We start from the raw sequence: 70,948 nt of genomic DNA on the forward strand, positions 1-70,948 counted from the left end.
GGATCTAAGTAGTGAAGGTCTTGCGTTCCTCCTTTCCTTTGCATTATTTCAAAACGGTCACAGCTGGCATCAGGTTGCCCGGTAATTGGGGTCCGGCAGTCTGGTAATTGCGTCCGTTTGCCTCTGGTTTATCGGCCGGTGACCTTGTTTCTGAAATGAAAAACTAGGGGGTGATTTGTTACGAGGGGCATGTAGAATGTAAGTGCGTTACGTAACAAGGTTAGGGAGTGAGAGGCAAGGGCTGGAACTCACACAGGGGCGATGGGTGCCGAAGTTAAATTCCATGGTGTCAGGGAATGGGGTTAGCTTTGTGAAGTACAAATCTACTTACTACAGATGAGTGACAAAGGAAAAGAAGGAGTGATGAGCTCTTTCAGACCGGGTCACGTTTCTTCTCTAGGCTGTTCGCTGTTCCCTTATTTCCCTTGTTCTCGGGGCAGGGAAACTTCATTTCTGTTTTTGCTGCAAGAAGACTGTGGAGGGGTTTCAGCAAAGCAGTTTTAAAGGCCAAGTGAAGGAGGGGGGTCGCAGGGTATGTGATCAGCTGGTGCACAGTTCACTGGTTGATGGTGAGGTATGGGGTGGTTAACGTTATAAATTCTTAAGACACCAGAAGCTCCGGGGCTACGTGTTCGTTATGATCAAGTAGTTAATTTCTTCCACGTGGTGGTGGAGGAAGCATGCGTCAGACACTGTTATCCAGGTACCTCAGAGAGGAGCTACCGCAGAGGAGGTGGGGGAGGGGTCTGTCCTGGGAAGGCCCCACAGGGTCCTGCTCGGTTACACCTGCTGCCTGGGCTCAGCAACCTGGGAAGGTGGGGCTGCTCGTGGGTGTGGGGAGCTGCAGGATCCCAGTCTTTTGAGGGGCCTGCCAGCCCCCAAGGTGAGATGGGGATGCAGTGGCTGGACAGAGGTGTCTGGCCTGGGAGAGGGGTCCAGGCTGGAAATGTCACTGGAATCATCGCAGGGAGGGAGAGGAAAGGCAGCGTGGGGGCAGATGAGTCACAGCAAACTAATGCAGGTGACTGCGGTGCTGTTGGAAGCAACTCAGAGCCACAAAGGAGTAGCCGTGAGGGCTCAGCTGAGCAGGTACCGAGCAGCCCCCGGGGCTCTCGTGGTCAGGCTCCTCCCACGGTATGGAGCTCAGCTGAGCAGGTACCCAGCAGCCTCCGGGGCTCTCGTGGTCCGGCCCCTCCCAGGGTATGGAACTCAGCTGAGCAAAGACCCAGCAGCCAATGGGGCTCTCGTGGTCAGGCCCCGCCCAGAATATAGAGCTCAGCTGAGCAGGTACCCAGCAGCCTCCGGGGCTCTCGTGGTCAGGCCCCGCCCAGAATATAGAGCTGAGCTGAGCAGATACCCAGCAGCCTCCGGGGCTCTCGTGGTCAGGCCCTGCCCAGAATATAGAGCTGAGCTGAGTAAAGACCCAGCAGCCAACGGGGCTCTCGTGGTCGCGCCCCTCCCAGGCTATGGCGGTCAACTGGGAACGTACAGCGGCAAGGCTGGGCACACAGGAACTGTGCACGTAGCCGTCATTTCAGAGCACCCCAGCTCACCCTTTGGTCAGAGCTGACAGAAACCACCCCAGAGCAGGACCTGAACTAACAAACAGCAGCTCCGGGACAGGTCTGTGTCCCTGGGCTTCACTCTGTGCGGCCTCCTTCCACCGGGTCTTGCAGAGGCTTCCACCGCAGCCGGGGCACCAGGCCTCTGTTTTCACCCACCAGCCCTCCTTTCCCTGACTCCTGGGTTCCTCTCATTAGGAGAGGGTCTTCTTGAATCTGTCTCCCACTCATGGACCACACAACGATTAGAAAAGAAGCCGGAGCTGCAGCCCCTTGTCTATCTTGACCCTCAGGACCTACACCTGCTCCTTGGACCCGGGCGGTGCAGCCAGACCTATTTTCTGCAACTTTGAGCCCCTGAGGGGCGAGGATTGGCTGACCTGGGCAGCGTGACCCGGCCGGCCAGCCCTCCCCAGGTGTGCCTTGGCTGAGGTCAAAATAAACCCCGCTCCAGGCAGCAAGAGTGCCTGCAGCTGTGCCTGACGCCATATTGTCTGCCCCGTCAGCAGTCTCGGGGCTGGGCTGGCGGGAGGGAGTAGGGCCCATGGCTCTGTGCGTGGCCCGGTGCGAGTGGGGCTCTGCTGGACTTTGTGCAGGAGTTGCCGGGCTGCCACCTGCTAAAGAAGAGGATGTGTCACCCATACCTGCCGCTGGAATTTCTCCCCGGGCAGAGGTGAGGAAAGAAAAAAGCAATGGGGGCCGGGACAGGAGGGGTACGTCAGGCAAGGAAATGGAAAGCTTGCAGAAGCGCTCCCGGGGCCAGGACCATCCTGGCTGACCTGCAGGCCCCAAGTCGGCCTGCGTGCGGTGGCTGGTGTGGTTCCACGGGCCTTCCTCTAGGATTTCAAGTCTTTGCACACATTCAGGTGTTTTACCTGGGAAGGGTGGGAACGGTTCAGCAGCAGCTGGCCTGCGGGTCACCTCACGTTTACTCAGGGCCGCGTCGGCACGGTCCGCCAGCTTTGCAATGAGGACGCGCCTTGCGGGGGGTCTGCTGGCTGCGTGCGAGACGATTCCCCACCTCTGACCAACTTCCGAATTGTTTACCAGTGGAGCAGGTGTCCTGATAGGGTTTTCCTGTGTGTAACTGGTGGGTTCTTAATTAGCAGCGTGAACGGCGATATCAGAGTTCCTGAATCAGGATGGAAATATTTATTCCGGACTTGTACAGGCGTAAAAACCTGGGGAGGCCGTGTGCACCCGGCACCCTTGGGACTGACCCCTCAACGTTCTGGTGTCCAGCCAGTGCTTTAAAATTTCTGGGGCCCACTCCTGACTCTAATGGTTCTGCAATCCAGCCTCTGTCTTCCTTTAATGAGTCCCGCACTTCCAGGGTCCTACAGAGCAGGGTCCGTGTGACTGTTCTGTGGCCTCTGTAACAAATGACCACAAGCTGGGTGGTTTAAAACAACACGAATTCATCCCCCCCCCCCCCCCCAGTCCTGGAGATCAGACATCTGACATCAAGGTGTTGCAGGTTGGACATCCCTCCAGAGGCTCCAGGATAGGGCTCTTTGTTACTTTTCCAGCTTTGGGGAGGTCCAGGCGTCCCTGGGCTTGCGGCTGCAGCCCTCCCATCTCTGCCTCTATCTTCAGGTGGCTTCTCCTCTGTGTCAGTGTCTCTCCTCTTTTGTCTCAGAAGGACACTCTCAATTGGATTGAGGGCCACCCTCACCACGATGACCTCACCTCGAGATCCTTAACTACATATACGAAGACCCTTTTCCCAGATATGGTCCTGTTCCTGTGTTCTGGGGGGCACATCTTTTGGGGCCAGCACTCAACCCTATTACCTGTGTATAAAATAACCCTCATTGTAGGAGATTACCAAGGTCCCATATAGACTGGCACAGATAGCAGCCAGCAGCCATGTGGGTGGGGGTCTGGGGAGAATGAGGACCCTGGAATCACCTGGAAAGGATGAAGTCCTGGCTGCATTAGGTGAGCTCTTCCACCACGGGGTCCGTGGAAAGGGACCCAGTGCTGAGTCGAGAAATGGTGATATTGCAAAGCTGGCTCTTCTGGGATTTCATCATCCGTAGCGTCATGTAACCAGTAACTATGGGCTTGCAGGAGTCATTCTGGCACGTGATGACAGCACTGTCACTAGGCTCATCACGCCCAGCATAGGAATGATTGAAGGAGAAGAGTGTGGGAGATTGCGAAGCTTGGTTGTTAAGGAAACTGAGCAGGTTTGTCCAGGAAAGTTCTCGCTTCCACTGAAGGCAGGGCTGGGAGAGCTGAAATCCAGGGATCTTCTAAAGGGGCTTCTCTGAAGCACCGTCACCTGAGAGGTGGTCTCGGCGTGAGCTGGGGCTTGAGAAAAGTGTGATGAGATTAAGCCTGACTTCCTGTGACAGCTGGGGAGGGGTTTGTAAAGCACCTTGGCTTTTAAGGCAGAAGTTTGTTGCCGGAACAGAGTGTCTCCCCAAACTGCGCTGAAGCTCAAGATGTGTCTGTCCCCTTCCTGTCAGAGTCCAGGGCAGGTGGGTGTCAGGTGCCAGGCTCCGTCCCCCCTGTTTCTCCTCCCTGCTTCCAGGTGAAGGCTCCAAGCAGCAGGGTGGGGTGACCACAGGGGCATCGTGCCCTCTGTCCTAGGACGCAGGCTGGCCAAGGCCCTCACCACCTCCACCCCTTCCCCTTCCCCTTGGTAACACAAGGCACTGCACCCCAGCTGTAAGGGGTGGGAAGGCTGGGAGGTGCAGGGTAGCTGTGCAGAAGGAAAAGGGAAATGGGTTCCGATGGGCAGCTGTGCGGCTCTGCTGTGAGGGTCGCCGAGACACTAGCGCACAGATTCTGGGTTCTGTGAAGCTTGGATGCTCTGTGGTTCTGGAAATCCTATAGGAGATGGTCCACAGCAGGTGAAGCTAATGCTCGCAGTGGAGGTGGCGTAGACAAAGATCTGCAGTTGAGACTGAAGTACATACAGGAGAAAAGCATGTCACGTGAATGGACTTCATGCACGTTTAACGTGAATGCAGTCGTGTTAATGCCTAGCATCTTCTGTCTTGTGCCTCCTCGGGGACCCCCTTCTCAGTGCCTGGGGCTCCTGTAACCCACGTACATGGGGATGGAGAGCGGGCTCTGTCCAGTCTGAGCCCTGAGTTACCCTGTGAGTCTGCTCGGGACCGCCGTAACAAATACCACAGACTGGGCACCTTGAATAACACGCTTATCTCCCAGTGCTGGATGCCGTCGGAGATCAAGGTGTCTGCACGCTGGCTTCTCCTGAGGCCTCTCTCCTTGGTGCTTAGACAGCCATCTTCTCCCCAGGTCCTCACATGGTCTCCCCCTGTGCCTATCTGGGTCCTAATCGGTTCTTGGAGGACATCAATCCTATTGGATTAGGATCCACCCTAGTGATCTCATTTTTACTTTGATCATCTCGGAGTATAATGAGGTCTTCTGAGGTGATGGTGATTTTGTTTCTTGAATTGGATTACATGGGTCCATTTACTTCATGAAAATTCATTGAACTGTGCTTTTATGCACAGGATCTCTGTGGTGAGGGAATAGTTCTGTATCTTGATTATGGTGGTAGTTATACAAATCTACAAAGATGTGATAAAATCTCATAGATTTTTTATACACACATACAAATGAATGCATGTAAAAGCGGTGACATCTGAGTCTGAGTGGTGAAGTCTGTGGATTGCACCAATGTGCACTCAGTTTCCTGGTTTTGATATTATACTACAGTTATGTAAAATGCTACCATTGGGGGAAACTGGGTGGAAACTCTCTATACTGATTTTTCAACTTCCCATGAATTTATAATTATTTCAAAATAAAAATTCTATTGTGTAAACAAAAAAAGAAAAAAAAATCCCATCTCCAAATACAGACACATCCTGGGGTTTTTCTAGTGATTTTCTAGTTTTCCTAGTGATAGTTTCATGACCTTGGATAAAAATGTGTCAGGATATTAGCTCAAGATAGTGTGTGGAGTATAGTTATTGATTGCAGCAGGGCCCATGTTAGGGACAGATTCCAGGCCTTAGTGAGAGATAGTGTCAAGGCCTTCATTAGGATTAGTCAGGGCCCTTTTAGGGACAGTAGTAGGGTTTCAGTTAGGATAAGATGCAGGACAGTAGCTTAGGACAGAGTCAGGTTCTGGTCCAGGGATAGTGTCATTAAATGACCAAGGGAAAGTCTGAAGAACTTAGTTATTGAGAGCCTCAGGGCCTTAGTTAGGCCCAGCATCAGGGCCTAAATCAGGCCCACTGCCAGGGCTTCCTATACGCACAGCGTCAGAGCCTAACTAAGGTACATCAAAAGGCCTAAATAGGGCCTCTTTTCAGGGCCTGAGTTAGGGACAGTGTCAGGGCATGACTTAGGAGCAGCATAAGTATCTCTGTGGGATCAGCGTTAGGGTCATCATTAAAGACCTTATCAAGGCCGCTTTTAGGGAGAGCCTCAGGGCTTGATTTATGGGAAGCATCAAGGCTTGCTTTCAGCCGGTTTCAGGACGTTGGTAGGACGTGGGTCAAGATATTAGCTCAGAATAATACCAGAACTTTAGATGTTGGCTGCAGCTGGGCCTTAGTTAGAGAGTGTCATGGCCTGAGTTAGAACTAGCTTTATAGCCTTGGTTAGGTATACTGTCAGGGACTGAGCTAGGAGTCGTGTAAGGCCTTAGTCAGGGAGAGTGTCAGGGTCTGAGTTAGGTGTAGGGTCAGGGCTTTTGTGAGTGACAATGTCAGGGACTGGGTTAGGACGAGCCTCCAGGACTCAGTTAGGGAGTTGTTCATAGCCTCGGGTCTAATATCAGGGCCTTATTTAGGAACAGCGTGAGGGATTTAGTTAGCATAAGAGGAGCCATTCCTGCAAGCACCGTGCAGGCCAACACAGGCGAATGCATAAGTGAACCATGCACGCTGCTATGAAGGAATATTGCACAGCAGTTGAGTACGTTATGTTTAAGGTGAGTAGGAGTTAAGAAATTATTTTTTTAAGAGCACTATATTCAAAAGATGAAAGAATTTTGTCCTGAAGAATCTCTTTAGGTAAACTTGACATTTTCAAAAGACAAGGTTAGGTTAAGGTCAAGGGCTAGTATCAGGTAATGACCTAGGGTTGGTGTCAAGACCTTAGTTACTTAGAGCATCCGGGCCTAATTTAGGACCTGTGTCAGGGTTTCGGGTAGGGATAGCATCAGATCCTGACTTAGGGAGAACGTCAGTGATGGAGTGAGGCCTAGCGTCAGCACCCTAGCTGCAGACACTGTCGGGGCATGACTTAGGAGCAGCATCAGGGCCTTTGTTGGGTCAGCATTCGGGTCCTAGCTAACGACATGAGCAGGGCTTGAGTTAGTGACAGAATCGAGACCTTAGGGAAAGCTTCAGGGCCTGAGTTAGGCATAGCCTCATGTCTTCACGTACGGACATCGACAGGGCTTTCTTTAGGACAGTGTCAGGGCCTTGGATAGAAATGTGTCAGGATATTAGCTCAGGATAGTGTCCGGAGTATAGTTATTGATTGCAGCAGGGCCCATGTTAGGGACAGATTCCAGGCCTTAGTGAGAGATAGTGTCAAGTCCTTCATTAGGATTAGTCAGGGCCTTTTTAGGGACAGTAGTAAGGTTTCAGTTAGGATAAGATGCGGGACAGTAGCTTAGGACAGAGTCAGGTTCTGTTCCAAGGATAGTGTCATTAAATGACCAAGGGAAAGTCTGAAGAACTTGGTTATTGAGAGCCTCAGGGCCTTAGTTAGGCCCAGCATCAGGGTCTAAATCAGGACCATGCCAGGGCTTCGTATACGGACAGCGTCAGAGCCTAACTAAGGTACAGCCAAAAGGCCTAAATGAGGCCTCTTTTGAGGGCCTGAGTTAGGGACAGTGTCAGGGCATGACTTAGGAGCAGCATAAGTGTCTCTGTGGGATCAGCGTTAGGGTCATCATTAAAGATCATATCAAGGCGGCTTTTAGGGAGAGCCTCAGGGCTTGATTTATGGGAACCATGAAGGCTTTCGGCCAATTTCAGGACCTTGGTAGGACCTTAGTCAAGATATTAGCTCAGGATAATATCAGAACCTTAGATATTGGCTGCAGCTGGGCCTTAGTTAGAGACAGTGTCATGGCCTGAGTTAGAACTAGCATTATAGCCTTTGTTAGGTACAGTGTCAGGGACTGAGCTAGGAGTCGTATCAGGCCTTAGGGAGAGAGTCAGGGTCTGAGTTAGGTGTAGGGTCAGGGCTTTTGTTAGTGACAGTGTCAAGGACTGGGTTAGGACGAGCCTCCAGGACTCAGGGAGTTGTTCATAGCCTCGGGTCTAATATCAGGGCCTTATTTAGGAACAGCATGAGGGATTTAGTTAGCATAAGAGGAGCCATTCCTGCAAGCACCGTGCAGGCCAACACACGCTAATGCATAAGTGAACCATGCACGCTGCTATGAAGGAATATCGCACAGCAGTTGAGTACGTTATGTTTAAGGTAAGAGTTTCGAAATTATTTTTTTAAGAAATCTTGATTCAAAAGATGGAAGAATTTTGTCCTGAAGAATCTCTTTAGGTAAACTTGACATTTTCAAAAGAAGGTTAGATTAACGTCATGGGCCAGTATCAGGTAATGACCTACGGTTGGTGTCAAGACCTTAGTTACTTAGAGAATCAGGGCCTAATTTAGGCACTGTGTCAGGGCTTCGGGTAGGCACAGCGTCAGAGCCTGACATAGGGAGAATGTCAGGGACGGAGTGAGGCCTAGTGTCAGGCCTCAGATGCAGACACTGTCAGGGCATGACTTAGGAGCAGCATTTGGGCCTTTGTTGGGTCATCATTCGGGTCCTAGTTAACGACATTAGCAGGGCTTGAGTTAGTGACGGAATCGAGACCTCAGTTAGGGAAAGCTTCAGGGCCTGAGTTACGCACAGGCTCATGTCTTCATGTATGGACAGCCACAGGGCTTTCTTTGGGACAGTGTCAGGGCCTTGGATAGAAATTCTGTCAGGATATTAGCACAGGATAGTGTCTGGAGTATAGTTATTGATTGCAGCAGGGCCTATGTTAGGGACAGATTCCAGGCTTTAGTGAGAGATAGTGTCAAGGCCTTAGTTAGGATTAGTCAGGGCCTTTTTAGGGACAGTAGTAGGGTTTCAGTTCGGATAAGATGCAGGACATTAGCTTGGGACAGAGTCAGGTTTTGGTCCAGGGATAGTGTCATTAAATGACCAAGGGAAAGTCTGAAGAACTAAGTTATTGAGAGCCTCAGGGCCTTAGTTAGGCCCAGCATCAGCGCCTAAATCAGGACCACTGCCAGTGCTTCGTATACGGACAACGTCAGAGCCTAACTAAGGTACAGCCAAAAGGCCTAAATGAGGCCTCTTTTGAGGGCCTGAGTTAGGAAAAGTGTCCGGGCATGAGTTAGGAGCAGCATAGGTGTCTCTGTGGGATCAGCGTTAGGGTCATCATTAAAGACCGTATCAAGGCCTCTGTCAGGGAGAGCCTCAGGGCTTGATTTATGGGAAGCATCAAGGCTTGCTTTCGGCCAGTTTCAGGCCCTTGGTAGGACTCGGGTCAAGATATTAGCTCAGCATAATATCAGAACCTTAGATATTCGTTGCTGCTGGGCCGTAGTTAGAGACAGTGTCACGGCCTGAGTTAGATCTAGCATTATAGCCTTTGTTAAGTTCAGTGTCATGGACTGAGCTAGGAGTCGTGTCAGCGCCTGACTTAGGGAGAATGTCAGGTCTTGAGTGAGGCCTACCGTCAGCACCATAGCTGCAGACACTGTAAGGGCATGACTTAGGAGCAGCATCAGGGCCTTTGTTGGGTCAGCATTCGCGTCATAGTTAAAGATATGAGCAGGGATTGAGTTAGTGACGGAATCAAGGCCTCAGTTAGAGAAAGCTTTTTGGCCTGAGTTAGGCACAGCCTCATGTCTTCAGTTAAGGACAGCACCATGCCTTTCTTTGGGACAGTGTCAGGACCCTGGATAGAAATGTGTTTTCAACCTGTACAGTAAAACACTAGTACTTAGGAAACCTAATGGAGGCAGAAGTTCTAAAGGTTAATTTTATGGGAATAGCGTCACAGATTTTCTATAGTATACACGGAATTTGACTGGTTAGAACGTCAAGGATGAATGCTTTTGTTCTGAAGATATAAACCCTCTTCTAAATTGAGGTGTTTCTGGAAGTTAGAAATGTTTTGTTGCTGTTGTATTGCTTTGTGTTTTCATGATTATTTTGCTTGCATCTCCCTTGTTAAACCTTTGATTTGGGGAAGAGTGCCGTTACTGGAAATGAGTTTACAGAATTCTTCTCAAAAACAGAAGGAAAAGGTTCTCACCTAAATATTAAGAAATAATCTCTATACTGGTGTACTAACAGAATTATGATTCAGGATGAATATTTCTATGAAATGGAATTAAATACACAATATGTATTTTTATCTTTTAAATTTCCATTGTTAGTCTTAAAGTACAATCATAATTCAAGTTCTTTGTGACAAGTGAAATTTAAAAAGATTAAAGGAAAAGATAATATGTTTCCACTTGCCATCTTTTCCCGCTCCCTGAAAAGACCAGCATAACGTGTAGCTTTCTCATGTTATCCAGGTGTGCCTTATATCTGGACCATCATGCTTTTCGTGGTAGAAAAACAGTTTAAGCTGTCACACTTTTTATAGGCTACATAACAGTCCATAGACCAGAATCACCAAATATTTCAGACTTAGCTAGGTGTTTGAGGGACACTCACGTTACTTTTTGTTTTATTTTGTTGTTCTGCTAATTTGTTTTAACAGCCGAAAAATATTTCGTAAAATACCAAAAAAATGAATTAAGTTAGGATTAAGGATTAGGGTTTAGTTTCCGGCATAGGGTACGGGATAGGGTTAGGCTACAGGTTAGGATTAGGGTACAGGTTAGCGTTAGGGTACAGGTTAGGGTTAGGGTAGGGGTTAGGGTACGGGTTAGGGTTAGGTTAGGTTTAGGGTACAGTGTAGGGTACGGCTCCGGGCTAGGGTGCGGGTTAGTGTATGCTTTCGGTTTAGAGTATTTATTAAACCTCTCCCATTCTCCAGATATCACTTAGCTCGTAAAGGAGTATTATTTGGTGTCCAGCCATGGCGAAGACGTTAGACGCTAGGATAAGACAAAGAACACACACCTTATAAATAAATCACATTAGCCTTTTGTTGTTAACGTCAACAGTAAAACACTAGTTCTTAGGAAACCTAACGGAGGCAGAAGCAGTAAAGGTTAGTTTTATGGGAATAACATCACCGATTTTCTGTAGAATACCCAGATTTTGACTGGTTCGAAAGTCAGGAGGAATGCTTTTGTTCTGAACATATAAACCCTCTTCTAAACTGAGCTGCTATTGGAAGTTAGAAATGTTTTTGTTTCTGATGTGTTGCTTTGTGGTTCTATGATTCTGCTGCTTGCATCTCCCTTATTCAACCTTTGATTTGGGGAAGAGTGCCATTACTGGAAGTGAGTTTACAGAATTCTTCTCAAAAACAGAAGGAAAAGGTTCTCACCTAAATATTAAGAAATAATCTGTATACTGGTGTACTAACAGAATTATGATTCAGGGATAATAATTCTATGAAATGTAATTAAGCACACTATATATATATATATATATATATATATATATAGTTTCTTTTGAATTTCGCGTGTTTCTTTTTAAAAGTACAATGATAATTCAAGTTCTTTGTCAGAAGTCAAATTTTACAAGATTAAAGGAAAAGATACTATTTTACCACTTGCCATCCTTTCCCACTCCCTGAAAAGACCAGCATAACGTGTAGCTTTCTCATGTTATCCAGGTGTGCCTTATATCTGACACACCATGCTTCTCACTGTAGAAAAAGTGATTCAGCGGTCACACTTTTTATAGGCTACATAAGAGTCCATAGAACAGAATCACCAAATATTTCAGACTTAGCCAGCTTTTGGGGGGACACTCGGGTTACTTTCTGTTTGATTTTGTTGTTCTGCTAAATTGTTTTAACCCCAGAAAACTATTTTTTAAAATACAAAAAAAAAGTAAATTAAGTTAAGGTTAAGGATTAGGGTATAGGGTACGGGTTAGGGTTAGGTTACAGGTTAGCATTAGGTTACAGGTTAGGGTTAGGGTACAGGTTAGTGTATGGGTTTGGGTGTGGGTACGGGTTAGGGTACACTTTAGGTTACGGCTACGGGTTAGGATTAGGGTACGGGCTAGGATTAGGGTATGGGTTAGGTTACGTGTTAGCTACCAGTGAGGCTTAGGGTACGGGTTAGGATTAGGGTACGGGGTTAATGTACGGTATAGGGTTAGCATTCGAGTTAGTGTACTGGTACTGTTTAGGGTACAGGCTAGGGTCCAGCTATGTGTTAGGCTTAGGATACGTGTTAGTGTATTGCTTAGTGTTAGTGTACTGGTTAAGGTCAGGGTACGGGTAAGGGTATGCGTCAGGGTAGAGGTTAGGGTTTGGGCACGGGTTAAGTATATGGTATAGTTTATGGTATGCGTACGGGTTGGCGTTATTGTACGGGTTAGGGAAAGTGTTAGTGTTAGCGTACGAGTTAGGAGTATAGTATGGGTTAGGCTTAGGGTTAGGTTACGGTTTAGTGTTAGGGTTCGGGTAAGGATTAGGGTATGGTTTGAGGACAGGTTAAGGTTAATTTTAGGGGATGGGTTAGGGTATGGTTAGGGTACAGGTTAGGGTTTCGGGTTGGGATATGGCTTAGGGTTAGAGTACGGGAAAGGGTATGGGTTAGGTTATGGGTTATACCCAGGGTACGGGTTGGGGTTTAGGTACGTATTAGTGTATGTTTAGGGTTAGGATATTTACTATACCTCTCCCACTCTCCAGAGATCACTTAGCACATCAAAGAATATTACTTGGGGTGCAACCATGGAGATTTCAGACACTAGGATAAGACAACACACACGTTATAAGTAAATCACATTAGGATTTTGTTTTTAACCTGTACATTAAAACACTAGTGCTTAGGAAATCTAATGGAGGCAGAAGCACTAAAGGGTAATTTTATGGGAAGAACAGCACAGAGTTTCTATAGAATACACAGCTTTTGACTGGTTAGAAAGTCAAGGAGGAATGCTTTTGTTCTGAAAATATAAACCGTCTTCTAAATTGAGCTGTTCTGGGAAGTTAGACATTTTCTCTTGCTGTTGTATTGCTTTGTGTTTTCATGATTATTCTGCTTGCGTCTCCCTTGTTCAACCTTTGATTCGGGGAAGAGTGCCATTACTGGAAGTGAGTTTACAGAATTCTTCTCAAAATTCAATATGCTAATTACTGTAGGCAACGTCTCATGATAGCCTCCCATAGCTCCTCGAATCCCTACGTACTTCCACAATGAATCGTGTAATATTCCTGCCGCGTGTTAGAGCAGATTCACATTATTTTTGTTGAAAAAAATGAAAACACGTTCATGTGACAGGGTTTGAAATGGGTTCACAGTGGGAGGGAAACCAATGTAACAATGTAGACAGGACCTTTTGGATGGATTCATCATGTTTTTTGTTTGTTTGGGGTTGTTTTTGCTGCTTCAGAATCTGTAGTAGAGATTGGTGTGTTCCATGGGGCAGTCCCGCTTCTTAGAAGTTTTAGGTGGAATACCTCATTCAGAAGAAGTGCTCTTGGGCTTCCCTGGTGGCGCAGGGGTTGGGAGTCCGCCTGCCGATTCAGGGGACGCCGGTTCGCGCCCCGGTCCGGGTAGATCCCACATGCCGCGGAGCGGCTGGGCCCGTGAGCCATGGCCGCTGAGCTGTGCGTCCGGAGCCTGTGCTCCGCCACGGGAGAGGCCACAACAGTGAGAAGCCCGTGTACCACACACACACACACACACAAAAGAAGTGCACTTAAGGAAGGTTAGTGAGTCAAACTCCTGTGCCCTCTGTCAGCAGTGGGTGCAGAAAGATAGGGACCAAGTGCTGTCATCCTTTAATGTGCAAAGTGTTCACTGTATGAATGATGTTTTGTTTGTTGGCAGGTCAGGAGCCTTGGTCTCAATATCCCTGTGTAAAAAGTGTTATCACGTGTCTGCCAGAAAGAATTGCTGATGATAGTGAAAAAAATTGAGAGTTATCCTTAACCATTAAGGGTTTTTCAGCAACATGGATGGAAGTAGAGATTGTTATACCGAGTGAAGCAAGTCAGACGCAGAAAGACAGATATCATGTGATATTGCTTATATGCGGAATCTACAAATAATGGTACAAAAGAACTTATTTACAGAACAGAAATGCGTCCTGGATATAGAAAAGAAACTTGTGGTTACCAGGGGATTAGTGGGGGAGGGATACATTGGGAGAATGGAACTGACATATACACAGTAGTATATATAAGATAGATCACTAATGATATGGACCTGCTGTAGAGCACAGGGAACTCTACTCAGTGCTCTGTACTGGCCTATATGGGAAAAGAATCTTAAAAATAACAAGGGTTTGAGGATTGTATAATAAATATATATGTGCAAAACCTTTAACATGACAGGAAAAATCATCTAAGTCTGTGGTCCCTGTTATGGTGTAAACATATTTTTCCTCTAATTTTCAAATTTGGAAGCCCAGCTCCCATGTGGATGGTACTAAGAGATGGGGCTTTGGGGAAGTGATGAGATCATGAGGCTAGAGACCTCAAACACGGGATTAGGGATCTAATAAATGTAACAACAGAAGATCTTACGTCCACTACATCATTTCATTGCAGAGCCAGAAAACTCACATTATGAACAAGAAATAGGTCCCTCACCAGACAGTAAGGCAGCTGGCAACTTGTCTTTTTAAAATTTAATTAATTGATTGATTAATTTTTTGGCTGCGTTGGGTCTTCGGTTCGGTGCACGCGCTTCTTATTGCAGTAGCTTTTCTGGTTGCGGAGCACGGGCTTTAGGCGTGCCGGCTTCAACAGTTGTGGCACGCGGGCTCAGGATTTGTGGCTCGCGAGCTGTACGGCGGTGGCTCAGTATTTGTTGTGCACTGGCTTAGTTACTCCACGGCATGTGGGATCTTCCCAGATCAGGGCTCGAACAGGAGTCCCCTGCATTGGCTGGCGTAGACGGAAGCCCTCAATGTGTGACTCTGTTTCTGTTTTGTAATTTAGTTCATGTGTAACCCTTTGTCGATTCCACCTGTAAGTGATACGCTAAGTCTCTTTTTCTGTCTGACTTATTTCACTTAGAATGATCGTACCTCAGTCCACCCGAGTTGCTTCAACTGGCCTTATTTCATTGATTTCGTGGCTGAGTAATATTTCATTGTACACAAGTACAACATCTGCTTTATCCATGTTTCCCCTCCAAGGACATTTAGGTTGTACCAACTCGAGGCTATTGTAAAGAGAGCGGCCCTAACCATGGTGGTGCTTCTTTCCGGCGGATTTTTGTTTTTCCGAAGACGTATGCGGATGAGCGGAAGTTCCGTATGCTCTATGCATCTGCTTTATAGATTGTTCAGGAAACACAGTCCACTTCTCTAGAGTGGCCGTTGGCAATTTACATTCCCACCATCAGCGTAGAGGGCTCCCATTTCTCCTGAAGACAGACCTGTGGGAAGCAGGGCCTGCGATTCCCATGCTGACGGTGTTCTGTGGAATTTCCACTAGACCCCTTCCTACCCTGTTCTGAGCCAATTACTAGTCAGTCCGTGCTACCATCACCGCACGAGCAGACCAGGAAGCTGAGGCTCCGAGAAGCCAAGTAATCCAGCCGGAAGCACAGCTGTGGGACCACGGAGTGGGGTCTGCACCCGCCGCCCGCCCAGGGGGACTGCCCACTCCCCGCAGGTTCCACGCCTGTTCCCTTCACCCCCTCCCGGGGCCAGCTGACACAGCCTCCTCCTGGGGGGACTCACTCACCTTCTTCTAACACGATCCGTCTCACTGTCCTGTCCTGGGATCACCCGGAAGGCTTGTCACTGAAGCACGTTCAGCCTCACGTCACCAAGGCAGCTTTCCCGGATCACACTCACCACCTGCACGTCCACTCCCAGCTCAGACCCAGAAATGCCCCCTCGGCTCCAAGGCTCTGCCTGGGCTCCCTCCTCCTCCTGCCTGCTCTGTCCCTCCCATGTTCCCTGCAGAGTCAGGAGCTTGTTGATGCAGGAGGGGCGTTCGTATGATTGTGTCATGGGGCTTGTGTCGGATTTAGTATTAATTTCTTAAAAAAATGCCTTGTAAATCTAGGGGGCAACCTGTCTAAGGAGGTGGTGACTATCTAAGAAGGTGATTAGTATTGGGTAGGGGGAAAAAAGGACTCTCATGGGATACAGTTCTCTCACTCGGGGGGGTATAGTGGAGTACTATGTCCTGAGACCATTAATTAATTATGTCTTACGATCATTAATTTAAGTAGGGACTAGGAGAGTTGCCCGATCAAAAATACACACAAGTCCAGCTACGACCAACCCTGACTGCCGCGGGGCCGCCCCGTCGGCCATAGGGGAGTCGGTGCAAATCCCCCCCCCCAAAAAAAAAACATACCAGGGGTATGAAAGACCACCCGTGACCAGATTAAGAGACCACAATGTAACTAATCGATCGAGATGTCTTATTTAAGGGGAACGAGTGGGCGATTTTAAGTAGAAATGGCCCTGAAGTAAGAACCAGATGTATCGTCAAAGGCATTAAATAGCTACCCCCACAATTGCTGGGCCCGGTGCGAGGAGGGGGATCCCAGCCGAGCGGGTTGCTGGTTTCACGCGGCATGGTGATTAAGCTCGTGATCTAATGGAGCGGCCGTAGTGTTAACGGACTGAAACTGATTTAAAGGTATGTTTTATGTACGACCAATAATATTTATGTAATATGTAAAATGAATAAAAATTCAGTACGAGCTTTAACTTCTCGTGTGGAAAATAATTGAATGCACTATTATACATAGCACGTATATACGTGCACCTCCGAGGAGAACGCTATTTTATTAAGATGGGGCATATGTTCGTATGGTTTTCAATATAAGAATGTAGTTGAGCAGGTGAATTTTAATACTGACATAGCACTGGGGGTTCGTGGTTACTTACACTAAAGGCTTTTTCAAGGAATAGTTTATGTAGAATTTCAGCTTTGGGTGTTGATGGTGGGGTGTGAATGCCTCTTTCCTTGGGTCTTGGGGAGGTGTGATTTTCTCCTTTTCTGGCTTACAAGGCCGGGGTATCTATTATACTACAAAGACTCTTCATTTTAAGAGTTTATTCTCATTGAGGCTAGTTAGTGGCATTAGGACTAGAATTAGGAGAAAGTATAGGATGGACGCTAGTTGGCCTAGGGTTACGTATGGGTGTTCTACGGGTTGGCCTCCAATTCATGTTAAGGTCAGTAGGTCTGCAACTAGGGTTCAGAATAAGAATTGGCTGAAGGGTCGGAATATCATGCTTCGTTGTTTAGAGGTGCGGAGTATTGGGATGAGTATTAGGATTAGGATGGAGAGGAGTAGGGCCAAAACGCCTCCTAGTTTGTTGGGGATGGATCGTAGGATGGCGTATGCCAATAGGAAGTATCACTGTGGTTTAATGTGTGCTGGGGCTCTTAGTGGGTTTGCCGGGGTATAGTTGTCGGGGTCTCCTAGTAGGTCTGGTGCGAATAGGGTTAGTGTGAGTAGTGTTGAGATTAGTAGTAGGGCGCCTAGGGTATCCTTGATTGTGTAGTAAGGGTGGAATGGGATTTTGTCTATGTCAGATGGGATTCCTACGGGGTGGTTGGATCCTGTTTCGTGAAGAAATAGGAGGTGGACTCTTGCCAGTGCCAGAATGATGAAGGGGAGGATAAAGTGAAAGGCAAAGAAGCGTGTTAGCGTGGCTTTGTCTACGGAGAAGCCGCCTCGGACTCACTCTACTAGAGTGGTGCCGATATAAGGAATTGCGGACATAAGGTTGGTGATGACAGTTGCCCCTCAGAATGATATTTGGCCCCAGGGCAGGACGTAGCCTACAAACGCGGTGACTATTACTGTAGTAATAGTAGGATTACTCCGATGTCTCATGTTTCTTGGAAGATGTAGGAACCATAGTCTAGGCCACGTCCTACGTGGGCGTAGAGGCAGATGAAGAACATGGAGGGTCCATTTGCGTGTAGATATCGGATTACCCAGCCGTAATTGACGTCTCGGCAGATGTGTGTGATTGATGAGAAGGTGGTTGTTGTGTCTGGTGTGTAAGTGTATTGCTAGAAATAGGCCTGTTAGGATTTGTGTGATGAGGCACAGGCCGAGCAGGGAGCCGAAGTTTCATCATGAGGAGATGTTTGATGGAGTGGGTAGGTCGACGGATGCGTTGTTGATGATTTTTATTAGTGGGTGTGTTTTTCGGATGTTGGTCATTAGTGTTCTGGTAGTTGAATAACAACGATGATTTTTCATGTCATTGGTCATGGTTTGAGTCCATGTGAGAATGATGATAGCATACATTGTTTTTGTCTTGAGTGTTATACTTGTGGTGAGTTTTGTGGGGGTTTCTTCAAAGCCTTCACCTATTTATGGGGGTTTGGGGTTAATTGTGGGGGGTGGTGTGGGGTGTGGGATTATTTTGAGTTTTGGTGGTTCATTTTTAGGTTTGATGGTGTTTCTGATTTATTTGGGGGGAATGTGGGTTGTATTTGGTTATACTACAGCTATAGCTGCCGATCAGTATCCCGAGGTTTGAGTTTCTAATAAGGTTGTATCAGGGGCATTTCTTTTAGGACTAGTGGTAGAATTTTTAGTGATACTTTATGTATTGGAGGGTGAAGAGGTGGAGATCGTATTTGGGCTTGATGGACTGGGGGATTGGGTAGGTTATGATACGGGAGGTTCTGGGGTTTTTAGTGGGGAGGCCACGGGGGTTGCTGCGTTGTCTAGTTATGGGGTTTGGTTAGTGGTGGTTACGGGTTGGTCGTTGTTTGTTGGTGGTGTTGTTGTTATGGAGATTACTCGGGGTAGTTAAGTAGGAGTGTGGAAAGAGTGATAGTGGCAAGGAAGGATAAAAAAGATGTTTTAATGAGGCCTTGTTGGTTTGAAGTTAGTGTGGAGGCTTTTCGTTGGATAAGGGCTGTGGTTTTAGGTAGGATTGTTTCTAGTCAAGTCATATCTAGTGAAGAGGTTGCTAGTTTTGGGGCTATTGTTAGGTTTAGGGCGGGGAGCGGGCGATGTAGGGTTGTGGGGAAGTATCCCAGTAGGGTGGAGAATTTGGTGTAGTTTGAGGGGTGAGTGCGTTTTAAGTTTTGCACGTTGAGGTTGATTGCGAGTGCGATAATGAAGCCTAGGATTGTTACTGCAAGGGCGGTTAGTTTTAGGTTTGGGGGCGTGGTTGTTAGGGGGGTGGTTCTAGGGGGGATACTGTTGGATAGAATGAAGCCGGCGAAAAGGCTTCCAAGCAATAAGCGTTTGATAGGGTTGACTAATAGGGGGTTATTTTCATTGATGGAAGCGTGAGGGGGGAAGCGGGGTTGTCCTAGGAGTGCGAAGGAGATGATGCGGGTGCTGTAGACAGCTGTGAGGGAAGTGGCAATTAGTGTTAATAGTAGGGCTCAGGCGTTGGTATAAGAGGAAGTGGCAGCTTCAATGATAGGGTCTTTGGAGTAAAATCCGGTGAGAAATGGTGTTCCTGTTAGTGCGAGACAGCCAACAGTGAGGGCAGTTGTGGTGAAGGGGAGGGCCTTGAATAGTCCTCCTATCTTTCGAATGTCTTGTTCGTTGTTTAGGTTGTGGATGACGGAGCCGGCACATAGGAATAACATGGCCTTGAGAAAAGCATGCGTGCAAATGTGTAGGAACGCTAGGTAGGGTTGATTAAGGCCAATTGTTACTATTATTAAGCCGAGCTGGCTAGAGGTGGAGAAGGCAATGATTTTTTTGATGTCATTTTGGGTAAGGGCGCACATAGCTGTAAATAAGGTGGTGAGGGCGCCCAAGGAGAGGGCTAATGTTTGGGCGGGTTTGTTGTTTTCTATTAGGGGGTAGAAGCGGACAAGTAGGAAAACACCTGCTACGGCTATTGTGCTTGAGTGGAGTAGGGCTGAAACTGGAGTGGGGCCTTCTATTGCTGAGGGAAGTCAGGGGTGAAGTCCCAATTGAGCTGATTTTCCAGCTGCGGCCAGTACTAGTCCTATAAGGGGGAGGTTTGGAGTGTTTTGGCTAAGTGCGAAGATTTGCTGTAAATCTCACGTGTTTATGTTGGAAAGGAACCATGCTATTGATGCGAGAAATCCAATGTCCCCGATGCGGTTGTATAGGATTGCTCGGAGGGCGGCTGTGTTTGCATCTGTTCGTCCAAACCACCACCCAATGAGTAGGACGGATACGATTCCCACTCCCTCTCATCCGATGAAGAGTTGGAAGAGATTGTTGGCTGTGACAAGAATTAGTATGGTGATGAGGAAGAGAAGTAGGTACTTGAAGAATTGGTTGATGTTGGGGTCGGAGTGCATATATCATATTGAGAACTCTATGATGGATCAAGTGATGAATAGTGCTACAGGCATGAATATGAGTGAGAAATGGTCTGTTTTAAAGCTGAGTGTTAGTTTGAAGGTTTGGGTGGTAATTCAGTGTCAGTTTGAGATAAGTGCTTCTTGATTAGTGTGGAGGTATATTGTTATTGGGATTAGACTGATGGTGAAGGCGCAGAGGACGATATTTTTTTACATAAAGTTGGTATTTGTTATTTTTGTAGAAGTTTGTGTTGGATAGTATGATAGGGGCAGTTAGGATTAGTAGTGTGAGTAGGGCAAAGGAGGCGAACAAGTTGATTACTTTTATTTGGAGTTGCACCAATTTTTTGGCTCCTAAGGCCAATGGATGACTACTATCCTTTAAAAGTTTGAGAAAGCCATGCTATTAGGCATGGGGGCATGAGTTAGCAGCTCTTGCGGCACTTTCTCGGTAAGTAAGAAGTTTTTATCTTCTGTTGCTGGCTCCACAAGCTAGTGTTTTTTTTTAAACTATGCTTACAATAGAGAGGGCCTAGAATGATTTTAGGGTTGAGTGACAGGAGTAGGAGGGGGATGATGTTTAGGGCTATCAAGGCGTGTTCTCGTGTGAAGGATGGGGTGAGATTATTGATGTGGTGAGTGTGTTTGCCGCGTTGTGTGGTACTCAGTATGTCTAAAGAGTATAGGGCAGTGATTAGGATGTTCGTACCCATTAGGATGATGGTGGGGTTTGATCACGAGAATGTAGATATAACTAGGAATGGTTCTCCAATCAAGTTAATGGTGGGGGGTAGGGCGAGGTTTGTTAGACTTGCTAGCAATCATCAAGTTGCTATTAGTGGGAGAAAGATTTGTAGGCCCCGGGCCGGGATTATAGTTCGGCTGTGGATTCGCTCATAGTTTGAGTTTGCTAGACAGAATAGCCTAGAGGATGTGAGGCCATGGGCGATCATTAAGGCAGTGGCCCCTATGTAGCTTCAGGGGGTCTGGATGAGGATAGCTGTGATGACGAGTGCTATGTGGCTAACTGAGGAGTATGCGATGAGTGATTTTAGGTCTGTTTGACGTAAGCAGATTGAGCTAGTTATAATTATTCCTCATAGGGAGAGCATTAGAAAAGGGTAGGCTATGTGTTCCGTCAGTGGGTTGAGCAGGAGTGTGATTCGCAGCACGCCGTAGCCGCCGAGTTTTAGTAGTACGGCTGCAAGGACCATGGGGCCTGCGATGGGGGCTTCTACGTGTGCTTTGGGTAGTCAAAGATGTAGCCCGTAAAGGGGTATTTTTACCACGAAGGCTATTATGCAGGCTAGTCATATGAGGGTATTGGATCAGGAGGCAGATAGAGGTTCGGCTCAGTACTGTAGCAGGAGGAAGTTTAGAGTTCCTGTTGTGTTTTGTAGGTATGTCAGTGCCACTAGTCGTGGGAGGGATCCTACTAGTGTATAGAATAGGAAGTAGAGACGTGCGTTAAGTCGTTCTGTTTGATTACCTCAACGGGTGATAATGATGAGGGTTGGGACCAGTGTCGTTTCAAACATGATGTAGAATAGGATTAGTTCTGTGGCGGTGAATGTCATGATGAGGGATGTTTGAAGTATAATTAGTATTGTAATGTAGAGTTTTTTCCGGACGGGTGGTTCTTTACGGAGGTGTGATTGGCTTGCTATTAGTATTAATGGAAAGAGTCATATTGTTAGCATTAGAAGTGGTATGGAAAGGGAGTCGGAGAAGAACGTTAAGGAGTAGTTAAGACTATTGTCGTTGAATTGGTTGAGGAGGAGTAGACTTGTAAGGCTAATCATTAAGCCGTGGGCTGTGGAGTTGATTCAGATTAGGTTATTTTTTGACAATCAGGTCAGGGGTACTAGTATGATAGTAGGAACAATGAATTTTAGCATCGGAGGAGATTGAGGTTTTGTACGTAGTCGGTGCCATATGTGCTGGAGATTATAACTAGTAGAGCCAGTCCGATGGCTGCTTCGCAGGCTGCGAATACCAGGAGGATGATTGGGACTATGCTGGCTAGGATAAAATGTGAGTCTAGAGCGAGGAGGGCCGTCAAGATGAATAGCGATAGCATTATGCCCTCTAAGCAGAGTAGTGCAGATATTAGATGGGACCGGTATATTAGTAGGCCCACGAGGGATATGGTGAAGGCTATTATGATGTTGATGTGGATTAGGGGCACTTGGTATTTGTGAGTTTGATCACAGTCTAGTGAGTCGAAATCACTTGTTTTGTTTTAAACTAAGTACCATGTTCAGCTCATTCTAAGCCCCCTTGGGCTCATTCGTAGGCCCAACTAGCTGCTAGTAAGGAGATTAAGAGCAGGGCGGTGGTAAGTGTTGTTTTTAGGTTGTCTGTTTGGATTGCTCAGGGGAGAGGGGGAGCAAGAGGGCAATTTCTAGGTCGAAGAGAAGGAAGGGAATAGCCACTAGGAAGAATTTTATGGAGAAGGGTAGGCGAGCCGATCCTAGGGGGTCGAAGCCGCATTCATAGGGGCTTGTTTTTTTCTGCGTACGTGTTTAGTTGAGGGAGTCAGAAGGCGATGAGTACTAGTAGCAGGGCCAGTATCGTGTGTGTTAGTAATGTCAGGAGGAGGTTTATCGTTCTTTTTCGGGGTGTACCGAAGCTAACTGATTGGAAGTCAGTTGTACTAGTTAATACTAAAAGGACTATGAGCCTCATCGATAGGTTGATACGTAGAGGAATAGCCATACGACGTCCACAAAGTGTCAATATCAGGCTGCTGCTTCGAAGCCGAAGTGGTGGTTTGATGTGAAGTGGAATTTTATTTGGCGTAGGAAGCAGACGATGAGGAAAGTAGATCCATTGATGACGTGTAGTCCGTGGAAGGCTGTGGCTACGAAGAAAGTGGACCCGTAGATTCCGTCCGAGATTGTAAACGGGGCTTCGTAGTATTCTGATGCCTGTAGTAGGGTAAAGTAAAGGCCGAGCAAGATTGCGATAAGGAGGGCCTGAAGCATGTGTTTGCGGTCTCCTTGCATGAGACTGTGGTGGGCTCAGGTAATGGATACGCCAGAGGCTAGTAATACGGAGGTGTTGAGAAGTGGGACTTCAAAGGGGTTTAGTGGATGAATGCCCGTTGGTGGTCAACACCCTCCCAGCTCGGGGGTGGGTGCGAGGCTTGGGTGGTAGAAGGCTCAGAAAAAGCCCGTGAAAAATAGGACTTCTGATAGGATGAACAAAACGATTCCATATCGAAGTCCTTTTTGGACGGTTGGTGTATGGTGGCCTTGGAAGGTGCTTTCTCGGAGGACATCTCGTCACCATTGGTACATTGTTAGGGCGTTTGTCAAGAAGCTCAGGGTCAACAGGAGAGTCGAGTTAAAGTGAAATCATATAATTAGGCCTGATGTTATGAGGAGCGCGGAGAGAGCTCCTGTGAGGGGTCAAGGGCTTGGGTTTACTATGTGGTATGAGTGGGTCTGGTGGGTCATTATGTGTTGTCGTGTAGGTATAGGCTCACTAAGAGGGTGAATACATAGGCCTGAATTAGGGCGACAGCAAACTCGAGAATAGTTAGGAGAGTGAGAATTACGAATGTGATAAGAGCTGTAAGTAGGCTCGTGTTCGTTAATGCAAGGGTTGCCATGCCAACTAGGTGTATTAGTAAGTGGCCTGCTGTAATATTAGCAGTTAGTCGTACGGCCAGGGCTACCGGCTGAATGAGTAGGCTGATGGTCTCGATAATTACTAGTATAGGGATGAGGAAAGTGGGTGTGCCTTGTGGTAGGAAGTGGGCCAAGGATGCTTTTGTTTTGTTGCGAAAACCCACGATGACGGTGCCGGCTCATAGGGGGATAGCTATTCCTAAGTTTATTGAGAGTTGTGTAGTGGGTGTAAATGAGTGAGGTAGTATTCCAAGGAGGTTAGTGGAGGCGATAAATAAGATAAGTGAGATGATCACTAAAGATCATGTTTGCCCTTTGGAGTTGTGTGTACCCATTAGTTGCTTTGATGTAAGTTTGGTTAGTCACTGTTGAATAGAGACTACGCGATTATTAATTAGTCGGGTTGGTGTTGGGAATAGAATGATTAGGGTGATAATAGGAATCCCCAGTACTACCGGGACTGTGAAAGAGGCAAATCGATTTTGCTTCATGTGGTGTTTCAAGGGGTTTGTTGTTCCTGTGTTTTAGTGGGGGTTAGTTTGGGGTTGGGGGAGTAAAGGTGATTTGAAATTTTCAGTTGGAGTAGGATGAAGAGAGTTATGTATACTGATAAGATAGTAAGGAATCATGTTGATGTGTCTAGTTGTGGCATATCATTAAGGGGAGCCTTGGCTCTCAATCTTTAACTTAAAAGGTTAACGCTAGATTAACTTCTTAATGAGATTATAGTATGGAGGTAGATGTTTTTTCAAAGCTCTTCAGGGGTACTAGTTCGAGGACGATTGGCATAAAGCTGTGGTTTGAGCCACAGATTTCTGAGCATTGTCCATAAAATAAGCCTGGCCGTGTTGACCTCAAGGTTGTTTGGTTTAGGCGTCCAGGAATTGCGTCCGTTTTCAGGCCTAGGGAGGGTACGGCCCACGAGTGCAGTACGTCTTCGGAGGAGACCAACACACGAATTGTCATTTCTACGGGTAAGACTATTCGGTTATCTACTTGCAGTAGTCGTAGTTCCCCTGGTTTTAAATCTGATGTTGGGATTATGTAGGAGTCGAAGTTTAAGTCTTCGTAGTCTGTGTATCCGTAACTTCAATACCACTGGTGGCCTCTAGTTTTTACGTTGAGGGAGGGGCTGTTGATTTCGTCTATCATGTAGAGGATTCGCAGGGAAGGTAGAGCAATTACAGTCAAAATGATGGCGGGGAGGATGGTTCAAATGCTTTCTACCTCTTGGGCATCTATTGTACTCGTGTGAGTGAGTTTCGTTGTGAGTATTAAAGTAATGATGTAGAGAACTAGAGAGCTGATCAGAAAGACAATGATTAATGTGTGATCATGGAAGTGCAGAAGTTCCTCTATGATGGGTGATGTTGCATCTTTGAAGCCTAATTGGAGGGGATATGCCATGGAGATATACAGGGCTTTCACTTGTAATTTAACTTTGACAAAGTTATGTAAGATTTTACTAATATCTCATGTATAAAGAAAGCCATAGTGGTTATGGTGTTGGCTTGAAACCAAGCAGAGGAGGTTCGATTCCTTCCTTTCTTGATCATTTTGGGTTGCTATATGTTGGTTCTTCAAATGTGTGGTATGGTGGAGGGCATCCGTTTAATCATTCAAGATTTGTGGAGGTGAGATCTACTGTAGACACTTCTCGCTTGGATGCGAACGCTTCTCAGATGATGAAGACCATCAGTATAGCCGCAGTTAGTGAAATAAATGAGCCTATTGATGAGATGGTATTTCACGTTGTGTAGGCATCTGGGTAGTCGGAGTATCGTCGGGGCATGCCGGATAGGCCTAGGAGGTGCTGTGGGAAGAATGTTAGGTTTACACCTACAAATATGATGAGAAAGTGGATTTTTGCCCATGTTGAGTTAAGTGTGTATCCTGAGAATAATGGGAATCAGTGGACGAAGCCTCCTATGATAGCAAATACAGCCCCTATTGAAAGCACGTAGTGAAAATGAGCTACTACATAGTAGGTGTCCTGGAGGACAATGTCCAGGGATGAGTTGGCTAGGACAATACCAGTTAAGCCTCCTACTGTGAATAGAAAAATGAAGCCCAGGGCTCATATCAGAGCAGGGGATCATTTGATGTTGCCTCCGTGAAGTGTAGCCAGCCAGCTGAAAACGTTCACTCCCGTGGGAATAGCGATGATTATGGTTGCAGATGTGAAGTATGCTCGTGTGTCTACATCCATGCCTACTGTAAATAGATGGTGGGCTCATACGATAAAGCCTAGGAATCCAATAGAGATTATAGCTCCAACTATTCCCATATATCCGAAAGGCTCTTCTTTTCCGGAATAGTAGGTCACAATGTGTGAGATTATTCCAAAACCAGGTAGAATTAGGATATAGACTTCAGGGTGGCCGAAGAATCAAAATAGGTGTTGGTATAGGATAGGCTCTCCCCCTCCTGCTGGATCGAAGAAGGTCGTGTTTAGATTTCGATCGGTCAGCAGTATGGTGATTCCGGCTGCTAAGACGGGTAGGGACAGAAGGAGCAAGACCGCTGTAACCAGGACAGACCATACGAAGAGAGGTGTTTGATATTGAGTTATGGCAGGGGGTTTTATATTAATGATAGTTGTAATAGAGTTAATAGCCCCAAGAATTGAAGAGACACCAGCCAAATGCAGGGAAAAGATGGTTAGGTCGACTGAAGCTCCTGCATGTGCTAGGTTTCCGGCTAGAGGAGGGTAGACTGTTCAACCTGTACCTGCACCGGCTTCGACTATTGAGGACGCTATTAGTAGTAGAAATGAGGGAGGGAGTAATCAGAAGCTTATGTTGTTTATACGAGGCAATGCTATATCAGGGGCCCCGATTATTAGGGGAACTAGTCAGTTTCCGAAGCCGCCAATCACGATAGGTATAACTATAAAGAAGATTATCACGAAGGCGTGGGCTGTCACTAACACATTATAGACCTGGTCATCCCCGAGGAGTGTGCCTGGCTGGCCTAGTTCAGCGCGAATTAGTAGGCTTAGACCAGTGCCTACTATCCCTGCTCAGGCACCGAACAGTAGATGTAGGGTGCCGATGTCTTTATGGTTAGTTGAAAACAATCAGCGATTTATGAACATAGGTAAAATGGTCGAGTAGGCATTAGACTGTAAATCTAAAGACAGAGGTTGAGCCCTCTTTTTGCCAAGTCCTGTAGTGAATAATCATGTTGAATTGCAAATTCAAAGGAGCAGCTTCAATCCTGCAGGGACTTCTCCCGCCTTTTTTTTTCTCGCGGCGGGAGAAGTAGATTGAAGCCAGTTGATTAGGGTATTTAGCTGTTAACGAAAAGTTCGAGGGAAGCGTATCCCTCCAATCTAGTGAGGGCTTAGCTTAATTAAAGTGTCTGATTTGCATTCAGTTGATGTAAGATATAGTCTTGCAGTCCTTATTGATCAGGAGTTAAGTGAAGTGTACTTGCTTAGAGCTTTGAAGGCTCTTGGTCTGGATTTAGCCTAAACTCCTATAGTAGGATGGAGAGTATCGGAGTGAGGGGTAGGAGTATTGTGGATATGACGATTGCCGTTGGTAGGAGGGTTATTCGCTTCGTAGGGTGAAATTGCCGTTTTATTTTTATGTTGTTTGTGGAGGGGAATAGGGTTAATGCTGTTGAGTAGGTGAGGCGTATGTAGAAGTATAGGTTTAGTAGAGCTGTGATGGCTATAAAGGTTGGTACGATAAGTCTTTCGTTTTTGGTCAGCTCTTGGATGATTATCCACTTAGGCGTGAACCCTGATAGTGGTGGGAGTCCTGCCATGGAAAGCAGAGTGAGTATAGTAAAGGTTGTGGTAATTGGTATCTTGTTTCACGTTTGCGATAGGGATAGTGTAGTGGTAGTTGAGTTGTGAACAAGTAGTGTAAATATGGTGAAGGTTATTGTGATGCAGATTAGTAGGTTTAGCGAGGTTATGGTGGGGTTATAGAGTAGAATGGTTGTTATTCACCCTATGTGAGCAATTGATGAGTAGGCCATAATTTTTCGGAGTTGTGTTTGGTTTAGTCCCCCTCAGCCTCCGATTAGGATGGAGAGTAGGGATATGGCTAGCATCAGGTTTACGTTGATTGATGGTGAGATTTGGTAGAGGGTGGACAGGGGGGCTAGTTTTTGGTCATGTAAGGAGAATTAGGCCTGTGGTTAGGGCAATGCCTTGTGTGACTTCGGGTACTCAGAGGTGGAATGGTGATAGTCCTAGTTTGATAGCTAGGGCTATTGTTGTTAGTACAGATGCTGTTGGGTTGAATTTTTTTTTTTTTTTTTTTTTTTTTTGTGGTACGCGGGCCTCTCACTGTTGTGGCCTCTCCCATTGCGGAGCACAGGCTCCGGACGCGCAGGCTCAGCGGCCATGGCTCACGGGCCCAGCCGCTCCGCGGCACGTGGGATCTTCCCGGACCCGGGCACGAACCCGTGTCCCCTGCATCGGCAGGCGGATTCTCAACCACTGCGCCACCAGGGAAGCCCGGGTTGAATATTTTGGTAATGGTTCATTGGCCGGAATATAGCAAGTTGATTACGACCGCCATTATGAGTAGTATAGATGCGCAGTGGCCTGGGTTAGGAAGTACTTAGTGGAGGCTTCTATGGCTCGAGGGTTGAAGACTTTTATCCTAATGGGGTTTATGGCTATGGTGTTTGTCTCGAATCCGATTCAGGCGAATAGTCAGTGGGAGCTGGTGGTTACAATTATTGTGCCTAGGATGAGTGTTGTTAGTGTGATAATGGAGACGGATGGATTTATTAGTATGGGAAGGGTATAAACCAACATTTTCGGGGTATGGGCCCGATAGCTTGTTTAGCTGACCTTACTGTAGATTGTAGTGTAGCAACGTGGTAGCACGGAGAACTTTGAATTCTTAAGGGCAGGTTCGACTCCTATTATTCTAGAAATAAGGGGGTTTAAACCCCTATTATTTACCCTATCAAAGTAACTCTTTTGTCAGACATATTTCTTATGTTTGGGGGGGAATGCCTGCTGTTATGATGGGTATTGAGATATGTCACATGCAGAGAGCCGGGGTTAAAGGGAGGAAGCTTTTTCAGAGTAGGTGTATTAATTGATCATATCGGAATGGAGGGTAGGAGGCTCGGATTCAGAGGAAGGATATTGTGAGTAGTAGTGTTTTGAGGACGAGGTTGGTTGTGTACGTTTCTGGCATGTGGGGGTTGTGGAATGGTCCTAGGAATAGGATGGTTGTGAGTATGTTTATCATGATAATGTTTGCGTATTCTGCCAGAAAGAAGAGGGCAAAGGGGCCAGCTGCGTATTCTACGTTGAAGCCGGAGACGAGTTCTGATTCTCCTTCTGTTAGATCAAAGGGGGCTCGGTTGGTTTCTGCTGAAGTGGAGATAAATCACATTATGGCTAGTGGTCATGAGGGGAAGAGCAATCAGAGTTGTTCTTGGGTTGTGGTTAGCGTTGATAGGGTGAAGGAGCCGTTTATCTGTAGGACTGATAGGAGGATGATAGCTAGTGTTACTTCGTACGAGATTGTCTGTGCTACTGCTCGGAGAGCTCCGATTAGTGCGTATTTTGAATTGGAGGCTCAGCCGGACCATAGGATGGAGTGAACGGCTAGGCTAGATATCGCCAATATGAATAGTACTCCTAGGTTTATGTTAATGAGGGGGTATGGTGTAGGTAGGGGGCTTCATATTGTAAGGGCAAGGGTTAGGGCTAGTGCGGGTGCAGTGATGAATATGGCGGTGGAGGATGTGGCTGGCCGCAGGGCTTCTTTAGTGAATAGTTTGATTGCGTCGGCAAAGGGTTGTAGTAGGCCACACGGGCCTACGATGTTGGGTCCTTTTCGAAGTTGTATGTAGCCTAGGACTTTGCGTTCTACTAGTGTTAGGAATGCCCCGGCTAGAAGGACAGGGAGGATGAGTGTTAGGATGTTAATTATAAACGTTTTGTTGGGGAGGGGATTTGAACCTCTGGGTAGAAAAGCTTAAGTTTTATGCAATTGCCTGACTCTGCCACCCCAACAAAGCCCTGGTCTTGGGCAGATGTGATTTGCGCTACTTATTAAATTAAGATTAGATCATTTATTGTTTGAAGGCGCTTAGTTTAAGTTGGCCTTATTTCTCTTGTGCTTTCGTACTAGGAGAAATGCGTAACAGATAGAAACCGACCTGGATTACTCCGGTCTGAACTCAGATCACGTAGGACTTGAATCGTTGAACAAACGAACCCTTCATAGCGGCTGCACCATTAGGATGTCCTGATCCAGCATCGAGGTCGTAAACCCTATTGTCGATATGGACTCTAGAATAGGATTGCGCTGTTATCCCTAGGGTAACTTGTTCCGTTGATCAATACTTTGGATCAATAAGTGATATTATGCTTTGGCTAGTAGGCCTAGGCTTTAATCACTCGGAGGGGTTTTTATACTCCGAGGTCACCCCAAGCTGCCCCAGGCAAGCTGTCTGCTCTGTCCTGGGGAGGCCTCTGTGGCGTCAGGTAGAAGACACAAGAGGTACCCGTGGGGCCTCCCTCACGCAGCCCAGTGGCCAGCACCCGCCTACTCACCTCATCACTCGGGATGGACAGAGAGTCAGGGAATCCATGGCATCTCCTGGTCCTCATTTCTTCCCAGCACTGCCCACACGGAAGTTGCTAAGCAACTGTGTGCCGGCTGCACAGAGAAGACGCTCATACACACGGCCCTCTCCCAGCACCCGGGGCTCTCGAGGTCAGGCCCCTCCCAGGGTATGGAGCTCAGCTGAGCAGGTTCCCAGCAGGCCCCGGGGCTCTCGTGGTCAGGCCCCGCCCAGAATATAGAGCTCAGCTGAACAGGTACCCAGCAGCCTCCGGGGCTCTCGTGGTCAGGCCCCGCCCAGAATATAGAGCTGAGCTGAGCAAAGACCCAGCAGCCAACGGGGCTCTCGTGGTCGCGCCCCTCCCAGGCTATGGAGGTCAACTGGGCAGGTACACCGGCAAGGCTGGGCACACAGGAACTGTGCACGTAGCCCTCATTTCAGAGCACCCCAGCTCACCCTTTGGTCAGAGCTGACAGAAACCACCTCAGAGCAGGGCCTGAACTAACAAACAGCAGCTCCGGGACAGGTCTGTGACCCTGGGCTTCACTCTGTGCGGCCTCCTTCCACCGGGTCTTGCAGAGGCTTCCACCGCAGCCGGGGCACCAGGCCTCTGTTTTCACCCACCAGCCCTCCTCTCCCTGACTCCTGGGTTCCTCTCATTAGGAGAGGTTCTTCTTGAATCTGTCTCCCACTCATGGACCAGACAAAACGATTAGAAAACAAGCCGGAGCTGCAGCCCCTTGTCTATCTTGACCCTCAGGACCCACACCCCTTCCTTGGACCCGGGCGGTGCAGCCAGACCTATTTTCTGCAACTTTGAGCCCCTGAGGGGCGAGGATTGGCTGACCTGGGCAGCGTGACCCGGCCGGCCAGCCCTGCCCAGGTGTGCCTGGGCTGAGGTCAAAATAAACCCCGCTCCAGGCAGCAAGAGCACCTGCAGCTGTGCCTGACGCCATATTCTCTGCCCCGTCAGCAGTCTCGAGGCTGGGCTGTCGGGAGGGAGTAGGGCCCACGGCTCTGTGCGTGGCCCGGTGCGAGTGGGGCTCTGCTGGACTTTCTGCAGGAGTTGCCGGGCTGCCACCTGCTAAAGAAGAGGATGTGTCACCCATACCTGCCGCTGGAATTTCCCCCCGGCAGAGGTGAGCAAAGAAAAAAGCAGTGGGGGCGGGGACAGGAGGGGTACGTCAGGCAGGGAAATGGAAAGCTTGCAAAAGCGCTCCCGGGGCCAGGACCATCCTGGCTCACCTGCAGGCCCCAAGTCGGCCTGCGTGCGGTGGCTGGTGTGGTTCCACGGGCCTTCCTCTAGGATTTCAAGTCTTTGCACACATTCAGGTGTTTTACCTGGGAAGGGTGGGAACGGTTCAGCAGCAGCTGGCCTGCGGGTCAGCTCCCGTTTACTCAGGGCCGCGTCGGCACGGTCCGCCAGCTTTGCAATGAGGACGCGCCTTGCGGGGGGGCTGCTGGCTGCGCGGGAGACGATTCCCCACCTCTGACCAACTTCCGAATTGTGTCTCCTGGCCTGCTGAGGTGCTCAGTGTCTGGGAGCCCAGGAGCCAGCAGCCTAGTGGGGATGCCGGGGACTCTCAGGGCCTTGGTCGATGTCTCTCCCGGCAGATACCCTAGCGAAAGTGGGGAAAGTTGGGGGATTACAGGTGGGAGAGAGTCACGGTCTCGTTTATGCTTCAGAAAGACCACGTTGGGGTGGGTTGTGAGACGCACCGTGGGGCAGGGAGCTTTGCCAGACCTGATGGAGGAACCAGGCACAAGACTGGGCTTGGGTCAGGGCTGTGGGCCCAAAGGGGAATTAGTGTGGGAAGTGGCCACAGGCTGTTGTCGAAGTATCGGCTTCCCTGTGCACCGAGGCCGAACAAATACAGAGACAGGTTTTGGAGAGAGAGAGAATTGGCTTTAATTTTCTGCGAGGCAGCAGGGAAGACACAGCCGGCTAGAACTCAAGAACTGGGCACCCCTCTTTGAATATCAGGGAAAATTTGATATGTGGGGCTCCCGCAGTCCGGGGTACAGGATAAAGATCAAAGTAGTGAAGGTCTTGCGTTCCTCCTTTCCTTTACATTATTTCAAAACGGTCACAGCTGGCATCAGGTTGCCCGGTAATTGGGGTCCGGCAGTCTGGTAATTGCGTCCGTTTGCCTCTGGTTTATCGGCCGGTGGCCTTGTTTCTGAAATGAAAAACTAGGGGATGATTTCTTATGAGGGGCGTATAGAATCTAAGAGCGTTACGTAACAAGGTTCGGGAGTGAGAGGCAAGGGCTGGAACTCACACAGTTAGGGGCGATGGGTGCCGAAGGTAAATTCCATAGTGTCAGGGAGTGGGGTTAGCTTTGTGAAGTACAAATCTACTTACTACAGATGAGTGACAAAGGAAAACAAGGAGAGATGAGCTCTTTCAGACCAGGTCACATTTCTTCTCTAGGCTGTTCATTGTTCCCTTATTTCCCTTGTTTTCGGGGCAGGGGAACTTCATTTCTGTTTTTGCTGCAATAAGACTGTGGAGGAGGAGCTGACGGTCACTGGGTCACAAGGCGAGTGGGAGCCTGGGAGGCCCCAGTGTTACCGAAGCGAACGTGGGTCCGCTCGCCCGAGTGCAGCAGAGCCAGTCTACTGACACCGGGTGTGGTGGAGGAAGGTGCAGCCGTAATTGTCAAAGTGCCAATACAAGGAGGCCAGGTGGCGTGTGCTCTAAAACCCCGAGCTCCCTGACGGATTTCAGCAAAGCCATTTTAAAGGCCAAGTGAAGGAGGGGGCTCGCAGGGTATGTGATCAGCTGGTGCACAGTTCTCTGGTTGATGGTGAGGTATGGGGTGGTTAACGTTATAAATTCTTAAGACACCAGAAGCTCCCGGGCTACGTGTTCATTATGATCAAGTAGTTAATTTCTTCCACGTGGTGGTGGAGGAAGCATGCGTCAGACACTGTTATCCAGGTACCTCAGAGAGGAGCTACCGCAGAGGAGATGGGGGAGGGGTCTGTCCTGGGAAGGCCCCACAGGGTCCGGCTCGGTTACACCTGCTGCCTGGGCTCAGCAACCTGGGAAGGTGGGGCTGCTCGTGGGTGTGGGGAGCTGCAGGATCCCAGTCTTTTGAGGGGCCCGCTAGCCCCCAAGGTGAGATGGGGATGCAGTGGCTGGACAGAGGTGTCTGGCCTGGGAGAGGGGTCCAGGCTGGAAATGTCAGTGGAATCATCGCAGAGAGGGAGAGGAAAGGCAGCGTGGGGGCAGATGGATCACAGCAAACTAATGCAGGTGACTGCGGTGCTGTTGGAAGCAACTCAGAGCCACAAAGGAGTAGCCGTGAGGGCTCAGCTGAGCAGGTACCGAGTAGCCCCCGGGGCTCTCGTGGTCAGGCTCCTCCCACGGTATGGAGCTCAGCTGAGCAGGTACCCAGCAGCCTCCGGGGCTCTCGTGGTCCGGCCCCTCCCAGGGTATGGAACTCAGCTGAGCAAAGACCGAGCAGCCAATGGGGCTCTCGTGGTCAGGCCCCGCCCAGAATATAGAGCTCAGCTGAGCAGGTACCCAGCAGCCTCCGGGGCTCTCGTGGTCAGGCCCCGCCCAGAATATAGAGCTCAGCTGAGCAGGTACCCAGCAGCCTCCGGGGCTCTCGTGGTCAGGCCCCGCCCAGAATATAGAGCTGAGCTGAGCAAAGACCCAGCAGCCAACGGGGCTCTCGTGGTCGCGCCCCTCCCAGGCTATGGCGGTCAACTGGGAAGGTACACCTGCAAGGCTGGGCACACAGGAGCTGTGCACGTAGCCCTCATTTCAGAGCACCCCAGCTCACCCTTTGGTCAGAGCTGACAGAAACCACCTCAGAGCAGGACCTGAACTAACAAAAAGCAGCTCTGGGACAGGTCTGTGACCCTGGGCTTCACTCTGTGCGGCCTCCTTCCACCGGGTCTTGCAGAGGCTTCCACCACAGCCGGGGCCCCAGGCCTCTGTTTTCACCCACCACCCCTCGTCTCCCTGACTCCTGGGTTCCTCTCATTAGGAGAGGTTCTTCTTGAATCTGTCTCCCACTCATGGACCAGACAACGTTTAGAAAAGAAGCCGGAGCTGCAGCCTCTTGTCTATCTTGACCCTCAGGACCTACACCTGTTTCTTGGACCCGGGCGGTGCAGCCAGACCTATTTTCTGCAACTTTGAGCCCCTGAGGGGCGAGGATTGGCTGACCTGGGCAGCGTGACCCGGCCGGCCAGCCCTGCCCAGGTGTGCCTGGGCTGAGGTCAAAATAAACCCCGCTCCAGGCAGCAAGAGCGCGTGCAGCTGTGCCTGACGCCATATTGTCTGCCCCGTCAGCAGTCTCGGGGCTGGGCTGGTGGGAGGGAGTAGGGCCCACGGCTCTGTGCGTGGCCCGGTGCGAGTGGGGCTCTGCTGGACTTTGTGCAGGAGTTGCCGGGCTGCCACCTGCTAAAGAAGAGGATGTGTCACCCATAACTGCTGCTGGAATTTCTCCCCGTGCAGAGGTGAGGAAGGAAAAAAGCCGTGAGGGTCGCGACGGGAAGGGTACGTCAGGCAGGGAAATGCAAAGCTTGCAGAAGCACTCCCGGGGCCAGGACCATCCTGGCTGACCTGCAGGCCCCAAGTCGGCCTGCGTGCTGGTGTTGCACCACGGCCCTTCCTCTAGGCTTTCAAGTCCTTGCACACGTTCAGGTGTTTTACCTGGGAAGAGTGGGAACAGATCAGCAGCAGCTGGCCTGGGGGTCAGCTCACGTTTACTCAGGGCCGCATCGGCTCGGGCCGCCAGCTTTGCAATGAGGACGCTCCTTGCGGGGGTGCTGCTGGCTGCGTGGGAGACGATTTCCCACCTCTGAGCAACTTCAGAATTGTGTCTCCTGGCCTGCTGAGGTGCTCAGTGTCTGGGAGCCCAGGAGCCAGCAGCCTAGTGGGGATACCGGGGACTCTCAGGGCCTTGGTCGATGTCTCTCCCGGCAGATATCGCAGCGAAAGTGTGGAAATGTTGGGGGATTACAGGTGGGAGAGAGTCACCGTCTCATTTATGCTTCAGAAAAACCACGTTGGGGTGGGTTGTGAGAGGCACCGTGGGGCAGGGAGCTTTGCCAGACCTGATGGAGGAACCAGGCACAAGACCGGGCTTGGGTCAGGGCTGTGGGCCTAGAGGGCAATTAGTGTGGGAAGTGGCCACGGGCTGTTGTCGAAGTATCGGCTTCCCTGTGCACCGAGGCCGAACAGAAATACGGAGACAGGGGTTTTGGAGGAAGAGAAAGATGGCTTTATTGTTCTGCGAGGCAGCAAGGAAGACACAGCCAGCCAAACCTCAAGAACTGCGCACCCCTCTTTGAATATCGGGGGAGATTTGATATGTGGGGCTCCCGCAGTCCGGGGTACAGGATAAGGATCTAAGTAGTGAAGGTCTTGCGTTCCTCCTTTCCTTTGCATTATTTCAAAACGGTCACAGCTGGCATCAGGTTGCCCGGTAATTGGGGTCCGGCAGTCTGGTAATTGCGTCCGTTTGCCTCTGGTTTATCGGCCGGTGACCTTGTTTCTGAAATGAAAAACTAGGGGGTGATTTGTTACGAGGGGCATGTAGAATGTAAGTGCGTTACGTAACAAGGTTAGGGAGTGAGAGGCAAGGGCTGGAACTCACACAGGGGCGATGGGTGCCGAAGTTAAATTCCATGGTGTCAGGGAATGGGGTTAGCTTTGTGAAGTACAAATCTACTTACTACAGATGAGTGACAAAGGAAAAGAAGGAGTGATGAGCTCTTTCAGACCGGGTCACGTTTCTTCTCTAGGCTGTTCGCTGTTCCCTTATTTCCCTTGTTCTCGGGGCAGGGAAACTTCATTTCTGTTTTTGCTGCAAGAAGACTGTGGAGGGGTTTCAGCAAAGCAGTTTTAAAGGCCAAGTGAAGGAGGGGGGTCGCAGGGTATGTGATCAGCTGGTGCACAGTTCACTGGTTGATGGTGAGGTATGGGGTGGTTAACGTTATAAATTCTTAAGACACCAGAAGCTCCGGGGCTACGTGTTCGTTATGATCAAGTAGTTAATTTCTTCCACGTGGTGGTGGAGGAAGCATGCGTCAGACACTGTTATCCAGGTACCTCAGAGAGGAGCTACCGCAGAGGAGGTGGGGGAGGGGTCTGTCCTGGGAAGGCCCCACAGGGTCCTGCTCGGTTACACCTGCTGCCTGGGCTCAGCAACCTGGGAAGGTGGGGCTGCTCGTGGGTGTGGGGAGCTGCAGGATCCCAGTCTTTTGAGGGGCCTGCCAGCCCCCAAGGTGAGATGGGGATGCAGTGGCTGGACAGAGGTGTCTGGCCTGGGAGAGGGGTCCAGGCTGGAAATGTCACTGGAATCATCGCAGGGAGGGAGAGGAAAGGCAGCGTGGGGGCAGATGAGTCACAGCAAACTAATGCAGGTGACTGCGGTGCTGTTGGAAGCAACTCAGAGCCACAAAGGAGTAGCCGTGAGGGCTCAGCTGAGCAGGTACCGAGCAGCCCCCGGGGCTCTCGTGGTCAGGCTCCTCCCACGGTATGGAGCTCAGCTGAGCAGGTACCCAGCAGCCTCCGGGGCTCTCGTGGTCCGGCCCCTCCCAGGGTATGGAACTCAGCTGAGCAAAGACCCAGCAGCCAATGGGGCTCTCGTGGTCAGGCCCCGCCCAGAATATAGAGCTCAGCTGAGCAGGTACCCAGCAGCCTCCGGGGCTCTCGTGGTCAGGCCCCGCCCAGAATATAGAGCTGAGCTGAGCAGATACCCAGCAGCCTCCGGGGCTCTCGTGGTCAGGCCCTGCCCAGAATATAGAGCTGAGCTGAGTAAAGACCCAGCAGCCAACGGGGCTCTCGTGGTCGCGCCCCTCCCAGGCTATGGCGGTCAACTGGGAACGTACAGCGGCAAGGCTGGGCACACAGGAACTGTGCACGTAGCCGTCATTTCAGAGCACCCCAGCTCACCCTTTGGTCAGAGCTGACAGAAACCACCCCAGAGCAGGACCTGAACTAACAAACAGCAGCTCCGGGACAGGTCTGTGTCCCTGGGCTTCACTCTGTGCGGCCTCCTTCCACCGGGTCTTGCAGAGGCTTCCACCGCAGCCGGGGCACCAGGCCTCTGTTTTCACCCACCAGCCCTCCTTTCCCTGACTCCTGGGTTCCTCTCATTAGGAGAGGGTCTTCTTGAATCTGTCTCCCACTCATGGACCACACAACGATTAGAAAAGAAGCCGGAGCTGCAGCCCCTTGTCTATCTTGACCCTCAGGACCTACACCTGCTCCTTGGACCCGGGCGGTGCAGCCAGACCTATTTTCTGCAACTTTGAGCCCCTGAGGGGCGAGGATTGGCTGACCTGGGCAGCGTGACCCGGCCGGCCAGCCCTCCCCAGGTGTGCCTTGGCTGAGGTCAAAATAAACCCCGCTCCAGGCAGCAAGAGTGCCTGCAGCTGTGCCTGACGCCATATTGTCTGCCCCGTCAGCAGTCTCGGGGCTGGGCTGGCGGGAGGGAGTAGGGCCCATGGCTCTGTGCGTGGCCCGGTGCGAGTGGGGCTCTGCTGGACTTTGTGCAGGAGTTGCCGGGCTGCCACCTGCTAAAGAAGAGGATGTGTCACCCATACCTGCCGCTGGAATTTCTCCCCGGGCAGAGGTGAGGAAAGAAAAAAGCAATGGGGGCCGGGACAGGAGGGGTACGTCAGGCAAGGAAATGGAAAGCTTGCAGAAGCGCTCCCGGGGCCAGGACCATCCTGGCTGACCTGCAGGCCCCAAGTCGGCCTGCGTGCGGTGGCTGGTGTGGTTCCACGGGCCTTCCTCTAGGATTTCAAGTCTTTGCACACATTCAGGTGTTTTACCTGGGAAGGGTGGGAACGGTTCAGCAGCAGCTGGCCTGCGGGTCACCTCACGTTTACTCAGGGCCGCGTCGGCACGGTCCGCCAGCTTTGCAATGAGGACGCGCCTTGCGGGGGGTCTGCTGGCTGCGTGCGAGACGATTCCCCACCTCTGACCAACTTCCGAATTGTTTACCAGTGGAGCAGGTGTCCTGATAGGGTTTTCCTGTGTGTAACTGGTGGGTTCTTAATTAGCAGCGTGAACGGCGATCTCAGAGTTCCTGAATCAGGATGGAAATATTTATTCCCGACTTGTACAGGCGTAAAAACCTGGGGAGGCCGTGTGCACCCGGCACCCTTGGGACTGACCCCTCAACGTTCTGGTGTCCAGCCAGTGCTTTAAAATTTCTGGGGCCCACTCCTGACTCTAATGGTTCTGCAATCCAGCCTCTGTCTTCCTTTAATGAGTCCCGCACTTCCAGGGTCCTACAGAGCAGGGTCCGTGTGACTGTTCTGTGGCCTCTGTAACAAATGACCACAAGCTGGGTGGTTTAAAACAACACGAATTCATCCCCCCCCCCCCAGTCCTGGAGATCAGACATCTGACATCAAGGTGTTGCAGGTTGGACATCCCTCCAGAGGCTCCAGGATAGGGCTCTTTGTTACTTTTCCAGCTTTGGGGAGGTCCAGGCGTCCCTGGGCTTGCGGCTGCAGCCCTCCCATCTCTGCCTCTATCTTCAGGTGGCTTCTCCTCTGTGTCAGTGTCTCTCCTCTTTTGTCTCAGAAGGACACTCTCAATTGGATTGAGGGCCACCCTCACCACGATGACCTCACCTCGAGATCCTTAACTACATATACGAAGACCCTTTTCCCAGATATGGTCCTGTTCCTGTGTTCTGGGGGGCACATCTTTTGGGGCCAGCACTCAACCCATTACCTGTGTATAAAATAACCCTCATTGTAGGAGATTACCAAGGTCCCATATAGACTGGCACAGACAGCAGCCAGCAGCCATGTGGGTGGGGGTCTGGGGAGAATGAGGACCCTGGAATCACCTGGAAAGGATGAAGTCCTGGCTGCATTAGGTGAGCTCTTCCACCACGGGGTCCGTGGAAAGGGACCCAGTGCTGAGTCGAGAAATGGTGATATTGCAAAGCTGGCTCTTCTGGGATTTCATCATCCGTAGCGTCATGTAACCAGTAACTATGGGCTTGCAGGAGTCACTCTGGCACGTGATGACAGCACTGTCACTAGGCTCATCACGCCCAGCATAGGAATGTTTGAAGGAGAAGAGTGTGGGAGATTGCGAAGCTTGGTTGTTAAGGAAACTGAGCAGGTTTGTCCAGGAAAGTTCTCGCTTCCACTGAAGGCAGGGCTGGGAGAGCTGAAATCCAGGGATCTTCTAAAGGGGCTTCTCTGAAGCACCGTCACCTGAGAGGTGGTCTCGGCGTGAGCTGGGGCTTGAGAAAAGTGTGATGAGATTAAGCCTGACTTCCTGTGACAGCTGGGGAGGGGTTTGTAAAGCACCTTGGCTTTTAAGGCAGAAGTTTGTTGCCGGAACAGAGTGTCTCCCCAAACTGCGCTGAAGCTCAAGATGTGTCTGTCCCCTTCCTGTCAGAGTCCAGGGCAGGTGGGTGTCAGGTGCCAGGCTCCGTCCCCCCTGTTTCTCCTCCCTGCTTCCAGGTGAAGGCTCCAAGCAGCAGGGTGGGGTGACCACAGGGGCATCGTGCCCTCTGTCCTAGGACGCAGGCTGGCCAAGGCCCTCACCACCTCCACCCCTTCCCCTTCCCCTTGGTAACACAAGGCACTGCACCCCAGCTGTAAGGGGTGGGAAGGCTGGGAGGTGCAGGGTAGCTGTGCAGAAGGAAAAGGGAAATGGGTTCCGATGGGCAGCTGTGCGGCTCTGCTGTGAGGGTCGCCGAGACACTAGCGCACAGATTCTGGGTTCTGTGAAGCTTGGATGCTCTGTGGTTCTGGAAATCCTATAGGAGATGGTCCACAGCAGGTGAAGCTAATGCTCGCAGTGGAGGTGGCGTAGACAAAGATCTGCAGTTGAGACTGAAGTACATACAGGAGAAAAGCATGTCACGTGAATGGACTTCATGCACGTTTAACGTGAATGCAGTCGTGTTAATGCCTAGCATCTTCTGTCTTGTGCCTCCTCGGGGACCCCCTTCTCAGTGCCTGGGGCTCCTGTAACCCACGTACATGGGGATGGAGAGCGGGCTCTGTCCAGTCTGAGCCCTGAGTTACCCTGTGAGTCTGCTCGGGACCGCCGTAACAAATACCACAGACTGGGCACCTTGAATAACACGCTTATCTCCCAGTGCTGGATGCCGTCGGAGATCAAGGTGTCTGCACGCTGGCTTCTCCTGAGGCCTCTCTCCTTGGTGCTTAGACAGCCATCTTCTCCCCAGGTCCTCACATGGTCTCCCCCTGTGCCTATCTGGGTCCTAATCGGTTCTTGGAGGACATCAATCCTATTGGATTAGGATCCACCCTAGTGATCTCATTTTTACTTTGATCATCTCGGAGTATAATGAGGTCTTCTGAGGTGATGGTGATTTTGTTTCTTGAATTGGATTACATGGGTCCATTTACTTCATGAAAATTCATTGAACTGTGCTTTTATGCACAGGATCTCTGTGGTGAGGGAATAGTTCTGTATCTTGATTATGGTGGTAGTTATACAAATCTACAAAGATGTGATAAAATCTCATAGATTTTTTATACACACATACAAATGAATGCATGTAAAAGCGGTGACATCTGAGTCTGAGTGGTGAAGTCTGTGGATTGCACCAATGTGCACTCAGTTTCCTGGTTTTGATATTATACTACAGTTATGTAAAATGCTACCATTGGGGGAAACTGGGTGGAAACTCTCTATACTGATTTTTCAACTTCCCATGAATTTATAATTATTTCAAAATAAAAATTCTATTGTGTAAACAAAAAAAGAAGAAAAAAAAAATCCCATCTCCAAATACAGACACATCCTGGGGTTTTTCTAGTGATTTTCTAGTTTTCCTAGTGATAGTTTCATGACCTTGGATAAAAATGTGTCAGGATATTAGCTCAAGATAGTGTCCGGAGTATCGTTATTGATTGCAGCAGGGCCCACGTTCGGGACAGATTCCAGGCCTTACTGAGAGATAGTGTCAAGGCCTTCATTAGGATGAGTTAGGGCCTTTTTAGCGACAGTAGTAGGGTTTCAGATAGGATAAGATGCAGGATGGTAGCTTAGGACAGAGTCAGGTTCTGGTCCAGGGATAGTGTCATTAAATGACCAAGGGAAAGTCTGAAGAACTTAGTTATTGAGAGACTCGGGGCCTTAGGTAGGCCCAGCATCAGGGCCTAAATCAGGACCACTGCCAGGGCTTCCTATACGGACAGCGTCAGAGCCTATCTAAGGTACATCAAAAGGCCTAAATGAGACCTCTTTTTAGGGCCTGAGTTAGGGACAGTGTCAGGGCATGACTTAGGAGCAGCATAAGTATCTCTGAGTGATCAGCGTTAGGGTCATCATTAAAGACCTTATCAAGGCCTCTTTTAGGGAGATTCTCAGGGCTTCATTTATGGGAAGCATCAGGGCTTGCTTTCAGCCGTTTTCAGGACGTTGGTAGGACGTGGGTCAAGATATTAGCTCAGAATAATATCAGAACTTTAGATGTTGGCTGCAGCTCGGCCTTAGTTAGAGAGTGTCATGGCCTGAGTTAGAACTAGCTTTATAGCCTTTGTTAGGTATACTGTCAGGGACTGATCTAGGAGTCGTGTAAGCCCTTAGTCAGGGAGAGAGTTAGGGTCCCAGTTAGGTGTAGGGTCAGGGCTTTTGTTAGTCCCACTGTCAGGGACTGGGTTAGGACGAGCCTCCAGGATTCAGTTAGGGAGTTGTTCATAGCCTCGGGTCTAATATCAGGGCCTTATTTAGGAACAGCGTGAGGGATTTAGTTAGCCTAAGAGGAGCCATTCCTGCAAGCACCGTGCAGGCCAACACACGCGAATGCATAAGTGAACCATGCACGCTGCTATGAAGGAATATTGCACAGCAGTTGAGTACGTTATGTTTAAGGTAAGAGTTTCGAAAGTATTATTTAAGAAATCTTGATTCAAAAGATGAAAGAATTTTGTCCTGAAGAATCTCTTTAGGTAAACTTGACATTTTCAAAAGACAAGGTTAGGTTAAGGTCAAGGGCTAGTATCAGGTAATGACCTAGGATTGGTGTCAAGACCTTAGTTACTTAGAGAATCAGGGCCTAATTTAGGCCCTGTGTCAGGGCTTTGGGTAGGCACAGCGTCAGAACCTGACATAGGAAGAATGTCAGGGACGGAGTGAGGCCTAGTGTCAGGCCCCTAGATGCAGACACTGTCAGGGCATGACGTAGGAGCAGCATTTGGGCCTTTGTTGGGTCAGCATTCGGGTCCTAGCTAATGATATGAGCAGGGCTTGAGTTAGTGACGGAATCGAGACCTCAGTTAGGGAAAGCTTCAGGGCCTGAGTTACGCACAGGCTCATGTCTTCACGTACGGAGAGCCACAGGGCTTTCTTTGAGACAGTGTCAGGGCCTTGGATAGAAATGTGTCAGGATATTAGCTCAAGATAGTGTCCAGAGTATCGTTATTGATTGCAGCAGGGCCCACGTTCGGGACAGATTCCAGGCCTTCCTGAGAGATAGTGTCAAGGCCTTCATTAGGATTAGTCAGGGCCCTTTTAGGGACAGCAGTAGGGTTTCAGTTAGGATAAGATGCAGGACAGTAGCTTAGGACAGAGTCAGGTTCTGGTCCAGGGATAGTGTCATTAAATGACCAAGGGAAAGTCTGAAGAACTTAGTTATTGAGAGCCTCAGGGCCTCAGTTAGGCCCAGCATCAGGGCCTAAATCAGGCCCACTGCCAGGGCTTCCTATACGCACAGCGTCAGAGCCTAACTAAGGTACATCAAAAGGCCTAAATAGGGCCTCTTTTCAGGGCCTGAGTTAGGGACAGTGTCAGGGCATGACTTAGGAGCAGCATAAGTGTCTCTGTGGGATCAGCGTTAGGGTCATCATTAAAGACCTTATCAAGGCCGCTTTTAGGGAGATTCTCAGGGCTTCATTTATGGGAAGCATCAAGGCTTGCTTTCAGCCGGTTTCAGGACGTTGGTAGGACGTGGGTCAAGATATTAGCTCAGAATAATATCAGAACTTTAGATGTTGGCTGTAGCTGGGCCTTAGTTAGAGCGTGTCATGGCCTGAGTTAGAACTAGCTTTATAGCCTTGGTTAGGTATACTGTCAGGGACTGATCTAGGAGTCGTGTAAGGCCTTAGTCAGGGAGAGTGTCAGGGTCTGAGTTAGGTGTAGGGTCAGGGCTTTTGTTAGTGACAATGTCAGGGACTGGGTTAGGACGAGCCTCCAGGACTCAGGGAGTTGTTCATAGCCTCGGGTCTAATATCAGGGCCTTATTTAGGAACAGCGTGAGGGACTTAGTTAGCATAAGAGGAGCCATTCCTACAAGCACCGTGCAGGCCAACACAGGCGAATGCATAAATGAACCATTCATGCTGCTATGAAGGAATATTGCACAGCAGTTGAGTACGTTATGTTTAAGGTGAGTAGGAGTTTAGAAATTATTTTTTTAAGAGCACTATATTCAAAAGATGAAAGAATTTTGTCCTGAAGAATCTCTTTAGGTAAACTTGACATTTTCAAAAGACAAGGTTAGGTTAAGGTCAAGGCCTAGTATCAGGTAATGACCTAGGGTTGGTGTCAAGACCTTAGTTACTTAGAGCATCCGGGCCTAATTTAGGACCTGTGTCAGGGTTTCGGGTAGGGATAGCATTAGATCCTGACTTAGGGAGAACGTCAGTGATGGAGTGAGGCCTAGCGTCAGCACCCTAGCTGCAGACACTGTCAGGGCATGACTTAGGAGCAGCATCAGGGCCTTTGTTGGGTCAGCTTTCGGGTCCTAGCTAACGACATGAACAGGGCTTGAGTTAGTGACAGAATCGAGAACTTAGGGAAAGCTTCAGGGCCTGAGTTAGGCATAGCCTCATGTCTTCACGTTCGGAGAGCGACAGGGCTTTCTTTGGGACAGTGTCAGGGCCTTGGATAGAAATGTGTTAGGATATTAGCTCAGGATAGTGTCCGGAGTATAGTTATTGATTGCAGCAGGGCCCATGTTAGGGACAGATTCCAGGCCTTAGTGAGAGATAGTGTCAAGTCCTTCATTAGGATTAGTCAGGGCCTTTTTAGGGAGAGTAGTAAGGTTTCAGTTAGGATAAGATGCGGGATAGTAGCTTAGGACAGAGTCAGGTTCTGGTCCAGGGATAGTCTCATTAAATGTTCAAGGGAAAGTCTGAAGAACTTAGTTATTGAGAGCTTCAGGGCCTTAGTTAGGCCCAGCATCAGGGCCTAAATCAGGACCGTGGCGGGGCTTCCTATACGAACAGCGTCAGAGCCTAACTAAGGTACATCCAAAAGGCCTAAATGAGGCCTCTTTTGAGGGCCTGAGTTAGGGACAGTGTCAGGGCATGACTTAGGAGCAGCATAAGTATCTCTGTGGGATCAGCGTTAGGGTCATCATTAAAGACCGTATCAAGGCCTCTGTTAGGGAGAGCCTCAGGGCTTGATTTATGGGAAGCATCAAGGCTTGCTTTCAGCCAATTTCAGGACCTTGGTAGGACCTTAGTCAAGATATTAACTCAGGATATTATCAGAACGTTAGATATTGGCTGTAGCTGGGCCTTAGTTAGAGACAGTGTCATGATCTGATTTAGAATTACTATTAGAGCCTTTTTTAGGTACAGTTTCAGGGACTGAGCTGGAAGTTGTATCAGGCCTTAGGGACAGAGTCAGGGTCTGAGTTAGTTGTAGGGTCAGGGCTTTTATTAGTGACAGTGTCAAGGAGTGGGTTAGGACGAGCCTGCAGGACTCAGTTAGGGAGTTGTTCACAGCCTCGGGTCTAATATCAGGGCCTTATTTAGGAACAGCATGAAGGATTTAGTTAGCATAAGAGGAGCCATTCCTGCAAGCACCGTGCAGGCCAACACACGCGTATACATAAGTGAACCATGCACACTGCTGTGAAGGAATATTGCACAGCAGTTGAGTACGTTATGTTTAAGGTAGGAGTTTTGAAATTATTTTTTTAAGAAATCTTGATTCAAAAGATGAAAGAATTTTGTCCTGAAGAATCTCTTTAGGTAAACTTGACATTTTCAAAAGACAAGGTTAGATTAAGGTCATGGGCCAGTATCAGGTAATGACCTAGGGTTGGTGTCAAGACCTTAGTTACTTAGAGAATCAGGGCCTAATTTAGGCCCTGTGTCAGGGCTTCGGGTAGGCACAGCGTCAGAGCCTGACATAGGGAGAATGTCAGGGACGGAGTGAGGCCTAGTGTCAGGCCTCAGATGCAGACACTGTCAGGGCATGACTTAGGAGCAGCATTTGGGCCTTTGTTGGGTCATCATTCGGGTCCTAGTTAACAACATGAGCAGGGATCGAGTTAGTGACAATCGAGACCTCAGTTAGGGAAAGCTTCAGGGCCTGAGTTACGCACAGGCTCATGTCTTCATATATGGACAGCCACAGGGCTTTCTTTGGGACAGTGTCAGGGCCTTGGATAGAAATGTGTCAGGATATTAGCACAGGATAGTGTCTGGAGTATAGTTATTGATTGCAGCAGGGCCCATGTTAGGGACAGATTCCAGGCTTTAGTGAGAGATAGTGTCAAGGCCTTAGTTAGGATTAGTCAGGGCCTTTTTAGGGACAGTAGTAGGGTTTCAGTTCGTATAAGATGCAGGACATTAGCTTGGGACAGAGTCAGGTTTTGGTCCAGGGATAGTGTCAGGAAATGACCAAGGGAAAGTCTGAAGAACTAAGTTATTGACAGCCTCAGGGCCTTAGTTAGGCCCAGCATCAGGGCCTAAATCAGGACCACTGCCAGTGCTTCGTATACGGACAACGTCAGAGCCTAACTAAGGTACAGCCAAAAGGCCTAAATGAGGCCTCTTTTGAGGGCCTGAGTGAGGAACAGTGTCCGGGCATGACTTCAGAGCAGCATAAGTGTCTCTGTGGGATCAGCGTTAGGGTCATCATTAAAGACCGTATCAAGGCCTCTGTCAGGGAGAGCCTCAGGGCTTGATTTATGGGAAGCATCAAGGCTTGCTTTCGGCCAGTTTCAGTCCCTTGGTAGGACCCCTGTCAAGGTATTAGCTCAGGATAATATCAGAACCTTAGATATTGGTTGCTGCTGGGCCGTAGTTAGAGACAGTGTCACGGCCTGAGTTAGATCTAGCATTATAGCCTTTGTTAAGTTCAGTGTCATGGACTGAGCTAGGAGTCGTGTCAGCGCCTGACTTAGGGAGAATGTCAGGGCTTGAGTGAGGCCTAGCGTCAGCACCATAGCTGCAGACACTGTCGGGGCATGACTTAGGAGCAGCATCAGGGCCTTTGTTGGGTCAGCTTTCGCGTCATAGTTAAAGATATGAGCAGGGATTGAGTTAGTGACGGAATCAAGGCCTCAGTTAGAGAAAGCTTTTTGGCCTGAGTTAGGCACAGCCTCATGTCTTCAGTTAAGGACAGCACCATGCCTTTCTTTGGGACAGTGTCAGGACCCTGGATAGAAATGTGTTTTCAACCTGTACAGTAAAACACTAGTACTTAGGAAACCTAATGGAGGCAGAAGTTCTAAAGGTTAATTTTATGGGAATAGCATCACAGATTTTCTATAGTATACACGGAATTTGACTGGTTAGAACGTCAAGGAGGAATGCTTTTGTTCTGAAGATATAAACCCTCTTCTAAATTGAGGTGTTTCTGGAAGTTAGAAATGTTTTGTTGCTGTTGTATTGCTTTGTGTTTTCATGATTATTTTGCTTGCATCTCCCTTGTTAAACCTTTGATTTGGGGAAGAGTGCCGTTACTGGAAATGAGTTTACAGAATTCTTCTCAAAAACAGAAGGAAAAGGTTCTCACCTAAATATTAAGAAATAATCTCTATACCGCTGTACTAACAGAATTATGATTCAGGATGAATATTTCTATGAAATGGAATTAAATACACAATATGTATTTTTATCTTTTAAATTTCCATTGTTACTCTTAAAGTACAATCATAATTCAAGTTCTTTGTGACAAGTGAAATTTAAAAAGATTAAAGGAAAAGATAATATGTTTCCACTTGCCATCTTTTCCCGCTCCCTGAAAAGACCAGCATAACGTGTAGCTTTCTCATGTTATCCAGGTGTGCCTTATATCTGGACCATCATGCTTTTCATGGTAGAAAAACAGATTAAGCTGTCACACTTTTTATAGGCTATATAACAGTCCATAGACCAGAATCACCAAATATTTCAGACTTAGCTAGGTGTTTGAGGGACACTCACGTTACTTTTTGTTTTATTTTGTTGTTCTGCTAATTTGTTTTAACAGCCGAAAAATATTTCGTAAAATACCAAAAAAATGAATTAAGTTAGGATTAAGGATTAGGGTTTAGTTTCCGGCATAGGGTACGGGATAGGGTTAGGCTACAGGTTAGGATTAGGGTACAGGTTAGCGTTAGGGTACAGGTTAGGGTTAGGGTAGGGGTTAGGGTACGGGTTAGGGTTAGGTTAGGTTTAGGGTACAGTGTAGGGTACGGCTCCGGGCTAGGGTGCGGGTTAGTGTATGCTTTCGGTTTAGAGTATTTATTAAACCTCTCCCATTCTCCAGATATCACTTTGCTCGTAAAGGAGTATTATTTGGTGTCCAGCCATGGCGAAGACGTTAGACGCTAGGATAAGACAAAGAACACACACATTATAAATAAATCACATTAGCCTTTTGTTGTTAACGTCAACAGTAAAACACTAGTTCTTAGGAAACCTAACGGAGGCAGAAGCAGTAAAGGTTAGTTTTATGGGAATAACATCACCGATTTTCTGTAGAATACCCAGATTTTGACTGGTTCGAAAGTCAGGAGGAATGCTTTTGTTCTGAACATAAAAACCCTCTTCTAAACTGAGCTGCTATTGGAAGTTAGAAATGTTTTTGTTTCTGATGTGTTGCTTTGTGGTTCTATGATTCTGCTGCTTGCATCTCCCTTGTTCAACCTTTGATTTGGGGAAGAGTGCCATTACTGGAAGTGAGTTTACAGAATTCTTCTCAAAAAGAGAAGGAAAAGGTTCTCACCTAAATATTAAGAAATAATCTGTATACTGGTGTACTAACAGAAATATGATTCAGGGATAATAATTCTATGTAATGTAATTAAGCACACTATATATATATATATATATATATATATAGTTTCTTTTAAATTTCGCGTGTTTCTTTTTAAAAGTACAATGATAATTCAAGTTCTTTGTAAGAAGTCAAATTTTACAAGATTAAAGGAAAAGATACTATTTTACCACTTGCCATCCTTTCCCACTCCCTGAAAAGACCAGCATAACGTGTAGCTTTCTCATGTTATCCAGGTGTGCCTTATATCTGACACACCATGCTTCTCACTGTAGAAAAAGTGATTCAGCGGTCACACTTTTTATAGGCTACATAACAGTCCATAGAACAGAATCACCAAATAATTCAGACTTAGCCAGCTTTTGGGGGGACACTCAGGTTACTTTCTGTTTGATTTTGTTGTTCTGCTAAATTGTTTTAACCCCAGAAAACTATTTTTTAAAATACAAAAAAAAAGTAAATTAAGTTAAGGTTAAGGATTAGGGTATAGGGTACGGGTTAGGCTTAGGTTACAGGTTAGCATTAGGTTACAGGTTAGGGTTAGGGTACAGGTCAGTGTATGGGTTTGGGTGTGGGTACGGGTTAGGGTACACTTTAGGTTACGGCTATGGGTTAGGGTTAGGGTACGGGCTAGTATTAGGGCATGGGTTAGGTTACGTGTTAGCTACCAGTGAGGCTTAAGGTACGGGTTAGGGTACAGGTTAGGATTAGGGTACAGGGTTAATGTACGGTATAGGGTTAGCATTCGAGTTAGTGTACTGGTACTGTTTAGGGTACAGGCTAGGGTCCAGCTATGTGTTAGGCTTAGGATACGTGTTAGGGTATTGCTTAGTGTTAGTGTACTGGTTAAGGTCAGGGTACGGTTTCGGGTTAGGGTTTGGGCACGAGTTAAGTATATGGTATAGTTTATGGTATGCCTATGGGTTAGCGTTATTCTATGGGTTAGGGAAAGTGTTAGTGTTAGCGTACGAGTTAGGAGTATGGTATGGGTTAGGCTTAGGGTTAGGGTATGGTTTCAGGTACAGTTTAGGGTACAGCTACGGGTTAGGGTTAGGGTACGGCTTAGTGTTAGGGTTCGGGTAAGGATTAGGGTATGGTTTGAGGACAGGTTAAGGTTAATTTTAGGGGATGGGTTAGGGTATGGTTAAGGTACAGGTTAGGGTTTCGGGTTGGGGTATGGCTTAGGGATAGAGTACGGGAAAGGGTATGGGTTAGGTTATGGGTTATACCCAGGGTACGGGTTGGGGTTTAGGTACGTGTTAGTGTATGTTTAGGGTTAGGATATTTACTATACCTCTCCCACTCTCCAGATGTCACTTAGCACATCAAAGAATATTACTTGGGGTGCAACCATGGAGATTTCAGACACTAGGATAAGACAACACACACGTTATAAGTAAATCACATTAGGATTTTGTTTTTAACCTGTACATTAAAACACTAGTGCTTAGGAAATCTAATGGAGGCAGAAGCACTAAAGGGTAGTTTTATGGGAAGAACAGCACAGAGTTTCTGTAGAATACACAGAATTGGACTGGTTAGAAAGTCAAGGAGGAATGCTTTTGTTCTGAAGAGATAAACCGTCTTCTACATTGAGCTGTTCGTGGAAGTTAGAAATTTTCTCTTGTTGTATTGCTTTGTGTTTTTATGATTATTCTGCTTGTGTCTCGCTTGTTCAACCTTTGATTCGGGGAAGGGTGCCATTACTGGAAGTGAGTTTACAGAATTCTTCTCAAAATTCAATATCCTAATTACTGTAGGCAACGTCTCATGATAGCCTCCCATAGCTCCTCGAATCCCTACGTACTTCCACAATGAATCGTGTAATATTCTTGCCGCGTGTTACGGCAGATTCACATTATTTTTGTTGAAAAAAATGAAAACACGTTCATGTGACAGGGTTTGAAATGGGTTCAGAGTGGGAGGGAAACCAATGTAACAATGTAGACAGGACCTTTTGGATGGATCCATCATGTTTTTTGTTTGTTTGGGGTTGTTGTTGCTGCTTCAGAATCTGTAGTAGAGATTGGTGTGTTCCATGGGGCAGTCCCGCTTCTTAGAAGTTTTAGGTGGAATACCCCATTCAGAAGAAGTGCTCTTGGGTTTCCCTGGTGGCGCAGGGGTTGGGAGTCCGCCTGCCGATGCAGGGAACACAGGTTCGTGCCCCTGTCCGGGGAGATCCCACATCCGCGGCTGGGCCCGTGAGCCATGGCCGCTGAGCTGTGCGTCCGGAGCCTGTGCTCCGCCACGGGAGAGGCCACAACAGTGAGAAGCCCGTGTACCACAAAAAAAAAAAAAAAGAAGTGCAGTTGAGGAAGGTTAGTGAGTCAAACTCCTGTGCCCTCTGTCAGCAGTGGGTGCAGAAAGATAGGGACCAAGTGCTGTCATCCTCTAATGTGCAAAGTGTTCACTGTATGAATGATGTTTTGTTTGTTGGCAGGTCAGGAGCCTTGGTCTCAATATCCCTGTTTAAAAAGTGTTATCACGTGTCTGCCAGAAAGAATTGCTGATGATAGTGAAAAAAATTGAGACTTATCCTTAACCACTAAGGGTTTTTCAGCAACATGGATGGAACTAGAGATTGTTATACTGAGTGAAGCAAGTCAGACGCAGAAAGACAGATATCATGTGATATTGCTTATATGTGGAATCTACAAATAATGGTACAAAAGAACTTATTTATAGAACAGAAATGCGTCTTGGATATAGAAAAGAAACTTATGGTTACCAGGGGATTAGTGGGGGAGGGATACATTGGGAGAATGGGACTGACATATACACAGTAGTATATATAAAATAGATCACTAATGATATGGACCTGCTGTAGAGCACAGGGAACTCTACTCAGTGCTCTGTACTGGCCTATATGGGAAAAGAATCTTAAAAATAACAAGGGTTTGAGGATTATATAATAAATATATATGTGCAAAACCTTTAACATGAAAGGAAAAATCATCTAACTCTGTGGTCCCTGTTATGGTGTAAACATATTTTTCCTCTAATTTTCAAATTTGGAAGCCCAGCTCCCATGTGGATGGTACTAAGAGATGGGGCTTTGGGGAGGTGATGAGGTCATGAGGCTAGAGACCTCAAACACGGGATTAGGGATCTAATAAATGTAACAACAGAAGATCTTACGTCCACTACATCATTTCATTGCAGAGCCAGAAAACTCACAATATGAACAAGAAATAGGTCCCTCACCAGACAGTAAGGCAGCTGGCAACTTGTCTTTTTAAAAATTAATTAATTGATTGATTGATTAATCTTTTGGCTGCGTTGGGTCTTCGGTTCGGTGCATGCGCTTCTTATTGCAGTAGCTTTTCTGGTTGCGGAGCACGGGCTTTAGGCGTGCCGGCTTCCACAGTTGTGGCACGCGGGCTCAGGATTTGTGGCTCGCGAGCTGTACGGTGGTGGCTCAGTATTTGTTGTGCACTGGCTTAGTTACTCCACGGCATGTGGGGTCTTCCCAGATCAGGGCTGGAACAGGAGTCCCCTGCATTGGCTGGCGGTTTCTTAGCAACTGTGCCAAGAGGGAAGCCCTCAATGTGTGACTCTGTTTCTGTTTTATAATTTAGTTCATGTGTAACCCTTTGTCGATTCTACCTATAAGTGATACGCTGAGTCTCTCTTTCTGTTCAGACTTATATCACTTAAACTGATCGTACCTAAGTCCACCCGAGTTGCTTCAACTGGCCTTATTTCATTGATTTCGTGGCTGAGTAATATTTCATTGTATACAAGTACAACATCTGCTTTATCCTTGTTTTCCCTCCAAGGACATGTAGGTTGTACCAACTCGAGGCTATTGTAAAGAGAGTGGCCCTAACCATGGTGGTGCTTGTTTCCGGCGGATTTTTGTTTTTCCGAAGACGTATGCTGATGAGCGGAAGTTCCGTATGCTCTATGCATCTGCTTTATAGATTGTTCAGGAAACACAGTCCACTTCTCTAGAGTGGCCGTTGGCAATTTACATTCCCACCATGAGCGTAGAGGGCTCCCATTTCTCCACCCTCTGTCCTGAATTTCTGGTTTTTACACTTTTTGTGGATGGCCCTTCTGACTGATGCGAAGTGATACCTGCTTGTAGTGCAGATTTGCATTGCCCGCCTGTTTGGTAGGCCATAAAGAGCGTATGCGTTTTTCCTTAGTATATTCAGGAAAAAAAACGCATATGCCCTTTTGGCCCACTGCATCATTGGCGAATTCAGCCGCTTTTCATGTGCTTTAATGACGAGTCCAATCTATCTCTTGAAATACCTTTGCTGCCATTCTGTCTTTCTTTGAAGTCCTTTTTGATGACTTACCTCAAGAGTTTTTTCAACAATGGGTATCATTTACAAGCCTGCAGGTTTGTGAATTGCAGTGGCCCGCAGCTCCATTTTTCAACTTGCTTTTTTGGGAACTTGCCACAAAACAGGAGGGTTGTTTCAAGCCCTACTCTGGTTCTGGGGGCAAGATGAGCCTTTGCTCAATTCCTCTTCCTTATTGGAAATTAGAGTGGCATGTGGCTCTCCAAACATCTAGGGCTTGTCTCTCATTGGTTCCGAATTTCCTCTTCATCCTCCGGACAAATTCCCAACTGTGCGGAACAGGATGTTGAAGGTGCTGATTTCCCCAAGTGGAGAGATTGTTAAGAAAGAGGCTCGAGGGGGGATCCCGACCACAAGGAGATGAGGAGATGAGGTGCCTTTTGCAAACTTTTTCCGAGCAGACGGTGTACGTTCCTTTGGGCGTCCCATGCATGTTTTACCTGTCGGAAGGAGCCCCTGCCCATGGAGATTTGGGGCCCATATGGAATGGGGACCAGGGAGTATTACTCTCAAGGGGCTACATTTGCGGGCCCATCCTGATAAAGCCTCTCAGCCCACGAGTGTCTCAGCTTAGGTGCCATCCAGCTGTGGGTCTAGACGTGGTCAGTCCAGATTGGAACAGAGCCACTGAACGAATTCTGTATGAGTTTCTATCTCTCTCAGTGTCTTTGCCTTTTTATTTGTAGTTTATTTTTATAATGGGGTGTAGCTGACTTTCAGTGCCCTGTTTTGGCTTCTGTACATCGACTGTATTCGCTTACAGAGAATCGTCAATACATTCTTTTTCAGTATCTACTAGTCAGCTATATTCTTTTCCTGGGACTCGGGTGTGCTGTCCAGTTCTTTGAGCAATGAGTAGGTCTTGTGCATTACATTATTTGTCTACGGAACGCTAGCTGTGCCAAGTTCAACCTGCTGCTTTCTGCGTCACCGTACCGCACCTTTCCCCTTAAGCAGCCATACGTGTGTTTTCTAAATGACTCTGTCCTCTCTCGTAATTCAGTTCATGCATGGCGATTTTAAAATTCCTCCTATAAGTGATATCTTATGATGAGTTTCTTTTTCTTTCTGACTTTTTTCACTCTCAGTGCCCATACCTATGTTCCCTCGACTTGCTGCGACTGGCTTTATTTCATTGATTTCAGGGCTGAGTACTGTTTCATTGTACATAAGTACCCAATCTTCTTTATCCATTTTTTCCTTCCAAGGACATTTAAGTTGTACCCAAGTGGAGGCTCTTGTAAACAGAGCAGCACTAAACGTTGTGTGGTGCCTGCGTCCTGCTGAATTTTGGTTTTCCAAGCTATATGCCCATGAGTGGAAGTGCTGTATGCTCTGTAGCTGTGCTGTTTAGACGTTTGAAGAAACACAGTACACCTCTCCAGGGCGGCCTTCAAAAATTGGCATTCCCCCCATCAGCTTGACAGGGCTCCCCTTTGTCCCCACCCTGTCCTGCATTTCTGGTTTTTAGCAATTGTGAGGATGGCCCTTCTTTCAGATGGGAAGTGATACCTCTTTGTAGTGTTTATCTGTATTGCCTGCTTGTCTGGTGAGCCAAAAAGGGCGTCTGCGTTTTCCCTGAATATCTTCAGGGAAAACGCAGACGCCCTCTTTGGCCAACTTCATCCTTGGAGAAGTTCTGCCATTTTTCATATGCTTGAAGGGTGAGTCCAATCTACCTCTGGAAATCCCTTTCCTGCAATTCTGCCTTGCTTTCAACTCCTCTTCGCTGACTTACCTCCAGATAGTTTTCGACGGTAGTTATCATTTACCGCCCTGCAGGTTTGTGAAGTGCAGTGCCCCTGAGCTCCATTTTCCAACTTGCTTTTTAGGGAGCTGGCCACAAATGAGCAGGATTGCGTCAAGCCCTATTCTGGTTCCGGGGGCAAGCTGAGCCTTTGCTCAATTCGTCTTTCTGATTGGAAATTCGAGGGACAGGTGCCTGTGCAAACACCCAGGGCTGCTCTCTCACTGTTCCCCCCATTCCAGTTCATCCTCCGGACAAATTCCAAACTGTTCCAAGCAGGATGTTGAAGGTGCTGATTCCCCAAGTCGGGAGATTGTGAGGAACGAGGCTGGAGGTGTGGGAGTCCGAGCACCAGGCGATGAGGAGATGAGGGGCCTTTTCCAAACTCTTCCCGATCAGAGGGTGGACCATCCTCTGTGTGTCCCATGAGTGTTTTTGCTGTAGGAAGATTTCCCTGCACGTGGAGATTTGGGACCCATAGAATTGGGCCCAGGCACTATTACTCTAAAGGGGCTGCAGCTGCTGGCCTATCCTCACCAAGCCTCTCAGCCCGACGAGTGTCCAGCCTTGGGTCCCATCCAGCTGTGGGTCTAGATGTGGTCATTCCCCGTTGCATTGCAGCCCCTGATTGTATTTTGTAAGAATTCCTCTCTCTCGCACTGTGTTTTTTTAAAATGTATTTTTATAAGGGGTTGTAGCTGATTTTCATTGCCGTTTCTTGCTTCTATACATCCACTTGATGCACTTACAGAGAGACATCAGTAAATTCTTTTTCGGTTTCTCCTAGTCAGAGATATCCTTTTCCTGTGCATAGAGTGTGCTGAGTCCAGTTTTCTGAGACATGAGTAGGTCTTGTCGATTCCAGTGTTGGTTTCTGGAACGGTATCTGTGCCAATTTCAACCTCCTGGTTTATGCGTCACCCCACCGCACCTTTCCCCTTTAGCAACCATAAGTGTGTTTTGTAAATGTGTGACTGTTCTGTTTTGTAATTCAGTTCATGTGTGGCGATCTTTAGATTCCCCCTATAAGTGACATCTTACGATAATCTTCATTTTGTCTGACTTAGTTCACTCTCAGTGACCGTAGTTAAGTCCCCCCGAGTTGCTGCCCCTGGCCTTACTTCATTGATTTCAGGGCTGAGCAATATTCCATTGTACATAAGTACTAAATCTTCTTTATCCATTTTTTCCTTCCAGGGACATTTCAGTTGTACCCAGGTCGAGGCTCTTGTAAACAGAGCAGCAGTACACGTTGGGGTGCCTGTGTCCTGTCGATTTTTGGTTTTCCCAAGATACACACCCATGAGTGGAAGTGCCGTATGCTCTGTAGCTCTGTTTATTAGACGTTTTCGGAAAAACCATACACTTCTCCAGAGTGGCCATTGGCAATTGACATTCCCCCCCTCAGCGTAACAAGACTCCCTTTTTTCCACGCGCTGTCCTGCATTTGTGGTTTTTACCCTTTGTGAGGATGGCCCTTCTCGCGGCTGGGATGTGATACCTCTGTAGTGTTGATTTGCATTGTCTGCTCTGAAAAAATTTTATAATATATATTTTTAAATTTTAAAAATTAATTAATTTATTTATTTTTGGCCGTGTTGGGTCTTCGTTTCTGCGCGCGGGCTTTCTCTAGTTGCGGCGAGCGGGGGCCGCTCTTCATCGCGGTGCGCGGGCCTCTCTTGTTGCGGAGCACAGGCTCCAGACGCACAGGCTCAGTAGTTGTGGCTCAGGGGCCTAGTTGTTCCGCGGCATGTGGGATCCCCCCAGACCTGTGCTCGAACCCGCGTCCCCTGCATTGGCAGGCGGACTTTCAACCACTGCGCCACCAGCGAAGCCCTGTCCACTTTTTTGTTTGGCTAAAAAGGACGTATGCGTTTTTCCTGAATATATTCAGGAAAAACGCATACGCCCCATTTGGCCAACTGCATCCTTGGGAAGTTCAGCCGCTTTTCATGTGCTTTAGGGGCGAGGTCAATCTCCCTGTTGAAATCCCTTCCCTGCAATTCTGCCTTGCTTTCAAACCCTTTTCGTTGACTTCCCTCAAGATAGTTTTCGACGATACATATCATTTACAGCCCTGCGGGTCTGTGAAATGCAGTGCCCCTGAGCTCTGTTTTTTAACTTGATATTTGGGGAACTGGCCACAAAACAGCAGGATTGCTTCAAGCCCTATTCTGGTTTTGGCGGCAAGCTGAGCCTTTGGTCAATTCATCCTCCTGATTGGAAATTAGAGTGACAGGTGCCTGTGCAAACACCTAGGGCTTTTCCCTCATTGCTTACCCGCCTTCCTCTTCATCCTCTGGACAAATTCGAAACTGTTCGAAACAGGACATTGTGGGTGCTGATTCCCCAAGTGGGGAGATTTGTTAGGAAAGAGGCTGGCGGGCAGAACCTGAGCACCAGGAGATGAGGAGATGAGGGGCCTTTTCCAAACTCTTCCCGAACCGACGGTGTACCGTCCTCTGTGTGTCCCATGCATGTTTTAACTGTATGAAGGGTCCCCTGCACGTGAAGATTTGAGACCCATGGATTGGGGACCAGGCCGTATTACTCGAAAAGGGCTGCAGTTGCTGTCCCATCCTCACCAAAACTCTCAGCCTCACGAGTGTCCAGCCTTATGGCCCGTCTAGCTGTGGATCTAGATGGGGTCAATGCCGGTTGCATCACAGCCCCTGAACGCATTTTGTAACGGTTTCACTCTGTGTCTTTTTTTGTAATTTATTTTTATAATGGGCTGTAGCTGATGTTGAATGCTGTCTTTCTTGCTGATGCCTACCCACTTGATTCACTTACAGAGAGACATCCATACATTCTTTTCCAGATTCTGACCAGTCGGATATATTCGTTTCTGGTGATTAGAGTGTCCTGAGTCCAGTTCTGTGAGCTATAGAGTAGGTCTTGTCGATTACGTATTTGGTCTTTGGAACATATCTGTGCTAATTTCAACCCTCTGGTTTATGCCTCACCCCACCCCACCTTTCCCCTTTAGCAGCCATACGTTTGTTTTCTAAATGTGTGACTCTGTTTCTGTTTCGTAATTTAGTTCATGTGTAGCCATTTTTAGATTCCACCTAAAAGTGATATCTTATGGTAAGTGTCTTTTTGTGTCTGACTTATGTCAGTTAGAATGATCGTACCTAAGTCCACCTGAGTTGTCGTAACTGGCCTGATTTCATTCGTTTCGTGGTTGAGTAATATTCCATTGTACATAGTACCATATCTTCTTTATCCAGTGTTTCCTTCCAAGGACATTTATATTGTTTCCAAGTCGAGGCTCCTGCAAAAGGGCTGTGCCAATAGTTGAAGTGCCTGTGTCCTATGGATTCATGGTTATCCCAAGATATACACCCAGGAGTGGAAGTGCCCTATGCTCTGTAGCTCTATTTTTTTAAATTAATTAATTATGTTTTTTTGCCTGGGCTGTGTCTTTGTTATTGCGTGAAGGGTTTCTCTAGTTGCAGCAAGTTGGGGCTACTCTTTGTCAAAGTGCATGGGCTTCTCATTGCAGTGGCTTCTCTTCTGGTGGAGCACGGGCTCTAGGCATCGGGCTTCAGTAGATGTGGTGCACGGGCTCAGTAGTTGTGGCTCACGGGCTCTAGAGCACAGGCTCAGTAGTTGTGGTGCACGGGCATTGTCGCTCCGTGGCATGTGTTATCTTTCCGGACCAGGGCTCGAACCCGTGTACTCTGCATCGGCAGTTAGATTTTTAACCACTGCGCCACGAGGGAAGTCCCTACAGCTCTATTTTTTAGAATGTTTAGGAAACATCATGCCCTTCTCCAGCGTGGCTGTTAGCAATTGACATTCCCACCGTCAGCGCAGCAGGGTTCCCTTTTCTCCACGTCCTCTCCTCCATTTCTTCTTCTTACACTTTGTGAGGATGGCCATTCTGACTGGGTAGAGCGATAACATCTTTGTACTGTTGATTTGTATTTCCCGCATCTTTGTTTGTCCCAAGGGCATATGGGTTTCAACCCGTACGCCGTTTTTGGCCAACTGAATCATAGGCAATGTTGAGCAGCTTTCATGTGCTTTAACGGCGAGTCCAATCTGCCTCTTGCAATCCGGTTCCTGCAATTCTGCCTTGTTTTCAAGTCCTTTTCAGTTACTGACCCCGAGACGTTTTGCCCCGATAGTTGTCATTTGCAACCCTGCAGGCCTTGCGGATCGCGGTGCCCCTGAGCGAGTGTCTTCAACTTATTTCTGGAACCGGCCACCAAGTGGCGGGATTGATTCAAGCCCCATTCTGGTTACAGGGGCGGCCGGAGCCTTTGGGGAATTCCTCTTGCTGACTGGTAATTAGAGTGGCATGTGCTGTCCAAGCACGGAGAGCTCGTTTGTCATTCCTGTCCCCCCTTCCCCTTCATCCTCCCACAAATTCCAAGCTGTGTACGACGGGCTGTTGAGTGTGCGGACTTCCCCAGGTGGGGAGAGTCTAAGGAACGAGGCTGGGGCGGGAACCCCTCCCCCAGGACATGTGGAGATGGGGGGTGATTTTTCCAAACTCTTCCCACCCCTCCGGCCCCCCATCCTCTGGGGTTCTGTCTGGACGCCGCGGGGCTTCCAGCGGTGCGGGGCTCGGGGGCCGCCCTGCGGGGAGCAGCCCTGATCCCGCGCCTGCAGCGCCGCCTGCTGGTGTCTCCGTCCTGCGTCGGGCACGGGCTCCACCTTCCCCGCTGCCTCCCGTGCTCTGTCTCCACGGGGTCCTGCGATCAGCCCCTCCGCCCCACTGCCATCACGCCCAGCTCCACACCCCTCGTCAGCCCCAGGGATGACCCAGGCCTGGGCTCCCCGCCTGCCCACCCCCGGTCGGTGTCCTCAGTCCACCTGTGCAGACAGGTGAGGACCCCCTGTAGGGGCTCCCGAACGCTTCTCCCCTCCATCCTCCCCGGGCTCGGCCCAGGTCCTGTCGGGATGTTCCACCCTCAGCAAGCCCCCAAGTACATGTCAAGGGCAGGCATCGGGCCTGCTGCGTGCACGGCTGTGCGTCCTGCTGTATACACAGGCATGACCCTGCCCCAGGGTGCAGGAAAGGCAGCCTTGCCTCGTGACCTGGGGAGAGGGGCTGCCCACAGGGCGGACGTCGGCGCTCGGCTCACCAGGCCGGGGCAGCCGGGTTCTCGCTCCTTGGACCCCTTCTCACCCAGCCTGAAGCGTGGCCCGGCTTTGTTCCCGCCCCCGCTGTCCCTCCATTGGCCTCGCTCTCGTGAGCAGAGCAGGACAGTGTGGTCAGTGGTCACAGGCTGAGACACAGACACTGGTGACCCGCGTGCACCCAGCTGACCCCACGGAACGGGCACCTCACCAGGGCCCGTGCGGTGTGGGTTCACCTGCCCACAGAGAGGCCGGGCCTCTGTCCTGGCTCCAGAGGTCACCTTGAGTCCGACGGGAGTGTCCGTGCTCCGTGGGCCTCGCTCCAGGCCGGTCTGTGCTGACGGCGTGATACACGGTGGGGCTTCCTGAGTCGCCCCCAGGGGCCGGAGTCCAAGGCCAGGCACACGGCGGCCCCCACACTGACGAGACAGACCCCAACAAACCCTGCACTTCAGGACTCAGGTGCGCTTCCCTGGGCGGCCACGGCCGAGGAGGCCGGACCCTGCTCGTCGCCTCCATCCTCGCTGATTTTCACTTGCATCCCTCACCATAATAAACCCTGGGTAGAGCAGCTTCAGGGCGTTCTGGGAGCCTCCAAGATAAAAGAAGCCGGGGAGGGGGTCTCTGAGTCCCCAGCTCTGCAGTTGGGGTCAGAGGTCGGTGGGGAGGATCTTGGGGCCCTGGAATCGGAAGAGCCCCCCTACCAGGGAGGGGTAGGAGACCCGGGGGGTAGTTAAGCTGAGTCCAAGGCCCTCCTGCGTCGGAGGCATCTTGGCCCCGGGGATCCTGAAGAGGCCGGCCCCCTCCTCCCCTCCGCCCCCAGGCCTGGTCCCTGATCTTGAGAAGTTCCCTAGGGTGGGGTCCTGGTGCTGGAGGTGCCCCGATGCTGTGGCCTCCTGGGGAGGCCTGCGTGGTTTCAGGTGGAAGACACAAGAGGTACCCGTGGGGCCTCCCTCACGCAGCCCAGTGGCCAGCACCCGCCTACTCACCTCATCGCTCGGGATGCACAGGGAGTCAAGGAATCCATGGCATCTCCTGGTCCTCATTTCATCCCGGTACTGCCCACAGGGAAGTTTCTAAGCAACTCTGTGCCAGCTGCACAGAGAAGCTCATACACCCGGCCCCCTCTCAGCCCCTGGGGCTCTCGTGGTCAGGCCCCTCCCACGGTATGGAGCTCAGCTGAGCAGGTTCCTAGCAGCCCCCGGGGCTGTCGTGGTCAGGCCCGGCCCAGAATATAGAGCTCAGCTGAACAGGTACCCAGCAGACCCCGGTGCTCTCGTGGTCACGCCCCGCCCAGAATATACAGCTCAGCTGAACAGGTACCAGCAGCCAACGGGGCTCTCGTGGTCAGGCTCCTCCCAGGCTCTGGCGGTCAACTGGGCAGGTACACCGGCAAGGCTGGGCACACAGGAACTGTGCACGTAGCCCTCATTTCAGAGCACCCCAGCTCACCCTTTGGACAGAGCTGACAGAAACCACCTCAGAGCAGGACCTGGACAGGTCTGTGACCCTGGGCTTCACTCTGTGCGGCCTCCTTCCCCTGGGTCTTCCAGAGGCTTCCACCGCAGCCGGGGCACCAGGCCTCTGTTTTCACCCACCAGCCCTCCTCTCCCTGACTCCTGGGTTCCTCTCATTAGGAGAGGTTCTTCTTGAATCTGTCTCCCACTCATGGACCAGACAAAATGATTAGAAAACAAGCCGGAGCTGCAGCCCCTTGTCTATATTGACCCTCAGGACCTACACCTGTTCCTTGGACCCGGGCGGTGCAGCCAGACCTATTTTCTGCAACTTTGAGCCCCTGAGGGGCGAGGATTGGCTGACCTGGGCAGCGTGACCCGGTCGGCCAGCCCTCCCCAGGTGTGCCTGGGCTTAGGTCAATATAAACCCCGCTCCAGGCAGCAAGAGTGCCTGCAGCTGTGCCTGACGCCATATTCTCTGCCCCGTCAGCAGTCTCAGGGCTGGGCTGGTGGGAGGGAGTAGGGCCCACGGCTCTGTGCGTGGCCCGGTGCGAGTGGGGCTCTGCTGGACTTTGTGCAGGAGTTGCCGGGCTGCCACCTGCTAAAGAAGAGGATGTGTCACCCATACCTGCCGCTGGAATTTCTCCCCGGGCAGAGGTGAGCAAGGAAAAAAGCAATGGGGGCCGGGACAGGAGGGGTACGTCAGGCAGGGAAATGGAAAGCTTGCAGGAGAGCTCCCGGGGCCAGGACCATCCTGGCTGGCCTGCAGGCCCCAAGTCGGCCTTCGTGCTGTGGCTGGTGTGGCTCCACGGCCTTTCCTCTAGGTGTTGAAGTCTTTGCACACATTTAGGTGTTTTACCTGGGAAGGGTGGGAACGGTTCAGCAGCAGCTGGCCTGGGGGTCAGCTCCCATTTACTCAGGGCCGCGTCGGCACGGTCCCCCAGCTTTGCAATGAGGACGCGGCTTTTGGGGGGGCTGCTGGCTGCGTGGGATATGATTCCCCACCTCTGACCAACTTCTGAATTGTTTACCAGTGTAGCAAGTGTCCTGATAGGGTTTTCTTCTGTGTAACTAGTGGGTTCTTAATTAGCAGCGTGAACGGTGTTATCAGAGATCCTTAATCAGATTGGAAGTACTTATTCCCAACTTGTATAAGCGTAAAAACCTGGGGAGGCCGTGTGCAGCCGGCACCCTTGGGGATGGGCTTCCGACTGACCCCTCAACGTTCTGGTGTCCAGCCACTGCTTTAGAATTTCTGAGGCCCAATGCTGACTCTAAGGGTTCTGGAACCCAGCCTCTGTTGGCCTTTAATGAGTCCCGCACTTCCAGGGTCTTACAGAGCAGGGTCCGTGTGACTGTTCTGTGATTTCTGTAACAAATGAACAGAAGCTGGGTGGTTTAAAACAAAAGGAATTCGTGCTCCCCCAGTCCAGGAGACCAGACATCTGAGATCAAGGTATTGCAGGATGGAAGTCCCTCAAGAGGCTCCAGGATAGGGCTCTTCCTGCCTTTTCCAGCTTTGGGGGACTCCAGGCGTCCCTGGGCTTGCGGCTGCAGCCCTCCCGTTTCTGCGTTTGTCTTCACGTGGCTTCTCCTCTGTGTCTGTGTCTCTCCTCTTTTGTCTCACAAGGACACTCTCAATTGGATTGAGGGCCATTCTAAGCAAGGTGACCTCACCTCGAGATCCTTAACTACATATACGAAGACGCTTTTCCCAGATATGGTCCTGATCCTGTGTTCTGGGAGCCACATATTTTGGGGCCAGCATTCAACCCATTACCTGTGTATAAAATAACCCTCATTGTAGGAGGTTACCGAGGTCCCGTATAGACTGGCACAGACAGCAGCCAGCAGCCATGTGGGTGGGGGTCTGGGGAGAATGAGGACCGTGGAATCCCCTGGAAAGGATGAAGTCCTGGCTGCATTAGGTGAGCTCTTCCACCACGGGGTCCGTGGAAACAGCCATTCCACTCTGTCCGTGGAAAGGGACCCAGTGCCGAGTGCAGAAATGGTGATATTGCAAAGCTGGCTCTTCTGGGATGTCATCATCAGTAGCATCATGTAACCAGTAACTAGGGGCTTGCAGGAGTCACTCTGGCACGTGATGACAGCGCTGTCATTTTAGGCTCATCAAGCCTAGAATAGGAATATTTGAAGCGTTTGGGAGATTGCGAAGCTTGGTTGTTAAGGAAACTGAGCAGGTTTGTCAAGGAAACTTCTCGCTTCCACTGAAGGCAGGGCTGGGAGAGCTGAAATCCAGGCATCTTCTAAAGGGGCTGCTCTGAAGTACCATCATTTTCTCTCTTGTGCTTCCTCAGGGATCCTTCCTCAGTGCCTGGGGCTCCTGTAGCTCACGTACAAGGGGATGGAGAGCGGGCTCTGTCCAGTCTGAGCCCTGAGTTACCCTGTGAGTCTGCTCGGGACCGCCGTAACCAATAACACACACTGGGCAGCTTGAATAACACGCTTACCTCCCAGTGCTGGATGCTGTCGGCGATCAAGGTGTCTGCACGCTGGCTTCTCCTGAGGCCTCTCTCCTTGGTGCTTAGACAGCCATCTTCTCCCCAGGTCCTCACATGGTCTCCCCCTGTGCCTATCTGGGTCCTAATCGCTTCTTGTAGGACATCAATCCTATTGGATTAGGATCCACCCTAGTGACGTCATTTTTACCTTGATCATCTCTTTAAAAATCCCATCACCAAATACAGACACATCCTGGGGTCCTGGGGGGCCCCAGTGTTACGGAACCGAACATGGGTGTGCTCGCCCAAGTGTAGCAGAGCCAGTCTACTGACACCGGGTGTGGTGGAGGAAGGTGCAGCCGTAATTGTCAAAGTGCCAATACAAGGAGGCCAGGTGGCCTGTGGTCTAATACCCCGAAGTCCTTGACGGATTTCAGTAAAGCCATTTTAAAGGCCAAGTGAACGAGGGGGGTCGCAGGGTATGTGATCAGCTGGTGCAGGGTTCTCTAGTTGATGGTGAGGTATGGGGCGGTTAACGTTATAAATTCTTAGGCACCAGAAGCTCCGGGGCTACCTGTTCATGATCGTGAAGTAGTTAATCTCTTCCACTTGGTGGTGGAGGAAACATGCGTCAGGCACTGTTATCCAGGTACGTAAGAGAGGAGCTACAGCAGAGGAGGTGGGGGAGGGGTCTGTCCTGGGAAGGCCCCACAGGGTCCTGCTCGGTTACACCTGCTGCCTGGGCTCAGCAACCTGGGAAGGTGTGGCTGCTTCTGGGTGTGGGGAGCTGCAGGATCCCAGTCTTTTGAGGGGCCCGCTAGCCCCCAAGGTGAGATGGGTGTGCAGTGACTGGACGGAGCTGTCTGGCCTGGGAGATGGGTCCGGGCTGGAAATGTCAGTGGAATCATCGCAGGGAGGGAGAGGAAAGGCAACGTGGGGGCCGATGGTCACAGCAGACTAATGCAGGTGACTGCGGTGCTGTTGGAAGCTACTCAGAGCCAGAAAGGAGTGGCCGTCAGGGGCTCAGCTCCATTCTCTTGTTCCTTTGTAAAACCACTGTGTCAGAGTTTGAGATGCCGACAGGAGACGTCTGGGCCCAGTGCTGCCATGGCTTCATCAAAGGGCCCAGGGGGAACACAGAACCACTGCAGGCCCCGCCCATGTCCTCACTGGGAATGAGTCCCATCGGGGTTCCTGGGCTCGCAGACTTCAGGGCACCTCTGTCCTCAGGACCCTCTTCCTACTTCCTCTCACCTGCTGGCCAGAGGCCCCAACCTGGCTCCACCCCCAGGGCCTGGATTCCGAGGCCCAGGAACCCCCAACCTGGCTCCACGCAGGGCCTAGAGTCTGGGACAGCTTAGGAGTCAGCAAGACTCTCACGCTCCTTTATCTGCTTAGGGGTGAGAATGTCTGAATCGCTGCCATTGACTGATTATGGAGGGCTGAGTGTTTCCAGCAGGTGGGGGTGGAAAGATGGGGTGTGAAGTTCCTATGTGTGCAGCGTCTTCCCGGCGTGAAGATCTGTGTGTCCCCCCGGCCAGTCAGCATGCACCCAGGAAGCCCGGATCCAGGATTACGAGGGCAGAGGCTCTCCCCTTGCGTACCTGTAACTTCGCACTCCCACAGCAAGGAGCCTGGCTCCCACCATCTGCCATTTATCTCTGCATTGCTCGTTTCCCGGTTCCATGTGCAGAGGTTTCAGAATTGTCAGCTTGAGTTAGTGACAGAATCAAGGCCTCAGTTAGGGAAAGCATCAGGGCCTGAGTTAGGCACAGCCTCCTGTATTAATGACAGCCACAGGGCTTTTTTTGAAACAGTGTCAGGAAAGTGGATAGAAATGTGTCAGGATATTAGCTCAGGATAGTGTCTGGATTATAGTTATTGATTGCCGCAGGGCCCATGTTAGGGACAGATTCCGGACCTTTGTGAGAGATAGTGTCAAGGCCTTAGTTATGGACAATATTAGGGTTTCAGTTAAGATAAGATTCAGGACATTAGCTTGGGACAGAGTCAGTTTCCAGGCCAGGGTTAGGGTCAGGAAATGACCAAGGGAAAGCCTGAAGAACTTAGTTATTGAGAGCCTCAGGGCCTTAGTTAGGACCAGCGTCACGAACTAAATCAGGACCATTGCCAGGGCTTCCTAAACGGACAGCGTCAGAGCCTAACTAAGGTACAACCAAAGGGCCTAAGTGAGGCCTCTTTGTAGCGCCTGAGTTAGGGACAGTGTCAGGGCATGACTTAGGAGCAGCATAAGTGTCTCTGTGGGGTCAGCGTGAGGGTCATCATTAAAGACCGCATCAAGGCCTCTGTTAGGGAGAGCCTCAGGCCTTGATTTATGGGAAGCAACAAGGTTTAACTTGGACCAATTTCAGGATCTTGGTAGGACCTGGATCAAGATATTAGCTCAGGATAATATCAGAACGTTAGATATTGGCTGCAGCTGGGCCTTACTTAGAGACAGTGTCAGGGCCTGAGTTAGGACGAGCCTCCAGGACTCAGTTAGGAACTTGTTCACAGCCTCGGGACTAATATCAGGGCCTTATTTAGGAACAGCATGAGGGATTTAGTTAGCATAAGAGGAGCCATTCCTGCAAGCACCGTGCAGGCCAACACAGGCGAATGCAGAAGTGAACCATGCACGCTGCTATGAAGGAATATTGCACAGCAGTTGAGTACGTTATGTTTAAGGTGAGTAGGAGTTTAGAAATTATTTTTTTAAGAGCACTATATTCAAAAGATGAAAGAATTTTGTCCTGAAGAATCTCTTTTGCTAACCTTGACATTTTCAAAAGACAAGGCTAGGTTAAGGTCAAGGGCTAGTGTCAGGTAATGACCTAGGCTTGCTGTCAAGACCTTAGTTACTTAGAGAATCAAGGCTTAATTTAGGACCTGTGTCAGGCCTTCGGGTAGGGACAGCGTCAAAGCGTGACTTAGGTAGAATGTCATCGCCTGAGTGAGGCCTAGCTTCTGCGCCCTAGCTGCAGACACGGTCAGGGCATGACTTAGGAGCAGCATCAGGGCCTTTGTTGGGGCAGCACTCGGGTCCTAGTTAAAGACATGAGCCGGGCTTGAGTTAGTGACAGAATCAAGCCCTTGGTTAGGGAAAGCTTCAGGGCCTGAGTTAGGCACAACCTCATGTCTTCAGTTTAGGACAGCGACAGGCCTTTCTTTGGGACAGTGTCAGGAACTTGGATAGAAATGTGTCAGGATATTAGCTCAGGATAGTGTTTGGATTCTATTTATTGATGGAAGCAGGACCCATGTTAGGGACAGATTCCGGGCCTTAGTGAGAGATTGTGTCAAGGCCTTAGTTCCTGAGAGCATCAGGGCTTTCTTTAAAACCACTGTCAGGGCTTCAGGTAAGGACAGCATCAGGGCGTGGCTTAGGGCGAGCGACAGGGCCAGGATGAGGCCTAGCTCAGGGCACGACACAGGAGCAGCATAAGTGCGTTTGTTGGATCAGCGTTATGGTCTTCGTTGAAGACATTATTAGTCTCTGTCTTAGGTACAGCGTCAGGGCTTACTTAGGGACAGTTGCAGGAAGTTGGTAAGAGATGGTTCGGTACGTTAGCTCAGCATAGTGTTAGGACTTTGGATATTGACGGCACCAGGCCCTCAGTCAGGGAGAGGTTCAGGGCCTGACATAGGACGAACATCCAGGGTTTAGTTCGGGACAGTGTCACGGACTGAGTTAGGAGTAGTGTCAGGGCTTTAGTTAGAGACAGTGTCACGGTCTGTGTTGGGTGTAGTGTCAGGGCCTTAGTTAGCGACTGTGTCAGGGCCCCGTTTAGGACGAGCATCTAGGCATCTGTTTAGGACAGTGTCATGGCCTTCGGACTAAATTATGGGCCTGTGTTAGGCACAGCATAAGGGCTTCAGTTAGCATAAGAGTCAGGACCTTTGCGTGGAGAGTTTTAGGGTAAAGTCTAGGGGTCAGGTCAGGAAATTACCTAGGAATTAGTAATTAGGATTAGAGGGTTATGGTTAGTGTTAGAGGATTAGGGTTAGAGGGTTAGGGTTAGGGTTATGGTTAGGGTTAGAGGATTAGAGATAGGGGATAGGTTTAGGGTTAGGTTAAGGGTAGTGTTACGGTTAGGGTTATAGGCTTAGGGTGAGGGTGAGGGTTAGGGGTTAGGATTAGGGTAAAGATTAGGGTATGGCTACGTGTTAGGTTTAGTGTACGGGTTAGGGTATGGGATATTGTTAGGGTTAGGTGGCGGGGGGGTTGTCGCAGCAGGCGCTGTGTTGGGGCGGGGTGGTCGCACGAAGCGCTGCGCGAGACGGTGGGGGTCGCAGGAGGTGGTGCGTGGGGCGGGGGGTCACAGGAGGCGGTGCGCGTGGCGGGGGGGTCACAGCAGGCGCTGCGTGGGGTTGGGGGGGGCTCGTACCGGGCACTGCGCGGGCCGGGGCCCTTGGCCTGGGCGCGGACGGCGGCGCCAGGTGGGGAACTGGTGCGAAGTGGGGCAGCCGCGTGCCCCGCAGCCGGTCAGCCTGCTCAGGCGGGGAGCAGGTGCCCGGCCGCTTACCCGAACGCCGGGGCCGTGGGCGATGCCACCCACCAGGAAGCGGGACGCCTCTCTGGGGGCTTCGGGGCTCCGTCGGGGCCGCCCGTTCCCAGCGAACGCATCTTCCTCCCAGCTGGCTGCATCAGGAGGCCACGGTGCAGGCTGTGGACGTGAGGCCTGAGGCCGGGGTGGCCGACGTCAAGGTCATCCTAAGCGACTCAGCTTACGGCAGGTTCAGGAAGCTCTTTCCAGGATGAAAGGACGCCCAAGGATGGGGGTGGTCCCCGAGGACTGCGGGGGGCTCCCCGGGGGCCGGGGGGCTGCAGCATTCCCGCCTCAGAGAGAAGCCGGCGCCCTGCGTGCGCCCTACACCCCCGTGGGCCTGGCGAGAGGGCCGGTGGGCCTGGGAGCTGGCGTCGACGGTGGGACTCCGAGCGGCTCCGGTTGAGCGTCAGGGGCGTCTGGAGAGCTGACGTCCCGTCCAGGGTGCTTGAGCCGCGAGACCGCAAACGCTGTGTGTGTGCTCGTGAGCCAGCCTTTCCGGTTCTTCCGTGCCGGCCGCCCGGCAGAAGCCCTGCGAAGGCTGGCCGTGAAGGAGGCAGGGCCGGCTTCCCCGTGCGCTCTGCGTCCGCGCGTTCACGGCTGTCAGTCCTCGCCCTTCCCCGCGGTGGCGTCGGGGGTATAATTAAAATGTCTCCCGACAGCCCGGCAAGCAGGAAGGATCTCCCCGTTTGCAGGCGCGGGCGGCCGGGACCAGCCATCACACACCCCTTTAGTTGTCTTTACCCAAAGGAAAACATACAAGTTCAGGCATCTTGTGGACAAGCAGGGAATCACATGCTGGGGCCAAAGTCCCCCACGGTGAGGCAGGACCCCTTCCCGATGTTCCCTTTCCAGAGAGGCTCCAGGGCCCCCAGACAGACTTTCCCGAGATGCAAACAGGCCGGGGGTCCTTCAGCTTAAAGAGATTCACACACAACTCAGGGAGACGGGACACTCTTCGCTGCAGGTTTTCTAAAGGGAAAGCGAATGAGAAGGGCGTTCCCTTGCCCTTTCGGCACCAGGAAAGGGTGTTTTCCTTACCTCTGTTCTCAGCTTTATAGGGGCGTTTCCTGAGTTGTCCCAGGCTCTCAGCACAGCTGGAAGAAGTCTCTGCGCTTCTCCTAAGCGTGTGGGTGCGGGGTGTGCGAGTGACCTTTCCTTGTTTTCTGAGACTCGGTTGTGCACCCGCGGCTCTACAGGGCCCCCCGCTCAGTCCTTGGTGCGCGCAGGCCTTTCACGCCTGCTTCTGTAACTGCCATCCTGTGCAGTTTCCGCCTGGGGCAGTGTGGCCGGCGGAATCGTGTCCCCTACAACGTCCACGTCCTAATTCCAGAGACACGCCCCCGCCCCCGAGGCACCCAGGTGAACCCACCAAACCCCCTCCCCGTGGGTCCCCGTGAACGGGAGGCCGAAGTGAGAGTCGGGGCAAGTGTGAGGACAGACTGGAGTTTGGGCACAGAGGAAACTGACTCTGCGCAGGGCCTGCTGTGAGGTGCAGAGAGGGTCCCGACCCCAGGAATCCGGGGGCTCCAGAGCTGGGAAAGGGACGAAAAAGTCCTCCTTGGAGCCTCCAGAAGGCTGAGCCCTGCCAATCCTGGGCGTCCGCCTGGGGGGACCACGTGCGACTGCTGCTTGCGGGACGGGGACAATTCGTCTGTGTGTTTGCAACCGCCATCTGGAGCCTGTGGCAGCGTGTATGGGACGCCGCGGGGGGGGGGGGGCCACCCGCATGGAATCATGGGGCACGGGACAGTCAGGATGCGAGCCCCTGAGCCCGCGTGCGCAGGACAGACTCCCCGATCCCCCTGAGAGGAGTTGGCTCCAGGGACCCCCGGGCCGAGTGCGGAGCGGCACCACGTCCTACGGCCCCATCCGGTCCTCTTGCACGGGGCGGAGGAGGAGGGGCTGCAGGGTGGCCCCTGGGAGCAGAGCCTCCTCTCCGAGGGAGGACCAGGCCAGGGGGTCAGCCAGCCAGGGCCTCACAACAGCTGCCCGCTGGCCTGTCCCCTTCCTTCCGCTCAGCCCCTGGGCGTCTCATTCCTACAGGGTCCTTGAGGCAAGGGAGGCTTTTCACAGACCCTGGTGGGTGGGGAGCATCCAGGCTTCCGGAGTCCAGCCCCCCAGGCTCCCTGGGTCCAGCCCACTCGTTTGCCAGGCTAGGGGTGCCCACGTGGTCCCAGGGACCCCGTCAGCCATCCTCCCCACCGGGGAACCCTGAGCTTGGCCTCCCAGCTCCTCCCAGGTCCAGCCTCCCGGCTCGAGTCTGGTCCGCCGCCAACTCCTCTCCGGCGGCAAGACACAAGCAAGGGCTGTCGAGGGTCGGTTCTGGCCTCTGGCCCCCTCTCCTGGTGCCCCTCACCCACTTCCCGGGGTCCCCCCCCCACCCCCGGAAAGCCATTCCCCAAAGACTCAGGAGGGGAGCTCAGCCCACGGCTGCCCGGGACGCGGGCGAGGTGCTGCAAGGCCAGACACGCCCCCGCGGGAGCTGAGTGAGCGCACCCCAGGCAGGAGGACGAGGCGGGGCCTCACGGGGCCTGGGGGAGGGCAGGGGTCTCGGGGGGCCCTGAGGGGGCGATCAGGCTCCTGTAGCGAGGGAACAGGTGTAAGGCCACCCCTCCCCCCAGTACCCAGACCTTCCTAAGACCCTTCTGCAGGACGGTCTCCCCTCCCAACCGGGGTCCACTGTGCTTCGGGGTGCCCAGGGCTCTGAGAACAGGCCCGGGTGTGTGGCAGGCTGTCATCACACGCACGGGGTGTACTCAGGCCCACACGGCCACGCTGCTTCTGAAGACGTGACCCCGCACGGCTGCCTTCACCTCCGCGGCCGGCAGCCCGAGCTCCCAGCCTCGACTCGTCCGTCACATGCTAAAGTCTCAAAAACTCATCTTGAAAACGAACACAGAAGCTTCACTTAATATCCCCATGGGGAACTACAGATATTCCCAAACGCACACCTTGGATCCAGTGCTTAAGTTTATGATAAACAGGAGGAAGGGTGGTTTGATGTCTGAAAAACTCACCACGACGTGAGAAAAGTGCTCCATCAACTTTGGGTTTCTAAGGACCCTCCCCGAGCGCTACCATGAAAGCCGCCAAGAACCTCTCGGTTGTTTGGTAACAAAAGTCCACAAATGCAACTGACTTTAATGTCTTCGAATCATTCTCTAGGGTTAAATGATCCATGTCGAACCATTCCTGGCCTAAATGCGAGGAAATCGCGGTTGGATCCAGAGGGAGACACTG

At 50.0% G+C, this 70,948-nt stretch overlaps 1 pseudogene; it reads right to left on the minus strand.

The window, feature by feature from the left end:
- Positions 1-28,520: 28,520 nt before the first annotated feature.
- On the minus strand, positions 28,521-60,233 carry LOC136793394 (NADH-ubiquinone oxidoreductase chain 1-like; annotated as a pseudogene).
- Between the last annotated feature and the right edge of the window lie 10,715 nt (positions 60,234-70,948).

The sequence above is a fragment of the Kogia breviceps genome, chromosome X (genome assembly GCF_026419965.1).
Source record: "Kogia breviceps isolate mKogBre1 chromosome X, mKogBre1 haplotype 1, whole genome shotgun sequence".
Classification (NCBI taxonomy): domain Eukaryota; kingdom Metazoa; phylum Chordata; class Mammalia; order Artiodactyla; family Physeteridae; genus Kogia; species Kogia breviceps.